Source organism: Suncus etruscus, chromosome 15 (genome assembly GCF_024139225.1).
Source record: "Suncus etruscus isolate mSunEtr1 chromosome 15, mSunEtr1.pri.cur, whole genome shotgun sequence".
In the NCBI taxonomy this organism is placed as follows: Eukaryota; Metazoa; Chordata; class Mammalia; order Eulipotyphla; family Soricidae; genus Suncus; species Suncus etruscus.
In genome coordinates, this window is record NC_064862.1 from 93,073,597 (window position 1) to 93,126,724 (window position 53,128).

Consider the following 53,128-nt stretch of genomic DNA (forward strand, 5'->3'; position numbering starts at 1 on the left):
CTAGGTCCAGTGTCTGGGCGCGCACGGACTGGGGAGGGGAAGGCAGGTCCCAGGCTGGGGTGCTGGTCGCTGCGCGGGAGGCGGAGAGGCCGGGCGACGCGGGGCGTGTCCACCGCGGGGGCGTGTCCGCCGGCGCGGGGCGTGTCCAGCGGTGCGGCCGCTCGGGGCGAAGTTGGCGGCGCGCAGGCTGGCCCGGGACGCGCCCGAGCCGGGCGGGAGGCGGCGGCGCAGAGGGTCGCGCGCGGCCGCCATGGGGCCGGGGGCCCGGGGCCTCCGCCGCCCGCCGCCGTCCGTGCGCGCCGCGCTGCTGCCGCTGCTGCTGCTGCCGCTGTCGCTGGCGGGGCCGGGGCCGGGGGCTGCAGGTGAGCGTGTCCGCGCGGGGCGGGCGCCGGGGACCCCAGGGCGCACCCGGGTGCGGGGGGCCCGGGCATCTCGGGGGCGGGCTGGCCCTAGATCGCCCTGGCCGGGCGCCCAGGCCCCGGAGCGCCGCGCACCGCTCTGGGTCGCCCGCGGTGCTGTCCCGGGCGCGGGCAGGGCGAGCCGGAGCCCCGATCGGGGGTCCCGGCGCGTCGAGGCCGGGCGGGCGGGCGGGGGCGCCGAGAGCGCGGCGAGCCCCAACTCCGAGCCCCAACTCCCGAAAACTTCCCAGGCCGGCGCGCCGCAAGAGCCGGAGCCGGAGCCGGAGCGGAGCCCGCGCCCCTTCCCCGCCCCAGGACGGCGACGGGGGCGAGGGGCCCTGCCCGTGCGCGCCCACCCCGGGCCCCTGCGCCCCGGCCCGGCCCGGCGCCGGCCCGCCCCCTCCCGCCCCTCCGGGCCGGGACAATGGCCACGCCGTCTAGACGCCCCCTCCCCCAGGCAGGCCTCGCGCTCTCCTCGCCAGACAAAGCGGGCCGGGCCGGCGGGGCACTGGCCCGTCGCGGGGGCGCACGCCCGCCCGGGCCTTGGCCGCCGACCCAGGCACCGCCCTGGGGTCCCGCGACGCCGCTGAGCGCCGCTGGCGGGGCTCAGCCAGGGGGAGGCCCCCCGGAACGCCCCTCCCAGGCCGGACCGGGCAGCCCGGGTCTGCGATGCCCGGAGCGAGCCGGAGCTGGATGGAGAGGCCTCGAGCAGTTAGTTAGCTGCAGCCGCCACCACGCGCTCATGCTCGCCTTCTGTCATGGGAAGGGACACTGCTCCGTGCGCCGCGTCTCCAAGGACGCAGGCGCGCGCGCACCCACCCACCCACACACACAGACACAGACACACACACAGGCCTGGGGCTTGATGGGTCGCGCACGTGGAGAGCGCCACACTGGGACGCACGTGTTCGCGGGGCGAAGACAGCCTGCGGCCACAGAGACACTCGAACACGCAGACGCCTGTGCAAAGTGTTATCTGCACAAAGATGTCCTTGGAGGTACCTTGTGGGTACCGTCCCCCGCCCCCGTCCAAACATCAGGACAGGAGAGAGCACTGGGCACAGATGGTGGGCCATCAGCCTGCCTTGGGGACAGGACCGTGGCAAGCCTAGTGTCCAATCCGGCACCCTCTGCCCGGGTGCGAGGTCCGGGTCTGTCCCCTAGGTCTCTCCTTTTGCTCCCACGCTGCCCGTGAGCCGCTGGGCACCATAGCCCGGGAAGGATGCGGCTCTCTGGGAACTGGGAAAGTGTGAGGCCGGATGGGACGGGACAGCCCAGACCTGTGCCAGCCGCCCCTTCCTTCAGCGCATGCCTGAGCCTGCACCACCCAGTGCCAGCCAGGTGTGGGGAACTGCCCTGGCCGCTCTGTACACCCCCCAACAGATGCAGACCCCTCCTCAGGGCCTCCCGCTCCTGCCCCAGGCCTGGCGCACAGCCATAGGCATCCCCCGGACATGCTTCCTCGCTTCCGGCCTCAGCACCCCGCGGGCAGCAGCGCTGAGCCCTCACATCTGGCGAGAGTGTGTCCCCCCTCACACACACACACCCCGTCCACCCCTGCCATGAGTTCCCAGGCTTTAGGCTGGCAGGGACAGCTGCAACCCAACAGCTGGGCCAGGCGGGGCCGTGGGAACCGTGGCCTGGCACCCAGCTCCCGCAGAGACGCCCCCAACCCCTGCAGCTGTTGTGGGGGGGTGTGAGAGGGACGGATAAGGGGCTCCGGCTCCTCTCCTGCCACCTTCCTCCTGGGTGCCCTCCTGAGTCCCTTCCCCCCTCCTGTGCCCCCACAGCCGCCCCCCCTTGCCTGGATGGAAGCCCTTGTGCCAACGGAGGTCGCTGCACCCAGTTGCCCTCGAGGGAGGCTGCCTGCTTGTGAGTGCTGGTGCCAGCAGGGGCCATGGGTGGTGGCTCTGTGCAGCCTGCCTCTCCCCGTCCACTCTGGATGACCTGTGAGAGAGTCAGAGAGGAGACAGAGAGAGAATGAGAGCTGGGGAGGGAGGGAAGGTCTGTCCTGCCCAACCATTCCACTATGGATGCCCATGTGTGTGTGTCCACCATGGATGCCACCTCAGGCTGAGGCCACCTTCTTTCCTGTCAAGATGGGGCTCCTGAGTGACCCTCCTCAGTTCAAAGTGCCCCTCGTGTTCTGGACTCGGGGGCCTTCAGCTCTCAGAAATCTTTGGTTTCGTTGGTTTGGTTTGTTTGGAGACCTAACACTGGCGGTGTTCAGAGCCGATGTGTGCAAGGCGAGTGCCTAACCCTGAGCCAAGGCTCTGGCCCCTCTTAAAACCTCGAGGTGAGGTCTGGAACGTGGGTCCCGAGGCCAGTTTCTCCGAGGTTTCAGAATCCAGTTCCTGGTACAGGAGCGTCAGCTCAGGCAGCACCTCGGGGCTCAAGAGTGAGTGATCCTAGGGGGAGGGGGGGTGGAACCCTCTGCAGCCTCCACACCCCACTGCTTGGGGAGGCACAAGAGATCCGCTGCCAGGTTCTCCCGTGTCACCTGGGGCTGCTGGTGTTACTCCTGGCTACCCAGTTACCAGTTACCCAGGGGTTACTCCTGGCTCTGCTCTCAAAGTCACTCCTGGCAGGCTCAGGGGACCGACCATTGGGATGCTGGGAATCGAACCCGGGTCCGTCCCGGATCGGCCACATGCAAGGCAAACGCCCTACCTCTGTGCTATCTCTCTGGCTCTTCTGTTTTTGAAAGTTTTGTGCCACGCCCAGCGGTGCTCAGGACTGACTCCTGGCTCTGTGCTCAGGGCTCCGGCCTGCTGGGGCTTGCTGGGACCCAACGGTGGTGCCAAACCGAGTGGCCCGCCTGCAAGGCTGGGCCAGGCCTTCCGCACTGGCGTTCCTGGGCGTCCCCTCTGTGCCCCACTGGCTCTGTGAAGTGGGATGCTTTCCCAGACTCGAAGTGGCCGATGAAGGATTAAGGACCCAGGGGTTAAGGAATGCGGGGTGGGGGTGCCTTGGGGTGGGCCTGGATGCCAGAGAGGAAGGCTGACGAGGGGTGGGTCGCGGGGCAGTGACCCCGGGGGTTCTGGAGCCAGGGCTGACGGTGCTGCGCTCCAGGCGCCGAGGGCGCGGGTGGGCGGGCGGTGGACGCCGGGGCGCGCGGCCCCTGCGCTGGAGCCTAGACCGGCAGGTGGATGAGCCCGAGGCTGTCCCGCCCCCAGCAGGTGAATCACCGGCGCGCGCGGCTCCCGGAGCCCGGATCGCCGGAGCGGAGCGGGCCGGGTCCCAGACTGGGACCCCTTCCTGGCCGTCCCGCAGGGTCCGCAGCACCTGGGGGGCAGGTGACCCCCAGGGGGCCGGCAGGGCGCGGAGCCCGGGTGCCTTCTCCCCACATGGGACCCACCAGCCAGGGCCGACCCGGTTTCAAACGCGCCAGCTCAGGGACACGCGCGGGTCCCCAATTTTCGGGGTCCCCTGTGCCACTGCACCCTCCGTGGTGCCAAGGCCGCGTCCCCGGCCTCTCCCCCCCCCTCTATCCCTGCACCCTCATCCACCTTCCACCGCCCCTGGAGCCCAGGCTGTGGGGCGGGCGAGGCCAGGCGAGGCTTGGCAGCGGCTGGAACCAGCCCGACCGGTCGGCGGGACTGCGAGGGGGCGCGGGGTGCGGAGCGTGGGAACCCGCCCGGGGCGCCAAGAAGGACGCGAGCCGAGCGCACACCCGCCTGTGCGGAACGGGACCCGCTGCCCTGCAAGGGCATTCCCTGCAGGACCCCAGCCCCGCGCACCCCAACACGGCACAGCCAACACTCTGTGCCCCCCACAGCCCATGCGCGCACCCCCACCTCTGTGCAGCCCGTCCCCGACACCCCCTCCCTGCACACAGACACCCCGACCTGTCCCACGAGGGGGGGCAGCTGCAGGCTGACTGGGAGCTGAGCAAGCGTTTCTTTCCTCTGGGATTTCAAGCCTCGGCCTGGTGCCTGGGCCGCCCCACCTTCCTGGGCCTCGAAGCCCCAAGCCCCAACCCGCAGGGACACCCACTTCCAGGGGTCCTTGAGGGTTTGGAGGACCTACTGGATCTAGAGGACGCTGATGGGCTTGCATGTGCATCCTCAGCCCCCCTGGGGGGCCAGACCTGAAGGAGTCAGAGGGTCGCTGTCCTGTGGCTGTGGGTCTGTTCAGAGATGGCTGTATTTCTGGGTCCTGCGTGCGTGTTCTGAGAAGGTCCTTCTCTTCCAGAAATTGTGCATGTTCTGTTTCTCTACCTCGATTTCCCCATGCAGCCAGGGACTTCCCCCTTCCATCATCCCTGCAAGGTGAAAATGCAACGGTGGAGGCCAGAGCAATAGTACAGTGGTTAGGGCGTTTGCCTTGCACGTGGTGGACCCTGGTTTGATTCCTGGCATCTCCTATGGTCCCCCAGAGCCTGCCAGGAGTAACTGCTGAGCGCCACTGGGTGTGACCCAAAACCCAAAAGAAAACTCATGCACACACACACACACACACACACACACACACACACACACACACACACACACGCTTACACATTCACACATGTTGTGCGTCTTACTGGGAGGGTTTCAGTCTTCTTTCCCTCCAGGGCTTTGTGGAGAGGGCTCCCAGCTGCTCCCTCCCAGCTCAGTAGAGGGGGGGCAGCCCTGTCTGCTCCTACATGTGCCCCCACCATCCCCGCCCCTCCACTGCCTGCTCAGCTGGATTTAGGATTTAGGGACCTGCCACAAAGCCGGGGATGATGTCATGTTGACATCCATTAATTTAACTGCGTCTACAGCCTCTTCCCAAATAAGGTCATTCATGGGCCCGGGACATGCGATTTTGAGATTTCGAGATTTTGCGGGCACAGATTTTGCAGGAGCTGGAAGGTGTGGGAGACCCTTCCTGGCCCTCAGTTGTCAGCCATGCTGGGCCCCTGGGACCACACTCTGTCGTCCTCCTGTGTCCAGGGGGAGAGAGCTTGGATGTGTAGGAGAGCAGAGGGCCGTGTGTGTGTGTGTGTGTGCGCGCGCGTGCGTGCGTGCGTGTGTGGCGTGCGTGTGTATGGGAGCACGGTGCCCTGTGTAGGGGGGGTTGGGTCCTGTCCGCCTGGGGGGCCCCGCTGAGCCCTTTGCGCCCACAGGTGTCCGCCAGGCTGGGTGGGCGAGCGCTGCCAGCTGGAGGACCCCTGCCATTCGGGCCCTTGTGCCGGCCGGGGCGTGTGCCAGAGCTCTGTGGTGGCCGGGGTGGCCCGGTTCTCCTGCCGCTGCCCCCGGGGCTTCCGAGGTAAGGAGGGCCTGGGCAGGGGCGCCCTGGGCATGCCAGGTGGTGGCAGGCAGACGCCCGCCTCACCCACCCCGTCCCTGCAGGCCCCGACTGCTCCCAGCCTGACCCCTGCCTCAGTAGCCCCTGTGCCCACGGCGCCCGCTGCTCCCTGGGGCCCGACAACCGCTTCCTCTGCGTCTGCCCGGCCGGCTACCAGGGCCGCAGCTGCCGCAGCGACGTGGACGAGTGCCGGGGGGCAGCGCCCTGCCACAACGGCGGCACCTGCCTCAACACGCCCGGGTCGTTCCGCTGCCAGTGTCCCGCGGGCTTCTCTGGGCCTCTGTGTGACAGCCCCGCGGCGCCCTGCGCGCTGTCGCCCTGCAAGAACGGGGGCGCCTGCCGCCAGACCAGCGCGCTCACCTATGCCTGCACCTGCCTGCAGGGTGAGGATGGGGCCTGGACGGGCGGGCCATGCACTAAGCCGGGTCGGGGGTGGGCAGGACCGTGGGTGGGTGGGGTCACACCTAGGGTGTGGCCATCGTTGGGTGTGGCCATATGGGGCGGGGCCATCGTCGGGTGTGATAGTGAATTGGACGGGCCGTTGGTAGGCGGTGACGTACGGGGCGGGGCTACTGGTGGTTGTGGTGGACGGGGTCGTTGGTAGGTGGTGACGTACAGGTGGTGGTTGTGGCCACGGATGGGCACGGCCATCCGTGGGTGTGGTCGTGCACGAGTGGGCCATCGATGAGTGTGGTCATGGGTGCGGCGGGGCCTGTGGGGTGGGACTCCAGGTGGGAACGGCGGGTCACCTGGCACTGACCACTCTTGGCCTCACGCCCACTGCAGGGTTCGAGGGCCAGAACTGTGAGCTGAACGTGGACGACTGTCCAGGACACCAGTGCCTCAATGGGGGGACGTGTGTGGACGGGGTGAACACCTACAACTGCCAGTGTCCCCCCGAGTGGACAGGTAAGCACTCGTGGCAGGGCCCTGAGTGGGGGCCGCGGGTGGGCCCCCGCTGACCGGCTGGACGGGCCCCTTCCCCTTCGTGTGCCTCAGGCCAGTTCTGCACGGAGGACGTGGACGAGTGTCAGCTGCAGCCCAACGCCTGCCACAACGGGGGCACCTGCTTCAACACGCTGGGCGGCCACACCTGCGTGTGCGTCAACGGCTGGACGGGCGAGAGCTGCAGCCAGAACATCGACGACTGCGCCACAGCCGTGTGCTTCCACGGGGCCACCTGCCACGACCGTGTGGCCTCCTTCTACTGCGCCTGTCCCATGGGCAAGACTGGTGAGCGGCTCTCCTGGCCGGGGCAGCAGGAGCTTCAGAGGGTGCGAGCCCGGTGGCGACACTGAGACCAGAACACGGCATGTGTGAGCCCATGGGAGGACAGGGCAGAAGCTGTGTGCACAGGGGCGGGGGGGGGGGGGAGGGCAAGGACAGGCAGAAGCAGAGGGGCAGGGATGAGATGGGGTGAGGGCAAGAGAAAGAGGAAGGGCTGGAAGAGGCTCCAAGAGACGGACCATGTGTGCACGTGGAAGCTCCAGTACTCCCTGAGTACTGAGGTAGGAGCGCTTCCCAGTACCCCCACGTACCGAGCTAGGAGTACTTTCTAGTATTCCCGAGTACTGATTTAGGAATACTTTTAGTACCTGCTTGTACTCCCTGAGTAAGTGCTGAGCTGGAAGTGTTTCCCAGTACTCCCTGAGTTCCAAACTAGGAGGACTTTCTAGTATTCCCTGAGTGCTGAGTTGAGTACTTTTAGCATCCCTGAGTACCGGTCCGGAAGTGCCTTCTTGTACTCCCTGAGTAAGTGTTGAGCTGGGAGTGCTTTCCTGTACTCCCTGAGTACCGAGCTGGGAGTACCTTTCAGTACTCCCCAAATACAGAGCTGGGGATCCTACCAGTCCTAGTGCTAGTAGTATTACTAGTATTCCCATATGCTAGCTGTGCTCCCCACAAAGGAAGAGAGTCAGAGGAAGAAAGAGGACGTGGGGAGAGGAGAGGAAGAGAGGAGGGGAGGGAGAGTGAGGGATGTGAGTGGACTTGGAAATGGAGATGCAGGTCCTGTGGGAGCCGAGGTCCGGGACGGGGTCTGTCACCAGCAGCCAATAGAGCAAAAACCATGTGGGTGTCTTCACTTACTTTTAGGGGGGTTCAGGAAAAAAAATGCAAGTGATTGGTTCCCAGCGGTTCTATGAACCCTCTTTTCTGTCTGTTGAACATTCTTGTTTTTGGCCCGCACTTGGTGGTGCTCAGGGGTCGCCCGGCTTAGAGTTTAGAGTTTGGGGCCGCTCCTAGCCGTGCTTGGGAGACCTGTGGTTCTGGGGCATCCGCCCTGGGCTCCAAACTAGTAATAAAACTTCCATTCATGGCCGGGCGGTGGCGCTAGAGGTAAGGTGCCTGCGCTAGCCTAGGACGGACCGCAGTTCTATCCCCCGGCGTCCCATAGGGTCCCCCAAGCCAGGAGCGACTTCTGAGCGCATAGCCAGGAGTAACCCCTGAGCGTCACCGGGTGTGGCCCAAAACCCCCCCCCAAAATCCCCCCCCAAAAAAAAAACTTCCATTCATAATCCGCATGCAGGGCCCAGTGCGATAACACAGCAATAGGGCATTTGCTTTGCATACTGTCTACCCAGGACAGATCCTGGTTCTATCCCCGGCATCCCATATGGTCCCCCAAGCCTGCTAGGAGTGATTTCTTCCTTCCTTCTTTCTTTCTTTCTTTCTTTCTTTCTTTCTTTCTTTCTTTCTTTCTTTCTTTCTTTCTTTCTTTCTTTCTTTCTTTCTTTCTTTCTTTCTTTCTTTCTTTCTTTCTTTCTTTCTTCCTTCCTTCCTTCCTTCCTTCCTTCCTTCCTTCCTTCCTTGTTTTTTGGCCCACACCCGGTGACGCTCAGTGACTACTCCTGGCTCTGCGCTCAGAAGTCGCTCCTGGCTTGGGGGACCATATAGGACGCCAGGGGATCGAACCGCAGTCCGTCCTAGGCTAGCGCAGGCAAGGCAGGCACCTTACCTCTAGCGCCACTGCCCGGCCCCCCTTCCTTTCCTTTTTTTTTTTTTGTTTTTTTTTTTTGTTTTTTGGGTCATACCCAGCAGCGCTCAGGGGTTACTACTGGCTCTACGCTCAGAAATTGCTCCTGGCAGGCTCGGGAGACCATGTGGAATTCCAGGATTTGAACCACTGTCCTTCTGCATGCAAGGCAAATGCCTTACCTCCATGCTATCTCTCTGCCCTGTGGGAGCGATTTCTGATTTCTGAGTGCAGAGCCAGGAATAATCCCTGAGCGTCACAGGGTGTGGCCCAAAACTAAACCCAAACAAACAAACAAAAAGCCAGAATCAGCATGCAGACTTCTCGTTTGCTAGGCTCCAAGTTGGACCCCCTCCTCGATTTCTTGTCGTTGATTTCCCCCTTACGTTTCCACGCCAAATGGAACAAATAAGCAGCTCCTCAGCCCCTCCCAGGACACGAAGCAAGTGGGGACCCCGGGACCCTGTGGGTGGGACAGAGTTGCTGCCAGTCTGCCTGCTGCCTCTCCTAGGGCTCCTGTGTCACCTGGATGATGCCTGTGTCAGCAACCCCTGCCACGAGGACGCCATCTGCGACACGAACCCCGTCAACGGCCGAGCCATCTGCACCTGCCCCCCTGGCTTCACGGGCGGGGCATGCGACCAGGACGTGGACGAGTGCTCCATCGGTGAGGGCCGCTGCCAGGAGGGAGGAAGGCCGGCCGGGATGGGACGGGGGGCCCTGTGAGCCGCACCCACACGGGCCGTGCCTCCTCCCCAGGTGCCAATCCCTGCGAACACCTCGGCCGCTGCATGAACACGCAGGGCTCCTTCCTGTGCCAGTGCGGCCGGGGCTACACCGGGCCGCGCTGCGAGACCGACATCAACGAGTGTCTCTCGGGGCCCTGCCAGAACCAGGCCACCTGCCTGGACCGCATCGGCCAGTTCACCTGCATCTGCCTGGCCGGTGTGTGCGGGGTGGGGCCGGCTGGGCGGGGCCGAGAGAGCCTGCAGGTGCCAGTGGGTGGGGCTGAACAGCAGGGGCGGGGCCAGAGAGGATGCGAAGGTGTGAGTGGGTGGGGCTATGCCAGGGGCGGGGCCTACAGACACGGGGCGTGACCAGCGAGAACCTGCAGGTGCGAGTGGGTGGGGCCTGCTGGGGGCGTGGCCAGAGCCAGCAGGGCTGCGTGGGCGGGGCTTGAGAGGGCCTGAGGTCCAGGCCCGGATGAAGCTGCAGTTGACAGTGCGACATCAGAATGGCCACCGGTGCGCTCCAGTCTAGGTGCATTGCAGGGCCACCCTAGAATCCAGACTTTTGGGTGGCTGGATCCGTCTGCACCTGGGGCTCAGAGCGGGTATGTGGAGGACGACTGTGAGGCAAGGTCTGGGCAGACCTGGTGTACCAACAGGGGTACTTGTGTGCTCTGAGCCCGGGTTCTGCGTGCTCTGACGGGGCAAGTTGTCCAGGGGCGACCCTTGGGGCTAGTTGGAGCCACAGCCAGAGCCCAATGACTGCAGCCCCCGGTTGGCTCCGGGTAGCAGCCAGGAGAGCAGCAGCCTTAAGGGTCTCCCCTCTTCCTCCCCCCCTGCCAGGGTTCACGGGCACCTACTGCGAGGTAGACACAGACGAGTGCCAGAGCAGCCCCTGTGTCAACGGTGGCATCTGCAAGGACAGAGTCAACGGCTTCAGCTGCAAATGCCCCTCTGGTGAGGCGATGGCAAAGGGCGTGAGAGGGCACGAGAGGGCGGGGCTGGGCTCAGCAGCCTGAGAAACCAGGAGCCGTGTGTGGCCCCACGCGGGAAAGCGTTGGTTGGGGTTTCGGACCTGGCGAGTCCTCCCTGACCTCCTCTGCGTGCCGCCCAGGCTTCAGCGGGGCCATGTGCCAGCTGGACGTGGACGAGTGTGCCAGCACCCCCTGCACCAACGGCGCCAAGTGCGTGGACCAACCCGATGGCTACGAATGCCGCTGCGCGGAGGGTGAGCGCTGTCCGGTCGTGGGCCTTCCCAGCCGAGGGCTAGGGGGAAGGGAGAAGGGACCAATGGGAGCCTGGAGAAACTTCCATTGTGGGGGCGGGCCAGGGGAAAAGGACCAATGGAAGCCTGGAGAAATTTCCCTAGAGGAGAGGAAAAAAGGGGAAAGGACCAAGGGAGCCTGGAGAAACTTCCACTGTAGGGGCGGGCCAGGAAAAAAAGGACCAGTGAGGCCTGGAGAAGCAATGAGGCTGACATCAGAGGGCAGACCCTGATGGACAGAAGCTTGGGGTGTGCTAAGGGTTGGGTGCAGAACTGGAGGGGTGGCCCACCCCATCTGTCCCAATGTCTCTTTCTGGTCGTGGGTGAAGTTGAATACTGCAAAGTCAGGGCAGGACTGGAGCGACAGGACAAACCTTAAGACCTTGGTTCAGTTGGTTCCTAGGACCAAACGGAGTGATCTCCAAACATAGCCGGGAATCCTTCAGGATCCCTCAGGATCCCTGAGCATGCCCGGATTGGCTCCAAAAACCAAACAGTTAGGGTTTGAGTTGGGGTGGTGGTAACTGTGGAAGCCTCGGGGGCCAGCCTGGGCAGCCGAGCCCTTCTGGAGCCAGACGGGAGCCAGGACTGGGCCAGCCGGGCCTGACCGAGGACTCTCCGCCCCGCAGGCTTCGAGGGGGCCCTGTGCGAGCTCAACGTGGACGACTGCTCACCCGACCCCTGCCACCACGGGCGCTGTGTAGACGGCATCGCCAGCTTCTCGTGCGCCTGTGCTCCCGGCTACACGGGGATGCGCTGTGAGAGTCAGGTGGACGAGTGCCGCAGCCAGCCCTGCCAGCACGGCGGCAAGTGCCTGGACCTGGTGGACAAGTACTTATGCCGCTGTCCTCCGGGCACCACAGGTGGGGCTGGGCTGGGCTCCAGGCGGGAGAAGCACAGAGGGTCGGGCTGGTGCGTGGGCAGGCCCCCGTCGTGGTGACCCACTCCCCTCACCCCCTCCCCGGCCAGGGGTGAACTGCGAGGTGAACCTGGATGACTGCGCCAGCAGCCCCTGTGCCTTCGGCGTGTGCCAGGACGGTGTGAGCCGTTATGATTGCATCTGCGAGCCCGGCTTCACAGGTGGGCAAGCGGGTCTGCGGAAAAGGGTCTTTTTTTTTATTTCATTTCCCAAAAACGTTTTTGGACCACACAGGGCGGTGCTCAGGGCTGATTCCTGGCTCTGTGCTCAGGGATTGTTCCTGGTGGGACTCGGGGGACCCTCGTGGTATTGGGACCTGCAAGTGCTTTGAGTCTTTCTCACTGTTCTCTCTCTCCCATCCCTAAAGGGGTCTCTAAAGGTAATCCCCAGATCTCACCCTTCCTGGCCAGACATCACTGTTCCCCCCACAAACTTGCCCAGCCACACTGTGCACACCAGCCTGGTACCTGTGCTTGCTCGCCTGGTACCAGTTGGTGCTTGGATTGGGCAGTAGCAGGAGTGTCCCAGCAAGGGTCCCGCAAGCTGGGATGAGGGTTCTCTTCTTTTTCTTTAATTTTGCTTTATTGAAACCATTGTAGTCAGGGGTTGGAGCGATTATATAGCAGTAGGGCATTTTCCTTGCACGCAGCTGATACAGGACAGACAGTGGTTCAAATCCCGGCATCCCATCTGGTCCCCCGAGCCTGCCAGGAGTGATTTCTGAGGGTAGAGCCAGGAGTAATCCCTGAGCGCCGCTGAGTGTGACCTAAAATCCTATAAATAAATAAATAAGTAAATAAAGTTAAAAAAAGAAGCAATTGTGATCAACAGCATCCTTTATAGCAGAATTTGAGATATACAGTGAGTCAGGGCCCTTCCCACCACCAGTGTCACTGCCTCTCCACCAGTGGCTCCAGAGTGCATCTCATTTCATCACCCTTTGCTCCCTGGCCTGCCAGTGTAACAGTCCTCTTGAGTTTCGATGGTTAAAGTCCCTTGATTCTATTATCATTGACTTTAGCTTGGATATTTAGTTCTGTCCTTATTTATTTCCCCACCAATGCATCTGGCACCAAAAGAAGAAATAATCTGGTCCCAGAGAGATAGCACAGAGGTGTTTGCCTTGCAAGCAGCCGATCCAGGACCAAAGGTGGTTGGTTCGAATCTCAGTGTCCCATATGGTCCCCCGTGCCTGCCAGGAGCTATTTCTGAGCAGACAGCCAGGAGTAACCCCTGAGCACCGCCGGGTGTGACCCAAAAACCAAAAAAAAAGAAGAAGAAGAAGAAATAATCTTTTTTTTTTTTTTTTTTTGGACCACATCTGGAGGTGCTCAGGGTTTACTCCTGGCTCTGTGCTCAGAAATGGCTTCTGGCAGGCTCGGGGGACCATATGGGATGCCGGGAATCAAACCTGGGTCTGTCCTGGATCGACCACATGCAAGGCAAACGCCCTACTGCTGTGTTATCGCTCCAGCCCCTCGGGTTGAGGGTTCTGTGTTTGCCCCAGACAAGATGGCCTTGCTTTGGGGGAGGTAGCCAGATGCCTCTGTCCAGCATCTGAGCAAGGGTCTCCCACTCCCTGCAGGGCCACTGTGCAATGTGGAGATCAACGAGTGTGCGTCTAGCCCGTGTGGGGAGGGCTCTTGCGTGGACGGTGACAACGGCTTCCACTGCCTCTGTCCCCCTGGCTTCCTGCCACCCCTCTGCCTTCCCCCGGACCACGCCTGTGCTCAGGAGCCCTGCAGCCATGGAGCCTGCCACGACAGCCCCGGAGGGTGAGGCCCCCAGCCACGTGCCCAAGTCCCCACATCCTCTAAGCCCCCTGGCCTCGTCTCCACCCCAAGCCCCGACTGCTCCCACATGCCCTGACGGTCTCCCCGCTCCCCAATGCCCCCAGGTTCCGCTGTGTGTGCGAGCCCGGCTGGACGGGGCCCCGGTGCAGCAAGCCCGTCCTCGGGGATGCCTGCGCGTCTCAGCCCTGCCAGGCGGGCAGCACCTGCAGCAGCGAGGGCTCACGCTTCCACTGCACCTGCCCCCCAGGGCTTCAAGGTGTGTGTCCCCTGCCTTGCTCCTGTGCTCACCCCCTCCCGGGAGCCTGGGGGGTATGCGGGGCCCCAGAGGTGGTGGGACAGGGAGGAGTAACCCTGAAGCCCAGCCAGGATCCTGCCACCACCAATTCCACTGTGGACAGTCCTTCACCTTCCCCAAAGCCCTGTGAGCACTGGACTGTGAGTCCTGTGAGCCTCCCTCTCAATCTCCATAGTTCTATGAGTACTGGGCAATGATTCTATCCTCGTCACTCCCAAGCCCTATGAGCACTAGGTTGTTAGTCCTTGCTGCTCTCCAAAGCCTTGTGAGCACTGCGTTATGAGTCTTTCCTCACCCTCCCCAAAGCCCTATGAGCACTGGGCCATGAGTCTGCCCAGCTTCACTTTCCCTGTAGCTCTACGAGCACTGGGCTGTGAGTCGCCCCTGCCAGTTGGCCCCTCTGCTGTGGGCAGACATGGGCAGGAGCGAGGGCCCGGAGCCGGGGCAGTTGGGACTCCATTATGGGGGCGTCCAGGACGCTTTTCCCAGCAGAAGCTCCTGCTCCGTCACCACAAACCTTGGGTGCCCTCTGCCCTCCCAGGCACGAGATGCCAGCAGGACGTGGATGAATGTGCGGGGCTCTCACCCTGCGGTGCCCACGGCACCTGCACCAACGTGATGGGAAGTTTCAGCTGCACCTGCGACAGCGGCTTCCATGGCCCCTTCTGCAGCCCGGACGGTGGCAGCTGTGAGCCCAGTGAGTGTCCGGCAGGGGGAGGGCGCCCCTGGCTGCGGCCCCGCCTCCTCAAGGCCTCGTAGTCAGCCCTGGAAAGTGGGGTGCAGGGGGTGGGGCCACGTGGCCAGTAGGGATCAGGCTGAAGGTGTTTGCAGCTCCCAGGACCAGACTTGGTGGCACTCTGCTAAGGTGCTGGGTGGGGCACCTCTCATGGGTGCCCAGCAAGGGCTGCTCCTGAGCACAGGCCAGGAAGCCCCTGAACACCCCTGGGAGTGGCTCCCACCCCCACCCCTCGTGCACACTTACAATACATTAACCAAGGTTGAAAACGATGAACACCTGAGCAATAGCACAGCGGTAGGGCGTTTGCCTTGCACGCAGCCACCCAGGACAAACCTGGGTTCAATCCCTTGGCATCCCATATGGTCCCCCGAGCCTGGCAGGAGTGATTTCTGTGTGCAGAGCCAGGACTAACCTCTGAGTGCTTCCAGGTATGCTCCCCTCCCAAAAAAGAAAACGATGAACAGTTTATATGTTTGCTCCATATAAGATTTGGAGGTGTTTCGGGGAGAGCAGCCCCTAAAGGTGCCCACTGGGTCCTTGATCAGCAGGGCAGTGGTCAGGGCTAAGGCCTGACGGTGCACCAGCACCACCCACTCCCCCAGAGTGCTCTGGGCCTCTTTGGCCACCCTGATGCCGCTCTGGGGCTTTCGTGATGGGGATTGGACCTGGCGCTGTTCCATGAGACTTGAGCCCCAGCTTTCTTTATATTTGTTTTATTGTGATTTTGGCATTTGGGGACATATTAGCAGTGCTTAGGGCTCACTCTTGTCTCCATGCTCAGGCATCACGCCTGATGGGGCTCCAGGGGCCCTTTGTGGTGCTGGAGACCAGACCTGGGTTTTCCTTGTAGGACCAAATTTCACGAGTTTGAGACCCCTGAGTAAGGCATTTGCCTTTCATGCAGAAGGACAGTGGTTCGAAGCCGGGCATCCCATATGGTCCCTCGAGCCTGCCAGGAGCGATTTCTGAGCATCGAGCCAGGAATAACCCCTGAGCACTACCGGGTGTGACACAAAAGCAAAAAAAAAGAAATTACTCCTGGCAGGTTCGAGGGACCTTATGGGATGCTGGGAATCCAACCTGGGAGGGCCACGTGCAAGGCAAACGCTCTCCCCGCTGTGCAATTGCTCCGCCCCTCCAACATTCTTTCATTACTGAGTCTTCAAATCCTGAGATCCAGAATTACCCTGACAGTGACCCTCCCCTAGACAGCCACATGCCCTCCATAGCCATGGTCATTGGCCTCTGCTGCATCCCTCGGGGGACGTTGGGGGACCTTCCACATAACGAGGTTCCCCCTGAGCTCTCCCAGAGGGGACATCATTGGGAGCGGCAGGGAGAGGGCTGATGAGTGACCGGGTTCTTCTGCCGCACAGACCCTTGCCTGAACGGGGGCTCCTGCCATGCCACCCTGGGCTCCTTCTCCTGCTCCTGTGCCCCTGGCTTCACCGGCCCCCGCTGTGCTCAGGACGTGGACGAGTGTCTGAGCAGTCCCTGCGGCCCCGGCACCTGCACGGACCATGTGGCCTCTTTCACCTGCACGTGTCCCCCAGGCTTCGGGGGTTTCCGCTGTGAGCAGGATATGCCCGACTGCAGCCCCAGGTATGGGTTGCTGGCATGGGGGGGGCCTGGCACCCACCTTTGCACTCGGTGTTTAGGACTGGGGGAGCTCAGGCTAGGTGAGGTCCCCACTGGCTCCCACCTGAGTGGTCCATGACCTGGAGGTGAGGGTCAGGGTTGGGTAGGGCTGAGAAGGGCTGGTTAGAGTGAGTTCACTGGGTGGGCAGTAGAAGGCCTGGAGTTGGCAGGGAGGGTGGGATCAGAGCATGGCCTGAGCTCTGCCATGGTGTAGGCCGGTACCATTTGGGCAATGCCACAACAGGTAGGTCCTATGAGGGGCAGGGCCACAGCCGAGTGTGGGAGGGGCCTGATGATGGGCGGAGCCTCGGTGCTGGTGTGGGAGGAGCTTGGTGGTGGTGGAGCCGTGACCTGGGTGGAGTCTGAGTGGGGTCCCAGAGGTGGGGCCTGACCTCCCTCTCCCGCAGCTCCTGTTTCAATGGTGGGACGTGCGTGGACCGCGTGGACTCCTTCAGCTGCCTGTGCCGGCCCGGCTACTCTGGGCTACACTGCCAACACGAGGCCGACCCGTGCCTCTCCCGGCCCTGCCTGCATGGGGGTGTCTGTACGGCGCTGCACCCAGGCTTCCGTTGCACCTGCCCTGAGGGCTTCGAGGGCACCCAGTGCCAGGTGGGCAGCGTCACCAGGGGCCTGGGGAAGAGGCCGAGGGAGGTTCCCAGGACACCGCGGTGTGGGATACTGGGTGGGGGGGTCGGCCAGGTAGTGGGGAAGGTGGGAGAAGGGTGGGCCTCTCCTGGGTGGTGTTTCTAAAGGGTCCCTGGCACCTGGCTGGTTTCTCCCCCAGACACCCATGGACTGGTGCAGCCGCAGGCCATGCCGGAATGGGGGTCGCTGCGTTCGCTCTGGGGTCTCCTTCTACTGCCTGTGTGCCGCAGGGTGGAGCGGCCGCCTGTGTGATGTTCAGAGTCTGCCCTGCAGGGAGGCGGCAGCCCAGAGTGGTGAGGGCGCCCAGGGTGCAGTAGGTGGGTGGGTGGGTGGGTGAGAAGGCAGGTGAACCCCATCATGTGGGACCAATGGGTGTATGGTGGCGTGTGTGGGCATGTGTGTGACCCCAGCTGACCAAGGCCAGGATAGGTGTGGTCGGCCCCACATCCGTTATGTTCAGCTGAGCCGCCGTGCACTTGTGTGTGTGTGACACGTGTGTGTCTGATCCTCTGGTCTGTCAGGGCTTCGGCTGGAGCAGCTCTGCCAGGCGGGTGGTCAGTGCGTGGACAAGGACAGATCCCACTACTGCGTGTGCAGCCCTGGCCGGACAGGCAGCCACTGCGAGCAGGAGGTGGACCACTGTGCGGCCCAGCCCTGCCAGCACGGGGGCACCTGCCGCAACTACCTGGGAGACTACGTGTGTGAGGTAAGGGGCACCAGATATCTGGGGAACACATGTTCCTGCATTTTGGGGATGTGTGTGACTTTGTTTGTTGTTTGTTTGTTTTGGGGCCAACACTCTCCCCGCTGTGGGACTTTTGACCTGACTCCCTCTTACAAAGGGTCACTGGGGGGGGGGTGTCCCTGCTTGTCTCATTCATGAGCCACTGCCCTTGGTGGCTTCCTGGGTGGCCTTCCCAGTCTGTCCGGGGCTTGAGTGCGACCTGGGCTGGGCTCTGGTGTGTGCAATGTGCCACGTCTCTGCAGCCGGCCTGAGTGGTTCCCTCTCGCCCTGCAGTGTCCCCCGGGCTACACAGGCGAGCACTGTGAAATCGATGTAGACGACTGCGCATCCCGGCCTTGCCAGCACGGCGGCGTCTGCATTGACCTGGCGGCCCGCTACCTCTGCTCGTGTCCCCCTGGGACCCAGGGTGAGAACGCCGGGACCGGGTGGGGAGGCTGGGCGGCTGGTTCCCTCAGCCCCTCCTGACCGTGTCCCCCTCCCGGCCTCAGGAGTGCTGTGTGAGATCAACGAGGATGACTGTGGCCCGGGGCCGCCCGTGGACGCGGGTCCGCGGTGCCTGCACAATGGCACATGCGTGGACCTGGTGGGCGGCTTCCGCTGCAGCTGCCCCCCGGGGTACACGGGCTGGCGCTGCGAGGCCGACATCAACGAGTGCCGGGCGGGAGCGTGCCACCCGGCCCACACGCGGGACTGCCTGCTGGGCCCTGGCGGCGGCTTCCGCTGCCTGTGCAAGGCTGGCTTCACGGGTGAGTGTGCGTGGGGTGAGGGCCGGGCGGGGACCCTCCCCAGTCCCGTGCCTGGCCCCCCGCTGACCTGGCGCACCCGCACCAGGTCACCGCTGCCAGAGCGCACTGAGTCCCTGCGCGTCCCAGCCGTGTCTGCATGGAGGCCAGTGTCGGCCCAGCACGGGCCCCAGCGCCGCGGGTGCCCTGCCCTTCAGCTGCCTCTGTGTCCCGGTAGGACTGGGGGCGGCTGGTCGGGGCGGGAGAGGCTGGGAGTCGAGAGGCGCCCGAGTCGTCCAGGCCGCTGGGGACAAGGACGGTTTCCACGGGGTGGGCGAGACGGTGCTGAGGCTGTGCTGGGCCGGGAGCGGCGGGATAGTGAGCGGCAGGGTGTGCCTTTGCCCGGCACACGGCGATCGCCTGCACCCCACTGGTGCCCGAGCCTGCCAGGGGCGATTTCTGAGCGCAGCCGGGCGGGGGTGCGTGGCCCAGGCCCGAAAGCCAGAAAGGAGAGGGCCCGGACTGGGGCGCAGTCCCGGCCACGCCGCCGCCTCTGTCTCCCCGCAGCCGTTCTGGGGCGCCCTGTGCGAGCGCGCGGCCCGCTCCTGCCCGGAGCTGCAGTGCCCGGCGGGCGCCCGGTGCCAGCAGACGGCGCGCGGGCCGCGCTGCGCCTGCCCGCCGGGGTCGTCCGCGCCGGCCTGCCGGGGCCCGCGGGGCTGGCCGGAGCCGGGGGCCGCCGAGGCCGAGGCCGAGGCCAACGCCAGCGCCTGCCGGGCCGCGCCCTGCCTGCACGGCGGCTCCTGCCGGCCCGCGGCCCTCGCGCCCTTCTTCCGCTGCTCCTGCGCGCCGGGCTGGGCCGGGCCGCGCTGCGAGGCCCCGGCCGCCGCCGCCCCGCCGCCCCCGTGCCCGAGCGCCGCCTGCGAGGCCCGGCGCGGCGACCGGCGCTGCGACCGCGACTGCAACAGCCCGGCCTGCGGCTGGGACGGCGGCGACTGCTCGCTCAGCGTGGCCGACCCCTGGCGCCAGTGCTCGGCGCTGCAGTGCTGGCGCCTCTTCAACAACAGCCGCTGCGACCCCGCCTGCAGCTCGCCCGCCTGCCTCTACGACAACTTCGACTGCCGGCCGGGCGGCCGCGAGCGCGCCTGCAAGTGAGCCTTCCGTCCGCCTGTCCGTCCGCGTCCCCCGAACGGGGCGTGCCTCTGGTCCCTCTGTCTCTGCCTGTGCATCTCTTGTGCCTGTCCCCACGTCTGTCTGTCCGTCCGTCCGCCCCTCTGTCCGTCCGCGTCCCCCGAACGGGGCGTGCCTCTGGTCCCTCTGTCTCTGCCTGTGCATCTCTTGTGCCTGTCCCCACGTCTGTCTGTCCGTCCGTCCGCCCCTCTGTCCGTCCGCGTCCCCCGAACGGGGCGTGCCTCTGGTCCCTCTGTCTCTGCCTGTGCATCTCTTGTGCCTGTCCCCACGTCTGTCTGTCCGTCCGTCCGCCCCTCTGTCCGTCCGCGTCCCCCGAACGGGGCGTGCCTCTGGTCCCTCTGTCTCTGCCTGTGCATCTCTTGTGCCTGTCCCCACGTCTGTCTGTCCGTCTGCATCCTCCGAATGGGGCGTGCCTCTAGTCCCTCTGTCTGTCTCTGTGCATCTTCCCAGCATGGCTTGTTTCAGTCCCCTTTTCTGTCCGTCCTTCTGTCCCTCTGTCCATCTGCATCCTCTGTCAGGGCCTCTGGCTGTTGGCACATCTCTTGCTAGTCCCTCTGTCTGTCTCTGCCTGTGTATCTTCCCCATCATGGCTTGTGTCTGTCTCCAGTCTGTGTACCTATCTGGGAATCCTCCTAGTGTGACGAATCTCTGCCCTCTGTGCCCTCACCCTTCTAGTGTGACGCCGTCCCCAGCCCTCTGTTGCTCCCAGCGTCTTTCTGATGTGATGCCATGGGCCCACCATGGGCCACGGACCCGCCTCTCCACCTGATTACCCCTCAGCCTTTTTCTGGGGGATGGGTCATACCCTGCAGCACTTGGGCGTTATTCCTGGCTCTGCACTCAGAAATCTCTCTTGGGTCCTGCAGAGATAGCACAGCAGCGTTTGCCTTGCAAGCTGATCCAGGACCTAAGGTGGTTGGTTCGAATCCCAGTGACCCATATGGTCCCCCGTGCCTGCCAGGACCTATTTCTGAGCAGACAGCCAGGAGTAACCCCTGAGCACTGCCGGGTGTGGCCCAAAAACCAAAAATAAAAGAAATCTCTCCTGGCAGGCTCAGGGGACCCTATGGGATGCTGAGCATCAAACCTGGGTCCGCCCTGGGTCAGTAGCCTGCAAGGCAAACGCCCTACCACTGTGCTATTGCTCCAGCCCCCTCAGCTCTTTCTACCCTACCCACATGTGTTGGTATGTCCATCTGTCTGGCCATTTGTATCAGACTGTCAGGTCTCCGCTGATTGGCAGTGCTGTTTCCGGATGTAGGCTGTTTCTGCTCCTTCATGTGTGTGTCTGGAGTGTGTCTGTCTCACTTTCCTCCTCTTTCCTGCCTACGCCCTGCCCTCCCTCTGTCCACTTTGGGTTTCTCTCTCCCTTCGCAGGCTCAGCCCTTCCTCCACACCCCACATCCTCTTTCCCGAGCCGTCCACCCTTCTGTCTGTTCATCTGCCTCTCCTAACCCTGCTGACCCCCGACCCACCACACTGACCCTGCCAACCCTCGTGTGTCCCTAGCCCTGTGTACGAGAAGTACTGCGCCGACCACTTTGCCGACGGCCGCTGTGACCAGGGCTGCAACACGGAGGAGTGCGGCTGGGACGGGCTGGACTGCGCGGCCGAGGTGCCGGCCCTACTGGCCCGGGGCGTGCTGGTGCTGACGGTGCTGGTGCCTCCCGAGGAGCTGCTGCGTTCGAGCGCTGACTTCCTGCAGCGGCTTAGCGGCATCCTGCGCACTTCGCTGCGCTTCCGCCTGGACGAGAACGGCCAGGCCATGGTCTTCCCCTACCACCGTCCAGGGCCCGGCCCTGAGCTCCGGAACCGGCGGGAGCTGGCCCCTGAGGTGATCGGGTAAGTGGAGACCCATCTCCCGGGGTCCTACTGGCAACCCTAAGTCTCAGCCCCACAGTGGGGCAGCCCCTGCCCCCCCCCCCTGAGAGGAGAGGACACCCTCCTCAGTGGCCAGGCTTGGGGACCCTCCGCAGTGCTGGGGATGCACCTTCCTCCTCCTTGTGCCATTCTCTAACATCAGGGGAGGAGAGTCTTTTGGGGAGCAAAGTCACTCCCTGGTTTGAGAACTACCACTCTCCTGTGAGACTGGGAAGAGGCCTCAGGAGTGGTACTGGGTCCCTCAGGGCTGTCACAGTGATGGCGGGGCCGGGGGCTACATGTTTGGCTGACGTGAGAGCAGGGCGAGAGCCCAGGTTGGAGCATGTGTCCTGATTCCCACATGCTCTCTGGCCCTGTGCCCTCCTGCTGTTCAGTCCTCTGGGGAAGGCGCAGCCCTAAGCTCTGAGACGCCATGCTGCCACTGGGCGGATGCTGTCTGCCCCAGGGGTGAGGGGAGAGGAAGGGGCCAGGGGACCCCCCCCATATGAACCCAATCTGGTGAGTGCTCCTTACTGTAGAACCCAGGATGCAGAACTGAGCTTTCTGGGCTCTGGCTCAGAGTTTCTTTTCTTTTTTTCTTTTTTTTTTTTTTTTATTGGGGGGTGGTGGGCCACACCCAGCAGCACTCGGATTACTCCTGGCCCTGCACTCAGAAATTGCTCCTGGGGCCCAGAGAGATAGCACAGCGGTGTTTGCCTTGCAAGCAGCTGATCCAGGACCTAAGGTGGTTGGTTCGAATCCCGGTGTCCCATATGGTCCCCCGTGCCTGCCAGGAGCTATTTCTGAGCAGACAGCCAGGAGTAACCCCTGAGCACCGCCGGGTGTGCCCCCCCCCAAAAAAAAGAAAGAAATCGCTCCTGGTAAGCTCAGGGGACTATATGGGATGCCAGGGATTGAACCTGGGTCCGTCCCGGGTCAGCCGAGTGCAAGGCAAACTCTCTACCATAATGCTTACTATCGCTCTGACCCCTCTGGTTCAGAGTTTTTGCGTGTCTAGTGGGGGGCCGGTCAGCCTGGGACAGACAGAGGCTGGGCTAGAAGTAGTAGTGCGAGCTCCTGCCCCCACTGTGCCCGCAGCTCTGTGGTCATGCTGGAGATCGACAACCGGCTGTGCCTGCTGACCCCCGACAGCGACCACTGCTTCCCAGACGCGCAAAGCGCCGCCGACTACCTGGGCGCGCTGTCGGCTGTGGAGCGCCTGGACTTCCCATACCCACTTCGGGCGGCTCGGGGTGAGGGTCCCGGGGTGCGTGGCTGGCAAAGGGCGAGGGACAGGGCACGGAAGTTGGGGGCCTGGGTGGGGTTGGATGGGGCCCCTCCTGAAGGTCCCCACCTGTCCCGTCCCCAGGCGAGCCTCTGGAACCACCCGAGCCCGGCTTCCCTCTGCTCCCACTGCTGGCAGCCAGCGCCGTGTTCCTGCTGGTGGTCCTGGCACTGGGCGTGGTGGTGGCGCGGCGGAAGCGCGAACACAGCACCCTGTGGTTTCCCGAGGGCTTCGCCCTGCACCGGGACTCCGCGACGCACAAGGGCCGGCGGGAGCCGGTGGGCCAGGACGCGCTGGGCATGAAGTGAGCACTGTGGGCAGAGTATCCTCTGGCCCCTCCTGTCCTGTGACCCCCTCACTGGGCCTTCTGCTCTGACCCTTCCCAGGTCCCCATGATCTTGTCCCCTAATCTCCTCCCACTGCCCCCAGGAACATGGCCAAAGGCGAGAGTCTGATGGGGGACGTGGCTACCGACTGGATGGACACGGAGTGCTCTGAAGCCAAGCGACTCAAGGTGCTGCACCCTGCCCACCAGGGTCCTGGGCATGGACCCCACTCTGCCCCTGCACCCAGGCCAGCCAGGCCAGCCTAGGCTCTTCCCAAGCCCCCTACATTGTCTGCCTGCTCCCAGCCTGGCTGGTCCCAGGCACCCCACTCCCTTCTGTCTCCCACAGATACCCTGTCACCCCACTCCCAGGGCTGCAGACTTGGGTCCTTCACAGCCGCAGGGTTGGTTTTTGGGAAGCCTCTGCTGCCTCTCAAGCCTGCTCCTTCTGCAAAGGGGGTGTTGAGCCACCTTGTTCCTTCAAGTGTTGCCACCCCCAAATATGACCCCTGAGGGAAGAGCTTCAGCTGTGGCCTTGCATGTCGGCTGAGCAGGCCCGGGTGCCCCTGGGTGTTCGGAGTACAGGCAGGAAGAACCGGGAGCACACGGTGCCACTCGCCCCACTGAGCACCATCGTGTCCACGCGCCTCCAGGTGGAAGAGCCCGATGTCAGGGCCGAAGACGCAGTGGACTGTCGCCAGTGGACTCAGCACCACCTGGCAGCCGCCGACATCCGCGTGACACCCTCCATGGCCCTGACTCCGCCCCAGGGAGACGTGGAGGCTGGTGGCATGGACGTGAACGTGCGCGGGCCAGGTCAGCCATGGGCCCTTTCCGTGTGGGAAGGGTGCGCTGAAGGATGGGGGCTCTGTCTAGGCCGCACCCATCCTATAAGTGTCGATGAGCAGGCTGCAAGGCTCTCTGTGACCCTCCCCACAGACGGCTTCACGCCGCTCATGCTGGCATCCTTCTGCGGGGGAGCACTGGATCCGGCGCCCGCCGAGGAGGATGAGACGGAGGACATGCCCGTCAGCATCATCTCCGACCTCATATGCCAGGGGGCGCAGCTCGGGGCCAGGACCGACCGCACGGGTGAGACTGCGCTGCACCTGGCTGCCCGCTATGCCCGGGCTGACGCGGCCAAGCGTCTGCTGGATGCCGGGGCGGACACCAACGCCCAAGACCACTCGGGCCGGACGCCCCTGCACACGGCCGTCACCGCCGATGCCCAGGGTGTCTTCCAGGTGGGTCCCCCAGCCCAGGTTTGGGTGTCCTGCTGTTTCCCCTCAGGGAGATGAGACTGGGGGGCAGAGCTATATAAGCACAGTGATAGGGCACTTGCCTTGCACATGGCTGACCTGGGACGAATCTGGGTTCAATTCCCAGCATCCCAGATGGTCCCCCAAGCCTGCCAGCAGCAATTTCTGAGTGCAGAGCCAGGAATAACCCCTGAGCACTGCTGGGTGTGGCCCAAAACCAAAAGTAAAACAGAGACTGGGGGTCTTCTGAGGCAGGATCTAGCCTCGGGGACTCGGGGACAGTCTGCCATGAGCCCCTTGCTCTGCCCCCAGATCCTCATCCGGAACCGCTCCACCGACCTGGACGCAAGGATGGCTGATGGCTCCACGGCCCTCATCCTGGCAGCCCGCCTGGCAGTGGAGGGCATGGTGGAGGAGCTCATCGCCAGCCACGCCGACGTCAATGCTGTGGACGAGCTCGGTAGGCTATGGGGGAGGATTGGGACCCAGGGCCGCCATGAAATGCCCACCCAGGAGAAAAGGACTCTCTGGGCACGGGCATGCCCTCCATGTCCGTAGCACTTTGAGGGGCCCAGCACTGCTCACTGGGCAACCATGTGTTGGGGTAGGAGGAGACAGAACTAGCCTGTGCCAATGTGGGGCTGATTTCCAGCCAGCCTGAGGTCTCCAGCAATGCCAGGTAGTGCTGGAACTGCAGACCTTGGGCCCCGAAGGCCCCACAGTGCCATATCCTGGGACCCTACAGGCCCCACAGTGTCACGTTCTGGTGCCCACACATCTCACAGCCCATACCCTTGGGTGCTGCTCTGAGCCACCCACCTGCTTGGTCGAGGATCACTCAGACCTGGACCTCCTGAGCATCCCTTGGGAGCCTCCAGGAAAGAATGATGGGTGGGGGCCAGAGAGATGGCACCGGCCTTGCAGAGAGGTAGCACTGGCCTTGACGCGGATGACCCAGGTTTGAATCCCAGCATCCCATAGGGTCCCCCAAGGACTACCAGGAGTGATTCCTGAGCTCACAGGCAGGAGTAACCCCTGAGCACCCCGGGTGTGGCCCCCAAAACAAACACGTAGCACCCCGAAGAGTCTTCATATGCCTGCAGGGGTGTGTGCCCGGTCTCCCTAGGATGGGCATTCCCACCCCTGCATGCTGACCCTTGTAGAACCGAGTCCCCCTGGAGTCTGCTATGCAGGGGCGAGGCAGGGAAATAGTGGTGCACTGGGCTGCAGGGGTGAGGCTCTGACACGCCCCTTCCCTCCCCCAAGGGAAGTCAGCCCTGCACTGGGCTGCGGCTGTGAACAACGTGGAGGCCACTTTGGTGCTGCTCAAACACGGAGCCAACAAGGACATGCAGGACAGCAAGGTGAGCATCACCGTGGGGTCATGTGCAGAGGCCCGCGTGGGTGAGTGTGCCTGCGTGTGTGTGAATGTATGTGAATCGCCACGTGTTGGGTGAGGCCTCCCTTGGCACGGTACCTCTAGCTCCTTCTACCGGCGGGTCTGAAGAAGGGTAGTAGCGGCAAAGTAACTCACAAGCAGTCAAAGTTCATTGGGGTCAGCTTGCTTTTATTCCAAGGCCCTGTCCGCCATATGCTTTTTCTCACATGGCTTCTGCTGAGCGGCTTCTTCTTGCTGCTTCTTCTCTGGCTCTCCGCCTTTTTCTCCACCTCCTTTACCCCAGATAGACTCTTTTTTTTTTTTTTTTTTTGGTTTTTGGGCCACACCCGGTAACGCTCAGGGGTTACTCCTGGCTATGTGCTCAGAAGTTGCTCCTGGCTTGGGGGACCATATGGGACACTGGGGGATCGAACCGCGGTCCGTCCAAGGCTAGCGCAGGCAAGGCAGGCACCTTACCTTTAGCGCCACCGCCCGGCCCCCTCTTTTTTTTTTTTAAGAGACAGGGTCTCGCTATGTTGCCCAGGCTGGAGTGCAGTGGCTATTCACAGGCGCGATCCCACTACTGATCAGCACTGGAGCTTTGACCTGCTCCGTTTCCGACTTGGGTCGGTTCGCCCCTCCTTGGGCAACCTGGTGGTCCCCTGCTCCCGGGGGGTCACCATATTGATGCCGAACTTAGTGCGGACACGCGATCGGCATAGTGCACTGCAGCCCAGAACTCCTGGACTCAAGCGATCCTCTGGGCTCAGCCTCCCAAGTAGCTGGGAGTACAGGCGCACGCCCACTCCCGGCTAGACTCTTAATATTCTTTTTTTGTTTTTGTTTTTGGGTCACACCTGGCAGCGCTCAGGGGTTACTACTCCTGGCTATACAATGAGAAATCGCTCCTGGCAGGCTCGGGGGACCATATGGGATGCCAGGGATCGAACCCGGGTCCAACCCGGTTTGGCAGCATGCACGACAAATGCCCTACCACTGTGCTATCTCTCCGGCCCCGCAACTGTGGTTTAAAAGCCAGGACTAGCCCATGACTGACCCATCGTTCAGGGCTGGGCCGTGGGGCTGGCTGGGTGGGCGTCACAGAGAAGCACCCTCTGCTCCAAGACGGCATGAGAGTCCAGGGAATTGGAGTGAGAAGCAGGGAGGCCTCGCCACCGCCCCCAGTGCACTCAGCATTCTTAGCTGACCCCTGACTTCCAGCCCCCGACCCCGACCTCCGACCCTTGGCCCTCAACCCCTGGGTGTGTGTGTGACGGGGCTTCTGTGGTCCTGGCTCAGGAGGAGACCCCGTTGTTCCTGGCCGCCCGCGAGGGCAGCTTCGAGGCCGCCCAACTGCTCCTGGAGCACTTTGCCAACCGCGAGATCACCGACCACCTGGACCGGCTGCCCCGGGACGTGGCGCAGGAGCGGCTGCACCAGGATATCGTGGGCCTGCTGGACCAGCCCAGCGGGCCGCGCAGCCCCCCAGGAGCACACGGCCTGGGGTCCCTGCTCTGCCCGCCCGGGGCCTTCATGCCGGGCCTCAAGGCGGCCCCGACCGGGGGCAAGAAGAGCCGCCGGCCGCCGGGCAAGGCCGGGCTGGGGCCGCCGGGCGCTCGGGGCCGGGGCAAGAAGCTGACCCTGGCCTGCCCGGGGCCCTTGGCCGACAGCTCGGTCACGCTGTCGCCCGTGGACTCCTTGGACTCCCCCCGGCCCTTCGGGGGGCCCCCGGCCTCGCCCAGCAGCTTCCCGCTGGAGGGGCCTTACGCAGCCACTGCCGTGCCCCTGGCCCAGCTGGGGGGCCTGGGGCGGGCGGGCCTGGGGCGCCAGCCTCCGGGGGGCTGCGTGCTCAGCCTGGGGCTGCTGAACCCCGTGGCAGTGCCCATCGACTGGACCCGCCTGCCCCCTCCCGCCCCGCCGGGCCCCTCCTTCCTGCTGCCGCTGGCGCCCGGGCCCCAGCTGCTGAATCCGGGGGCCTCCGTGTCCCCCCAAGAGCGGCCCCCGCCGTACCTGGCCGCCGCGGGGCCCGGCGAGGAGTACCCCGCGGCCGGGGCCCACAGCAGCCCCCGCAAGGCCCGCTTCCTGCGGGTCCCCAGCGAGCACCCCTACCTGACGCCCTCGCCCGAGTCCCCGGAGCACTGGGCCAGCCCGTCCCCGCCGTCGCTCTCCGACTGGGCCGAGTCCACACCCAGCCCGGCCACGGGGGCCACGGGGCCCACGAAGGCGGCGGCCGGGGCTCTGCCCCCGCAGCCTCTGCCGCTGCCAGTGCCAGCCTCCCTCCCTCAGGCCCACACCCAGCTGGGGCCCCAGGCGGAGGCCACCCCAAAGCGGCAGGTGCTGGCCTGAGACCCCCTTGCTCCCGGAGCAGGAGCCGGGCCGGTCTGTCCAGCTGCCTCCCTCCCTGCTACCCTCCGTCCCCTCCTCCTCTCTCCCCCTCAGGGCAGCCACGGTCCCCCTCTATTTATAAGGGTGCACTCACCCTGCCCTCCCTGCCCCTTCCTTCCTCTCCCCTTCCTGCCACATCTGTCCTTGCCTCCTCACGGACAGACACACCAGTGGGTGATTCTTATTTTTTACGTTTTGTATAGAAACAAAGTCATGTAAGCAAACGGATTACTATTTTTTACAAAAAAAATATATATGGAGACACTCTGTCCCCGTTTCCCCCTATCGGGGCTGCGTCCAGTGCCTTGTCCGGCTAAGCCGGGTTCCGCGAGCCCAGCGCACAGGCGGTCTTGGCGGGCACAGGGACTCAGTCCTGGGCTCACTGGCCCGGCCCTGCCCTCACTCGCTTAGCTGCATCCCCTGTCCAGCCACTATGCTGGGGGCTTCGGACTAGACGTGAGGGTGTTGGTGAGGCAGACGTGGGGGTCCCGGGGCAGGGCGCTGCACTTGGGCTCCTCCGTCTTCCAGCACCTGCAGCCCAGCCCAGCCCAGGCCCGGGTACGAGCATTTATTTGCTGACTGCGTTTGTTGTACGGCTCATGTAGTCATCCCAGCCCCTCCCAGGCACCAGCTAATAAAGGAATAGTTAACACTGTTGGTCTCCGGCTGGTTGGTTCGCTCCGGGCTCCCACCCCTTCCTCTGGGCGGCATTTGGGTCAGGGGTGTTTGTCGCCTAGCCCCCTCTCAGGAAGCCCTATGGGATGCCGGGGATCGAAGCTGGGTCGGCCGGGTGCTGTTGATTGTTTCCACAATCCCCAGCTGTGAGTGCCAGTGCCAGGGGGCATTGACGATTGGGTGGGGCTTTATGCCCTCTGGCCACAAACACGTTACACACACCTGTGTGTTTTTTCCCACCAGAACCTGTCTGCCGGGAAAGAGGCGCCCTAAGTCTGCGGAGAGCAGGCTGGATAGAATCCTTCGCCTCCCCGCAGCCCTCCCAGGGCTTAGCGTGTGAGCACAAGAGCCCTCGTCTCTGCCCCTGACCACTGGACACTTCCGGTGGGAGGCCATTTTACAGAAGGAAAATTCCACCCTGGTCTAAGGCTTTCAAACAGTCCGCCCCACCCTGACGCGGGTTCTACGCCTGGCCTCTCCCCTGCTTGCAGGGGGCCCCGAGGCCACGAGGTGGCGCTCAAGCCCGACGCGGTCCCAACTGGGCTCTGCAGAGGCGTCCCCAAGGCAGGCCCCGTCCAGGGCAACCTCCAGAAGCATTTCTTCCTTTTTTCCCTCGTCTTTCTCCTCCTCCTCCTCTTCCTCCTCCTCCTCCTCCTCCTCCTCCTCTTCCTCCTCCTCCTCTTCCTCCTCCTCCTCCTCCTCTTCCACTTCCTCCTCCTCTTCATCCTTCTCTTCCTCGTCCTCCTCTTCTTTTTCCTTCTCCTCCTTTCTCTTCTACTTCCTCCTCCTCTTCTTCCTTTTCCTCTTTTTCCTCTTCCTCCTCTTCCTTATCTCCTTATCTTCTCTTTTTCCTCCACTTCCTCTACTCTTCTTCTTCTCTTCCTCCTCTTTTTCCTTCTCCTTTCTCTTCTACTTCGTCCTCCTCTTCTTCCTCTTCCTCTTTTTCCTCTTCTTCCTCATCTTCCTTATCTCCTCTTCTACTTCCTTCTCCTCTTCCTCCTCCTCTTCTTTCTTCTCTTCCTCCTTTTCTACTTCCTCCCCCTCTTCTTCCTCTCCTACTTCTTCCTCCTTTTTCCTCTTCTACTTCTCTTTTTCCTCTTCTTCCTCCTCTTCCTTATCTTCTCTTCTACTTCCTCCTCCTCCTCTTTCTTCTCTTCCTCCTCTTCTACTTCCTCCCCCTCTTCTTCCTCTCCTACTTCCTCCTCCTTTTTCCTCTTCTACTTCTCTTTTTCCTCTTCTTCCTCTTCTCCTTCCTACTCTTCCTTATCTTCTCTTCTACTTCCTCCTCCTCCTCCCTCCCCATTCTCTCTCTGATGGTCCTTAGGGTTCACTCTTAGCTCTGATCTCAGGGATCACGCCTACTGGCGCTTAGGGGGCCCTATGGGATGTTGGGGACTAAACCAGGCAAGAGGCCTCCCAGCTGCACTATCTTCACTCAGGCTCCCAAAGAGGCACCACACTCCTGGCGGTGCTCAGGGAACCTACAGATGCTGGGAAGTGCAAAGTGCAAAGCAAGAGCCTTCCCCACCTGATCTAAAGCCTGTAGGCCTCTCAGCTGTCTTGACTAGCTCATGGTCCTGGTGTTGACTGTCCTCCCTGAGCGAGGACCCTGCAGACCAGGAAATCAAAGCTTTGCCAAGGAGTGTGGACTGGGAGAGGAAAGAGGGACAGAGTAAGTCACTCGAGGATTCTTCCCTGCTGGAAGGAGTTCCGGAGGGGAGAAAGGACCTGGGCCAGCTGTGCTGTATCTTCTTGGCTCTTTCACAGTAAAACTTGTTCCCCAGAGGGAATGTTCTGGTGTTCCATGCAGACTTACGGCATGAGGTCAGAACGCACATTTCAGGTGAAAGAGTCTTTGTTTCGGGCCAGAGTGATAGCACAGTGGTAAGGTGTTTTCTTTGCACATGGCCGACCTGGGACGAACCCGGGTTTAATTCCTGGCATCCCATATGGTCCCCCAAACCTGTCAGGAGCAATTTCTGAGTACAGAGCCAGGAGTAACCCCTGAATGCTGCCAGGTGTGGCCACAAAACCAAAACCAAACCAAACCAAACAAAAGAAAAAGAGAGTGTTTATTTGTTTGTTTTTTGGGCCACACCTGGCACTGTTCAGGGTTTATTCCTGGCTCTTACTCAGGAATTACTCCTCCCCTTCCAGGAATCTTCTGAATGAACCTTCCCTGCCAATAACAATAACGTTTCATAAGATATAAGCTATAATGTCATGTATATATTAGCGGTCAAACCCAGGGCATCACACACGCAAGTGCAAAACATGTTTGCTATTATATTAAAAAAAATTGGGGGGGGGGGCATACCCAGCAGTGCTGGATCTGCTCTTAATAATTATTCCTGGTTTTAAAAAATATTCCTGGTGGGAATTGAGGGATTATATGGGATGCCTGGGTTGCCTGCATTCAAGGCAAATGCCCTACCTGCTGTACTATTGCTTCAGCCTCTTGCTTGCCTAGTATATGATAAATTATCAATGTATTGCAACTGAAATGTAGTAATTATACATCTATCATTAAAATTTATATAAAGCAACCTGTTGTATAATCTACAACATGTTAAAATATAGAAATAGCATACCTAAGGGGGCCAGAGCGCTAGTACAGCAGTAGGGTGTTTGCCTTAAGGGCACGAGGCTGACCCAGAATGGACCCGGGTTTGATCCCCAGTCCCCGAGCCAGAGCAATTTCTGAGCGCATGGCCTGGAGTAACACCTGAGTGTCAGGGGCCGGGCGGTGGCGCTGGAGGTAAGGTGCCTGCCTTGCCTGCGCTAGCCTAGAACGGACCACGGTTCGATCCCCCGGCGTCCCATATGGTCCCCCAAGAAGCCAGGAGCAACTTCTGAGCGCATAGCCAGGAGTAACCCCTGAGCGTCACCGGGTGTGGCCCAAAAACCAAAAAAAAAAAAAAGAAAAACAGAAACAAAAAAAAACACCTGAGTGTCACTGGGTGTGGCCCAAACACACACACACATACACACACACACACACTAACATAACTTGGGGTCAGAGCGATAGTACAGCGGTAAGACATTTGCCTTGCACGCAGCTAACACAGGATGGACCCTGGTTCAAATCCTGGAATCCCATATGGTCCCTGAGCCTGCCAGGAGCGACTTCTGAGCACAGAACCAGAAGTAACCCCCGAGCGATGCTGGGTGTGACCAAAACAAAACAAAACAAAAAAAGCATACCTTGCATGCAGGCAACCTGGGTTCATTCCCCAGCACCACATATGGACTCAAGTCCACCAAGAGTAATTCCTGATTGCAGAGCCAGGAGCTTTAGGATCCAGAGTCGACAATTGGAGTAAAGCAAAACAAAACTTCATTCCATCAGCCACAAGCCCCATACTGACCAGTCAGGGCTGTCTGATTCTGTTAAATCTCTCCTTTGAGAGTTCCACCTGGAACTTCTTTCTTCCCTGCCCTGGAAGATTTTATTCTGGGATAATAAAGAAAAGTCAGTTTTGCTTTGGCACTTGAAGATGACACCACGAGGGAGAAGCCACTGAATCAACTGAAGACCCCATGAATCAACTGACTAGGTTGGTTTATTATTGTTATGTTATTGTTGTTTTTGGGTCACCGGTGGTGCTCAGGGGCTACACCTGGCTCTGCACCCAGAAGTTGCTCCTGGAAGGCTTGGGGGACCATATGGGATGCTGGGGATCGAACTTGGGTCCATCCAAGGTTGGCTGCATGCAAGGCAAATGCCCTACCGCTGTGGCCTCCAGCTTGGTTTATTAATTCTTCGTCATTACCCTGCTTCTTCAGACCTGTCTGCCTGGAGTTAGAAATATGTTGCCTGGGATGATCTGGTAACTTATTAGATTTTATTTTACATCCTAGAAGCCTCGGCAGTTAGAGGAAGTTCCTCCAGCTGAGAGTAAAAACGACCCATTTTTTTCATTAGTTATCAGCAGTTTACTCATTCGCGTCAGACAATAAGTTCTCTAGGGGGAAAGCTTCCCATCTCAGATAGCAAGCAAATTCCAATCCAATTGAAAACAATTCACAAAGTTTTCAAAATAACATACTCTAGCCTGCTTGGATTGGATTTAAAACAGCCATCTTTCACTCTCTCCAGCCAATTCCCACCATTGAAAAGGGGCAGGCTGGCACCCCTGCCCTGCACTCAGCTATTCAGGACTTCCTTCCTTAATTCTGCCTGTCCTCCCTCCCTCCCTTCTCTCTCTCTCTCTCTCTCTCTCTCTCTCTCTCTCTCTATATATATATATATATATATATATATATATATATATATACATACATACATATATATACATATATATATATATATATGCAGATAAACTCTATTGATCTCTTCTCCCATCTAAAAATAGCAGGAAAGCAGCTGAAGTTCATCGGAAAGACTGGACCTCTCCAGGACGGAAGTATGTCCTCACTGCTGATTTATCCAGTGTTTACAACCCTCCCCTGCTGCTCCTTGGCCTGCCTGTCTCTAGTGGAGCAAATAATACAAGACTTGCAAATCAAGCTTGCAAATACAAGACTTGCAAATCAAAGGACAGACACAAGGCTGAACGACAAGCACATAACACAACACACAGTTTTTGCTGAACTCAAATAAAATTCCAACCCCAAGGCGGTGGTATTCTCCCTAGAATTTCTCTCCATGTCCTTTTCTTTTCTTTTTTTTTTTGGGGGGGTGAGGGGCCACACCCAGCAACACTCAGGGGTTCTGTGCTCAGAAATCTTTCCTAGCAGGCTCAAGGGACCATATGGGATGTTGGGAATTGAACCTGGGTCCATCACGGTCAGCCACATGCAAGGCAAATGCCTTACTGCAGTGCTATCAATCTCGCCCTCTCTCCAAGTTCTGACCAGACAGACAGTGGTACAGAGAACACACAGCATGACAGACACAGTGACTGAAACCTCCAGTGGGACGCAAACTCATGAGTGTTGGATTACTGGATTCTACTCTACTCAGTATTGGTTCTCTCCCCTAGGGTATGATCTGGTGTTTGGATCACTGGGTCCCACCTACTTAATATTCGCTCTCCTCCCTATGGGTGTGGTCTAGTTCTTGCTAATAGAAGCCTGGGTTTCAGGAAAGCAGGGGCGTCATTCTCCAGTCTTCCTCCACTAAGCTGCCTTTCTTAGGAGCAGAAAGCGTGAGCGTTGAAATTTCTGAACCTGTTCTTGCTCCCTTTCACTGCGTGGATTATTCCTTGCATCGACGTTTGCTTCCAGACCCAGGTCTCCCTGGGTCCCGGTTTTTGGAGCCGAGGATTCATTTACAGATAGTGCCCGAACAGGGATCTGAAACAGGGATTCTGCTTATGATTGGTGAGATGTTAATTTCTGGCTTCTTAAATGGATTTCACTGTTCTGGGATTTTAAGCTTGCGTCTCTCTGGTTCAAAGTGGGGACAATGGCTTGGTTTTTGGTTGAAGGGCCCTGGGTTTTTCTCATGCATATTGAATCAGTGGTAGTTTTCCTTGTTTTTTTTTTTTTTTTTTTTTTTAATTTGTATGCATTGTGAGATGCAAAAGGAAAATGCAGGCTGAATACTCTACCCTCACACTAAAAGTTTCTGAAATACTTTCTAATATTCATGAAAGTCCAGTAAAGGCAAAAATCAGAAAGTTATTTCCGTGATCGAACGTGGTTAAGCCCAAAGTCCTCAGGTTGGTGTTCTGCTGCCCCCTACTGGTACTAGGCCAGTAGAGCCTCTAGTTATTTCATTAGGTGATATTTGTTTACAAAGCAAATCAAATGATATCAAAATGGTCCAATCTTGGAGCTGGAGTGATAGCACAGTGGTAGAGCGTTTGCCTTGAACTCAGCCAACCCGGGATGGACCCAGGTTTAATCCCCAGCATCCCATATGGTTTCCCGAGCCTGCCAGGGGCGATTTCTGAGCACACACGCAGAAGTAAACCTTGAGCGCTGCTGGATGTGGCCCCCCAAAACAAAAATCAAATGGTCCACGCAGAAGTTGAATCAGAAGGTGGATCTGTAAGATTCTCCCCAGTCCACCTCCGCCACAGCTCTTAGAGAGTGTAGAATGGATCAGCATCCTCCCACAACAGCTAGTAGTTTTTTTGTGGTGTGTGTGTGTGTGTGTGTGTGTGTGTGTGTGTGTGTGTTGGTTTTTAGGTCACCCCTGGCAGCACTCAGAGGTTACTCCTGGCTCTGTGCTCAGAAGTCACTCCTGGCAGGCTTGGGAGACCATATGGGATGTCAGGATTTGAACCACCGACCTCCTGCATGCAAGGTAAACGTCCTACCTCCATGCTATCTCTCAGGCCCCCACCACAGCTAGTTCTTAGGGAAATTAATACTAACACAGAATCAAAACAAATTCTCCCAATCAGGAAAACAATCAAACTTTAAACTATGAGGGTTTAAATATGAATTACCTCAGCGAGTTAAGAAACTGTGCTTATCGGGGCCGGGAAGGTGGCGCTAGAGGTAAGGTGTCTGCCTTGCAAGCGCTAGCCAAGGAAGGACCGCGGTTCGATCCCCCGGCGTCCCATATGGTCCCCCCAAGCCAGGAGCGACTTCTGAGCGCATAGCCAGGAGTAACCCCTGAGCATCAAACGGTGTGGCCCAAAAACAAAAACAAAAACAAAACAAAAAAAAGAAACTGTGCTTATGGGGTGGAGCGATAGCACAGTGGTAGGGTGTTTACCTTGCACATGGCCACCCAGGACAAACCTGGGTTTGATCCCCAGCATCCCATATGGTCCCCCAAAGCCAGGGGCGATTTCTGAGTGAAGAGCCAGGAGTAACCCCTGAATGTCACTGGGTGTGGCCCAATAAAAACAACAACAAAAAGACAGGTTAGCGATATGGAAGTTCAAAACTCCTGATGAAAACCTTAGCCTTTGATAATTCCAATGAATACTATCAGGCTATAATACATCCAATTAGGAACAAAGAAGATGTCATGGAATTTCTCCATGTTTGTAAAATGCTGGATTTTACAGTTATCCCCTTCCATACTCACTGGAACTGACCATTATCCCCTGCCCCCCAACTGCTGCACCTTTAACAACATAGGTTATCCAAATGCAAACTTTAGGGAATCAGGCCAGTGGCTTTTGCCAAAGGAAGCCACCTGGTCTTTGCCTGAGGTGTAGGAAGGAGAGATTTCATTGGGTAAGAGATTGATGTCTCTTACTTTCTCTCTGGCACTGGGGTTCAGGTCAGAGGCTTTAAGTGTGGCAATATGGGGCATTTACGAAAACAATGCGGGTCACAACCTCTTAGTACCAGCTCAAGGGCCTGTCCCCTGGAGACCAAGACTTAGTCAACCTGTCTCGGGAAAGTGGGTCAGGGGCCGACCCCTGGCCCCTCAAGATCAGGGAACCTCTTCATCAATAGTTCAGCTTCCTAGTCCAGACCAAGAAAACTCTGCAGCTTAAGCTCATTAAAATATGTCACCTTAGGAAGCTGTGGTCTTGATATACCCCTAACTCAATGCCCTTATATGATTACATCTGGCATAAAAGGGCCAATGCCTCCAGGAACTTTAGGAATGGTTTTAGGAAGAAGCAGTTTAACACTCAAAAGAATCATTGTTCACCAAAGAATTATAGATTCTGATCATATTGGAGAAATAATAGTTCTTGTTTCTGGGGCTGGCGAGGTGGTGCTAGAGGTAAGGTACCTGCCTTGCGAGCGCTAGCCAAGGAAGGACCGCAGTTTGATCCCCCAGCATCCGATATGGTCCCCCCAAGCCAGGGGCAATTTCTGAGCGCTTAGCCAGGAGTAACCCCTGAGATTCAAACGGGTGTGGCCCCCCCCAAAAAAAATAGTTCTTGTTTCTGTACCTGCAGTTCGGACTTTTAAAACACGTGAAAACATAGCTCAAATTTTTGTTACTTCCTGTTATTCCTGGAAAATCAGAAAGCATCAGGGAAGGGAGTTTCAGAAGTACCAAACCTGAGGCTTCTGCTAATATTTTTTATATCTTTCACTGCTAAGTTTAAAGAGGATTATCCAATGTTAACCCTTGAAATTCAGGGCAGGACGTTTGAAGGATTGTTTGACTCTGGAGCTGAAGTATCTGTGATTTCTTTGAGAAATTAGACCAGAAATTGGGCCTTACATGACATTCCTAACAGCTTAGAAGGAGCAGGAGGGATCTTGCCTTCAGATTCGGTTCACCAGAGTGCTATGTATTTGAAGAGCATGGGACTGAAAAATCAACAGGCTATTTTCTTACCATATGTAGCTCTGGTTTCAACAAACCTCTGGGGATGTAATTTGCATAAGCAATGGAGGGCTGAATATCACATCCCTCATCCAAATACCTCTCAGCACATTAACTCAGAAGTTTTGCCTTTTAAAGTGGGGCAACTGGGTTAAAGCACCTAGAACCCATTTCAATCGAATGAAAATCCAATGTTGGATTCATCAATGGCCTATCAAAGCATAAAACTAGAGGTGCTTAAAAGCTTAGTCGATGAACAGCTGGCATGGGGACACACCTCCTCCTCTGAATGGAACTCGCCAATATTTGTAATAAAGAAACAATCAGGTAGCTGGAGACTTTTATCTGATTGATGAGTTGTAAGTGCATCTATGGTTCCTATGGAAAAGTTACAGAATGGATTACACTCACCAATACCCATCCTAAGAGACTGGCCTTTTAATAGTAATTGACTTAAAATATTGTTTATATAACATTTCCATTCACCTAAAAACAAAGTGTTTTGCCTTTCCTGTCCCTCCTATCAGTAATAGGGCCCCATGCAGTGATTTCATTGGACAATTTTGCCTCAAGTCATGGCAAATTCTTCCACATGTGTCGATATTTTGTTGATGCAGTTTATGGTCAGCTTATAAAAAGTTTCCCCAGGCATATTTAATTCATTACTGATGACATTTTATTTTATTTTATTTTTTTATTTATTTTATTTTTTGTTTTTGTTTTTGGGCCACACCCGTTTGACGCTCAGGGGTTACTCCTGGCTATGTGCTCAGAAATCGCCCCTGGCTTGGGGGGACCATATGGGACGCCGGGGGATCGAACCGCGGTCCTTCCTTGGCTAGTGCTTGCAAGGCAGACACCTTACCTCCAGCGCCACCTACCCGGCCCCACTGATGACATTTTAATGGCCAGCCATATGCATAGAGAATTACAATGTGTATATGAATTTGTCAGCTGCTAGCAGAGTGCTGGTTTAACAATAGCCACAGGAAAAAGTCCAGACTTTACCTCCATTTCAATACTGGGACTTTGTATTGGAGCATATTCCTGTGTGTCCCCAAATGATTTCTGTTTATCAGACAAATCTAAGAAATCTTAATGACTTTCAAAAACTCTTAGGTTGGGGCCAGAGAGATAGCACAGCAGTAGGGCATTTGCCTTGCATGCGGCTGAACTAGAAGAAACCCAGTTCAATTCCCAGCATCCCATATGGTCCCCAGCCTGCCAGGGGTGATTTCTCTGTGCAGAGCCAGTAGTAACCCCTGAGTGCCACTGGGTGTGGCCCAGAAGCCAACCAATCAATAAAAAGTTTAAAATAAAAACTCTTAGGTGATATAAATTGGATCTATCTCTCCCTTGGGATTCCAAACTCAGAACTCAGCAACTTATTTAAAATGTTAGAAGGGGGATGGAGAGATAGCACAGTGGTAGGATGTTTGCCTTGCATGCAGCCAAACGGCAGTTCGAAATCCCGGCAATCCCATATGGTCCCCTGAGCCTGCCAGGAGCGATTTCTGAGTGAAGAGCCAGGATTAGCTCCTGAGCGCTGCCAGGTGTGACCCAAAAACAAACAAACAAAAAATATTAGAAGGAAATACTGATTCTTAGCTTGCAAGGCCAAACAGGAATTTGATTTTTTCATGGGCTGGCTCCAAAAGTCCTCTCTTTACAGGTTCATATCTGAAGAGAAGGTGTAGCTTTTACATTTTGCAACCACTAGAATGGGTTTGCCTCTAGAATGGGTTTATTTACACAACAAGCAACCTCCAATGTTTGTGCCCTTATTTGGATTTGATTGCTCTTATCATCATCCTGCCTCTTATCAAAGCAAGGCTCAGAGCAGTTTTCTTGTAGGTTTATCATTATTATTATTATTATTATTATTATTTTGGTTTTGGGGCCACACCCGGTGGATTACTCCTAGCTCTGCACTCAGAAATCACTCCTTGCAGGCACAGGGTGGGATCATATGGGATGCCAGGATTCGAACTACTGTCTGTCCTGGATTGGCCGTGTGCAAGACAGCCCTACTGCTGTGCTATCTCTCTGGCTACTTCTTGTTTTGAACCTGAAATAATAGTGCCACCAGCTCCAAAAAATGGAAATAAAGTGCATACTACTTTTTTTTTGGGGGGGGGCCACACCCGTTTGATGCTCAGGGGTTACTCCTGGCTAAGCGCTCAGAAATTGCCCCTGGCTTGGGGGAGGGGGGACATATGGGATCGAACCACAGTCCTTCCTTGGCTAGTGCTTGCAAGGCAGACACCTTATCTCTAGCGCCACCTTGCTGGCCCCTGCATACTACCTCTTAGTCTGATCGCCTTCTATGAGCTCTGATTTTTTCAGAAGTTTCCTCTCATTTTCTGCTAGAAAAACCTGGGACTTCTTTAAGAGAACACATTTTGTGATTTCCTCTATTATCGCTCCTCCCCTATACCTGACGCCCTGTGTTTTACATTGATGTCAATTTTACATCATGTACTGATGTGCAAGTACTGGCATATATTTTACATCAACGTCAATTTTACATCATGTACTGATGTACAAGTACTGGCATACATTTTACATCATTAGCAGGAAAAGGTGAAATTACTGGCTCTTCACTGACCACAACAGTGCTTACTAATTACAAGTCTGCTCAACAAGTGGAACTTTCTACTTTAAATTCCTTATTATCACATGTTTCAGAGCTATGCAATGTAATAAGCAATTCAGCTTACATAGTACGATTGTTCTCAGGCATAGTAACCACCTCTTTAAATGTTCAAACCAGTTTTTTCAAGATTTTCTGATGCAATTACAAGCCCTTCAGCAAAAATGTGCTGAGTCAATATTTATCACTCATCTAAGAGCCCACTCTGACCTCCCAGGGCCTGTGACTCTAGGAATCAAACTTCTGATCATCTGGCCATGCCAATATTTAAGTCATCTGCAGAAGAACATGCAACATTACATACAAAGCCTTCATTTGCACGTGAACTATAATATGATATGGAGGCAAGCCAGACAAATCGTTGACACATGAACCATTCGAGTGTCATGAATAAAATAACACATGTAGCTGGGTCAACCCCTGAGGGTTACAGAACAATGAACTATGGCAAATGGACAGTACGCACGTTGACTTCTTTCCAAAGAAGCCATATCTCCATGGAGTGGTAGATACATATTTCACATGGGGTGTCAGAGACCAATATGGATTTCAGCAGGACAAACCAGTCTGTGTGGCAAGAATTCATAACCTAAGGCATTGGCTAAGCCCCAGAGCCCTAAGAAATATCACAGTTTTTTATCAGGCATACATTCCAGGAAGCTCGTGACATCCTCGAAACCTCACTAACCTTGAGATGTTCCTGTGCTCCTTATGTAAAGATAGTATGTAAAGATTAGCTGTAAGGTGACCTCTGTAATGTGGGCTGTTTATCCCACCTTCTCTCCACCCCCTGTAAAAATTGTCCTTAAAAGAAGCCTGTACCGATCAATAAACGGAGCCTTGACAAACCTTGTGTTGCTTGGCCCCCTTCTTTCTCCCCATTCTATTTTCAGGCTGGAACCCCTCTATACCCATGAGTGACGGAGTCCTGCAGGACAGGACAGTGGGGCGTGTCAATGACTTCTAAATTAGTTAAAGCTGTTTGTACCTTTATACTACAATGTTTTTCTTATGGGTGTTCTCTAATTCATTACAAGGACAATGGCTCTGCCTACATCAGTAAAGCTTTTCAATCATTTTGCAAAGAATGGCAAATTAGGGCCCGGAGAGATAGCACAGCGAGCCAGGACCTAAGGTGGTTGGTTCGAATCCCGGTGTCCCATATGGTCCCCCGTGCTTGCCAGGAGCTATTTCTGAGCAGACAGCCAGGAGTGACCCCTGAGCACTGCCGGGTATGACCCAAAAAACCAAAAAAAAAAAAAAAAAAGAATGGCAAATTAGGGGCTGGAGAGATAGCATGGCGGTAAGGCGTTTGCCTTTCATGCAGGAGGTCATCGGTTTGAATCCCAGCGTCCCATATGGTCCCCCGTGCCTGCCAGGAGCAATTTCTGAGCCTGGAGCCAGGAATAACCCCTGAGCACTGCCGGGTGTGACCCAAAAACCAAAAAAAAAAAAAAAAAGAATGGCAAATTAAACACATCACTGGAATCCCCTGGAATCCACAGAGACAAGATATAGTTGAAAGAGTTCACAGAACCCTCAAAACTCAATTATTAAAATATAGGAAAAAGGACATGTCACCCACAGAATTTTTTTTTTTTTTTTTGGTTTTTGGGCCACACCCGGTAACGCTCAGGGGTTACTCCTGGCTATGCGCTCAGAAGTCACTCCTGGTTTGGGGGACCATATGGGACACCGGGGGATCGAACCGCGGTCCGTCCAAGGCTAGCGCAGGCAAGGCAGGCACCTTACCTCTTGCGCCACCTCCCGGCCCCCTCACCCACAGAATTTTATCCTTAACATTATTTTCACTAAACTTCTGAAATTTACCCTAAGGAGAGCCCTATATAACTGCAGAAAGACACCTTAAAGGAGATGTTCGAATGGAGATGTAAAAAATATTAATTCACCATTATGGGTAAAAATGGATAACGAATGGATTGCTGGTAATTTCATTTGAGGAAAAGGATGTGCTTATGTTTCTACAAATGACAACCCTGCCAAGCAACTTCGGGTACCACTATACCGTGTCAGAAGTAGGAGTCTCACAAATAAAAAAACTAAGACACTAATTCATGATAAGACTGCAAACCTGGGGCCGGGCAGTGGCGCTAAAGGTAAGGTGCCTGTCTTGCCTGCCTTGGATGGATCGCGGTTCGATCCCCCGGTGTCCCATATGGTCCCCCAAGCCAGGAGCAACTTCTGAGCACATAGCCAGGAGTAACTTCTGAGCATTACCAGGTGTGGCCCAAAAAATCAAAAAAAAAAAAAAAAAAAAAAAAAAAAAGACTGCAAACCTTCCCCCTCAGAACCAACACAGATTACCCCGAAGAACAAGAGCAGGAAACACACCCTGACCTCAACAGGTAGTAACTGGGACAATAAGTTAACACCACAAAATGAGGCAGAGACTATCAGGAGTGGAAAGTGACCAGTTCCAGAATCTCAATTCTATAAGTGAGGAAACTGGTCCTGTCGTCGCTGGGCTTCATAATTTAGGAAAATGTTATAATGCCTACATACTATTCCCAGTTTGACTGATTACTTTTACCAGGCCCATTATAAGAAGGAACATTAACAGGTCAAATCTGTTGGGACATAAAGGCAATGTGGCAGAAGACTTTGGTAAGATTGTAAAAGCCTGTGGGTAGGACAGCACAGGTATATCAACAAAAAGACTAAGATTACCATTGGAAAGATAAATGGTCAGTTTGTAAGAGACAATAAACAGCATACACATAAACTACTTCTGCTCTTCATAGAAGGTCTTTATCAGGATTGGAATTAAGCTGAAATGCAGAATAGACGTAGAGAGGAAAATAGAGACCATCTTGTTGACTCAAAGCCATAAAACAAGCTTGGCAGAGACACAAGCAGTTTTACGAGTCTATTATTGCTACACTTTTCCAAGACGAGATAAAACCCACAATTCAATGCCTTATCTGCCACCAAGAATCTCATACATGGAGATCTTTACTTATTTACCCTGGCCTTTGACATCTAAATGCATGTTGCAAGGTTACCTTAAAGTGTTTTTCAAAAATTAAGAACTGAGAGATTATAATAGGGTTTACTGCAGCCACTGTGGCACACAGGATTCCTTAAAAAGGAGTTTGGAAATTACCTCCTGTGCTCTTAATACATTTGAAATGCTTCTTCTATGATGGCAAGAAGATAAAAAAAGAAGGAAGGGGACACCGTGGTAAAAAAAATAAAAAAAAGAAGAAGAAGATGAAAAAAACTACAGACCTATGTGGACATTATTTTATTTATCTTATTTTTATTTTTTTATTTTTTGCTTTTTGGGCCACACCTGACAGCGATCAGGGGTTACTCCTGGCTTTGAGCTCAGAAGTCTCTCGTGCAAGCTCAGGGGACCATATGGTATGCCAGGAATTGAACCTGAGTTTGTCTAGGGTTGGCCATGTGCAAGGCAAATGTCCTACTGCTGTGCTACTGCTTGGGCCTCTCCTTATCACAGTACATATGGGCTCTAAGAACAACCATGAAGAATACTATTTATTCTCTGTTTTGAACCATTATGGTGAAATGGAAAGGGGTCCTTGTACAGCCTGTTGAAATAATACAGTAAGAAAAAATTGGTGGCTGGTCCGATGGCAGTGGTTTATCAGAACTTACTAATGTTAGTATCACAAAAGTTGGTGTATAACCCCCCACTGCTCAATTTGACTGGCTTAAAAAAAAGAAAAAATTGGTTTAAAATTGATAATCAAGGGGTTAGAGAGAAAGCACAGCAGTAGGGCATTTGCCTTGCATGCAGCCGACCCAGGAGAGATCCAGTTTTTGTTGTTGTTGTTTTTTATGTTTTTTGGGTCACACCCGGCGTTGCTCAGGGGTTACTCCTGGCTGTCTGCTCAGAAATAGCTCCTGGCAGGCACGGGGGACCATATGGGACACCGGGATTCGAACCAACCACCTTAGGTTCTGGATTGGCTGCTTGCAAGGCAAACACCGCTGTGCTATCTCTCCGGGCCCGAGAGATCCAGTTTTGATTCCCGGCACGCCATAAGGTCCCCTGAGCCTGCCAGGAGCGATTTCTGAGTGCAGAACCAGGAGTAACCCCTGAGAGCTGCCAGGTGTGACCCCAAAAACCAAAAAAGAAATAAAAAAGAAAAAGATAATCAGAAATCTCCAACTCATCTAAATCTTCAGCAGTTCATATATATTTTTACATTTCAAAGAGACCTGCTGAAACAGATACAACTGTTTAAATTAGTGAATTTATAACTGAAAGCTCTTTAGGGATGTCTATAATAATGTTCTAATATTTTTACCATCAGGAAAACAGCTGCAGAATGTGGACTCCCATTATAGTGCTCTTTATTAGAATGTTTTAGTGTCTTAATCTCTATTATGTTCTGTTATAATAACCTTTTTTTTTTTTTTTGGTTTTGGTTTTGGGTCACACTCAGCAGTGCTCAGGGGTTCCTCCTGGCTCTATTGCTCAGAAATTGCTCCTGACAGGCTCAGGGGACCCATATGGGATGCCGGGATTTGAAACTACTGTCCTTCTGCATGCAAGGCAAACACCCACCCTACCTCCATGCTATCTCTCTGGATCCTATAATTACGTTTTTTTTTTTTGTTTGTTTTTTGTTTTTTTTTTTGGTTTTTGGGCCACACCCAGCGGTGCTCAGGGGTTACTCCTGGCTGTCTGCTCAGAAATAGCTCCTGGCAGGCACGGGGGACCATATGGGACACCGGGATTCGAACCAACCACCTTTGGTCCTGGATCGGCTGCTTGCAAGGCAAATGCCGCTGTGCTATCTCTCCGGGCCCCTTATAATAACCTTTTAATGCTTTTGTTAACTGTGATCCATGGAGATTGATGCCCTTAGCATGCCCTTAGTTTCACATTACAGTGATATTTTTTCATTGGACGCCTAATACAGTGTTCATTATGATGTCTTAACAAATATTTTAAATCATCTATTTTCCATTTGTTATATCTGCTAGTATGAGCTAATGTCTTTATTCACAGAGATCCTTGGACAAGGCATCTGAATGTCACACTCTTTTTTTTTTTTTTTTTTTTTTTTGGTTTTTGGGCCACACCCGGTAATGCTCAGGGGTTACTCCTGGCTATGCGCTCAGAAGTTGCTCCTGGCTTGGGGGACCATATGGGACGCCGGGGGATCGAACTGTGGTCCGTCCAAGGCTAGCGCAGGCAAGGCAGGCACCTTACCTTTAGCGCCACCGCCCGGCCCCTGAATGTCACACTCTTTATATAGTGCTCATCACCACATTACTTAGTATTCTGGCCTTGATCATTATGATTTTTTGTTTGTTTGTTTGTTTTTGGGTCACACTCGGCAGTGCTCAGGGATTCCTCCTGGCTCTACACTCAGAAATCACTCCTGGCAGGCTCGGGGGACCATATGGGATGCTGGCATTCGAATCACCGTCCTTCTGCATGAAAGGCAAATGCCTTACCTCCATGCTATCTTTCTAGCTTGAAAATTATGATTGTTTTAAGAATGTTCTATGTACATTCTTTTTTTTTTCTCTATGTACATTCTAAATCATGAAGCATTTTTCCCCCAGCAAATTCCCCTCAATCCATGTCAATTAAACTAGAAAACTTTTACACTCAAAATGTTGGCTTTATATTTAGAAGCACTTTTTTTTTTTTTTTTGGTTTTTGGGCCACACCCGGCGTTGCTCAGGGGTTACTCCTGGCTGTCTGCTCAGAAATAGCTCCTGGCAGGCACGGGGGACCATATGGGACACCGGGATTCGAACCAACCACCTTTGGTCCTGGATCGGCTGCTTGCAAGGCAAACTCCGCTGTGCTATCTCACTGAGCCCTATTTAGAAGCACTTTGACCCTGTTTTATCCTGGGTCAATTTTTCCAAATGCAAACTCTGGATCAATCCTTTTGTCCATTTATGTGTGTACATAATGTGTGTACATATTGTACATAATGTCTTTCTATATTGCGCACAGCTCTTTATTTTTTGTATAGATGATGCCACTGATGTTGCAGTGGCTGACTTTTTTCTGTGTGTGTGTGTGTTTGTTTTTGTTTTTGGGCCACACCCAGTGATGCTCAGGGTTACTCCTGGCTATGCACTCAGAATCACTCCTTGCTTGGGGTACCATATGGGACGCCAAAGGATCGAATGCAGTCTGTCCTAGGTTAGTGAGTGGAAGGCAAACACCCTATAACTTGTGCCACTGCTCCGGCCCCTTTTGGTGCTGCTCTGGTGTAAGTTTGAAGGAATCAATATAAATCAGCCCAGTTGAATTTGCTGCAGACAGCCCATTGCATGGAGAGCAGGGCTTAGGTGGCACCACTGGCTTGTGAGCTGCTCTTGGTCCTCTCCAGAGGCTCATCCTACATGAAGGTCTCCTGCTCTATGTATTCACTCTGGCTCCTGCTGCTGTCAGAGTCATTCGAGTCTTTGAACTGCGAGTCATCCTCAAGAAGAAGCCAGCACACTGCTGATGTGCTCCCAGTGGTCACTTTCTACATTTCATTTCTATACTTCATTGCACTATCGACTAATTTGGCTTTTGACATATCCTCGGCTCTAGACATATCCTGATCTGTGACTGCTCTAAGCCATTTTTTTCAGACTCTACAAGACTATGTTGCCAACTGAAGTTGTAATCTGGAATTTATTCTCTCCATAGACTACCTCAAAACACTTAGGGAATATGTATACCTTTTTTGTTTGCTTTTTTAAAAAATTTAGGTCACACCCCGCGGTGCTCAGGGGCCATTCCTGGCTCTGCACTTAGAAATCTCTCCTGGCATGCATGGGAGACCATTTGGGATGCTGGAAATCAAACCACCATCTGTCCTGGATTGGCTGCGTGCAAGGCACACGCCCTACTGCTGTGCTATTTCTCCAGCCTCTGTATGCTTCTTACGTGTATTTCTTCAACATGCATATTTTTTTTTTTTTTTTTTTTTTTTTTTTTTTTTTTTTTTTTTTTTTTTTTTTTTTTTTTTTTTTGGGCCACACCCGGCGGTGCTCAGGGGTTACTCCTGGCTGCCTGCTCAGAAATAGCTCCTGGTAGGCACGAGGGACCATATGGGACACCAGAATTCGAACCAACCACCTTTGATCCTGGATCGGCTGCTTGCAATGCAAACTCCGTTGTGCTATCTCTCTGGGCCCAATATGCATATTCTTTATCCTAGGGCCGGAGTGGTGGTGCTAGAGGTAAGGTGTCTGCCTTGCGCTCGGATGGACTGTGGTTTGACACACACACACACCACACACACACACACACACACACACACACACACACACACACACACCACGTCCCATATCGTCCCCACAAGCCAGGAGCAATTTCTGAGTGCATAGCCAGGAGTAACCCCAGAGTGTCAATGGGTGTGGCCCCAAAACAAACAAACAAACAAACACAATAAAGCATATTCTTCATTGTATATTTCATTATGTAATTACAGCTTCCCCCCTTCTCTTTAGATTTCCAAGTAGAAATTCTTAGAAGATAGTATAGATAGTGTGGACTCATCCCCTCATTCTTCCTGTGTAACCTGATCTCACCTGCAAGACCCTGCTCATTTCTGGGAGGGGTCTTGGGAAGGTTAGATAAGGGCTTTGACCCAAGGGCTTTTGGTCTTTGCCAGCATGGAGGTCAGAGGGAAGATGGCTGAAAGGAGTTAAGATGCAGGGCATCTTAAGCTAAGAATGGCATGTGTAAATGGTTAGCAGCCACATCTGTTGGCTAGGGCTGAATAATGATGTTCTCTCTCTGGAAGCCTGCCTGTGAGTGAGTTCAATACCCATCGCTTTCCTGGACCCAGACTCCCCGGTTAATGGGGGATGGAGCCACATGGCCTGGGATGGCATAGAAAGGCCTCCATCTCCATCCACCATCCAAGTACATCCTAAGGGCTTAATGCAACAAATAGTACCCTTGAAGTTTTGTACTTTTGATAGAACCAGGTTAGGGATTGTTTGGTTTGTTATTATCTTCCCCTTAGGCCCCAATAGTATCCTTGGAATCATTCTTTTTGCACAAGTGCATTAAATTAGAAAAATATTAAATACTAAGAGGTTTTATTATTATTAATTATTTTGGTTTTTGGGTCACACCCGGCAGCGCTCAGGGGTTTCTCCTGGCTCTACGCTCAGAAATCCCTCCTGGCAGGCTCAGGGGACCATATGGGATGCCGAGATTTGAACCACCGTCCTTCTGCATGCAAGGCAAACGCCCCACCTCCACGCCATCTCTCTGGCCCCAGAGGTTATTAATCACTAGGGATGAGAACTCAGTAATTTCTCTTTATAGTGGGCCTTCCACTCAGAACATTTGCCATAGTGACTGACAGGCTTTATTCACTTGAATATCGGCCAATTACCCTTGAACCTTGTATCCGGCACACTTATCTGCACCTACACCAGGAATCGATCCTCTACCAGTACGGACCCTGGGTCTGCACCGACTGGCCACAGCTTGGGTTCTGCTCTTAACGTCAAGAAAAGTTCTGGAGATCAGAGTCTGTCCCAACCCTGCAGAGGGATGGCACAGACCTCTTCCTTCCAGGACACTTCTACAGAGGATAAGAGGCCCAAGGCCACCTTCTGGCTCATCCTGTTGACTTGACCTTTGCATCTTTACATCAGCCAAGCCTAGGTAACCCTGACGTGACAGGAAAACCATAAAGCAGATTGATCTAGGGAAATTGGAGATCATCTAGGAATGAATGGAACTGTCTTGGCACATACTTGTGCCAGGGTGTGCTAACACACTAACTTGACTATGGCTTGGACATCAGCAGTAACTTACTTTGAAGGCAGATTTCCCGGCCTTGCCACGTAACAGTAAGATGAAACCAGGAGATGCATCAGGACATCCTGACTTTGACAGGATGTGTGCTAACACCAATATCTCCAATTGCTGAAACCTGACAATGAAAACCATGATTGCGGAGAGCCTTTCCTGGGACCATGAAGAAAGACATCGGGGTCAGACAAATTAGTGTGCCTGGAGCCTGGAGTTGGTCTTAGGTCAGGATGCTTCATGGGCAGGGGTACCCTGTTTAAAACAGGCCAAAAGTTTTTTATTTTTCTATTTTCCCAGCTTTTGCTGCACCTATGCAAACTATTGCCAATCCCTTTATCTTTTAGAGTCATCTGCCCTTTTCTTAGGACCATGAGATATGAATTGCTTTCTCTATAAAGCCAATTAGGGGGAGATGTTGGATTACTGGGTCCTAGCCTACTCAGCATTCGTTCTCCTCCGAGGGTGTTACCTGGTGATTGGATTACTGGGTCCCTCCTTCCTTAGTATTCATTTTCCATCCTAGGTTGTGTTCTGGTTCTTGCTAAGAAAAGCCTGGGTTTTGGGAATGCAGTGGACTCATTCTCCAGTCTTCCTCCACTAAGCTGCCTTCCTTCTTAGGAGCAGAAAGTCCGAGTGTTGGAATTCCTGAACCCTGCTTCTCTCCAGGTCCTGGTTTTGGAGCCTGAGGCTTCGTTCATAAACAAGACCCCAGGGTGAGACTCAAACACATGCATCACCTCTTCGTGGGACTCAAACCCAGTTCAGTGTTCTACTTGATGGTCATGCTGGTCAAACCCACCTTCCCCGGTGGGAGCAGTGGGGGTGTCCCCGCACGTCTGCTGGCCCTGGAGCGTCCCATTTCTCACCCTTGGGCCCCCGCCAGAGCTCCATCACCTTTAGGCCCTCACCTACCTCGAGGGGGTCCCAGTGTATGTTTGAGGGACCGAGGTAGCCATGTTGGTGACCGAGTGTCATCATCGTTTGATCCTTGGTGAGTTTCCGAACATTAGGGTCCAGAGTTGAAGGACAAGATCACACTACTGGAGTAAAGCAAAACAAAACTTCATCAGCCAAAGCCACATACTGACTGGTCGGGGCTGTCTTCCAGATGACACGACCCCTGCAAGGTCACAAGCCAGTTTATATAGGGAGGGGTTATAGGGAGGTTCTAGCTTCTGATCTTTAAAACAATTGGCTGTTGTCTAGAGGACCTTCCTACTGCTTCTGTGTCATGTCCAGATAGACTAATGAGGGGCTGGAGTAATAGCATAGCGGTAAGGTGTTTGCCTTGCATGCGGCCAACCTGGGTCAGACCCAGGTTCAATCTCTGGCATCCCATATGGTCCCAAGCCTGCCAGGATAGACTTATGACTGCAGTGCCAGGAATAACGCAAGCACTGCCAGGTGTGGCCCAAAAAGCCAAAAACAAAAAAAGCAAAAACAAAAAGCCAACAACAGATAGCTAACTGGTATGGCCAGGCAGCTTGAGGTGGTGGCAATAGAAACTTAGGCTAAAGAAAATGAAGCCCAAGAGGTTGACAATATATGGTCATTGACAAAATGGTGTTCCTTTGTTCAGAACCCAGAACCCCACTGGTGTAAACCCCCCTTTATATTGTTTTTGGGCCACACCCAGCAGTGCTCAGAAGTTACTACTGGCTCTGCACTCAGAAGTTACTCCTGGGGTCGAAGCAATAGCACAGTGGTAGGGCATTTGCTTTGCATGTGGCTACTCAGGACAGACCTGTTTGATCCCTGGCATCCTATATGGTTCCCCGAGCCAGGAGCGATTTCTTTTTTTTTTTTTTTTTGTTTTGTTTTGTTTTGTTTTAAGGCCACACCCAGCGATGCTCAGGGGTTACGCCTGGCTCTATGCTCAAAAATAGCTCCTGGCAGGCACGGGGGATCGTATGGGACACCGGGATTTGAACCAACCTTTGGTCCTGGATCGGCTGCTTGCAAGGCAAACGCCACTGTGCTATCTCTCCGGGCCCAGGAGCGATTTCTGAGGATATAACCAGGAGTAACCATTGAGCATCACAGAGTATGCGCCCCCCTCCAAAAAAAAAAAAAAAAAAAAGAAGTTACTCCTGGCAGGCTCAGGGGTACCATATGGGATGCTGGCGATCAAACCCAGGTTGGCTGCATGCAAGACAAAGGCCTTCTTGCTGTGTTATCTCTTTGGTTCCACGAGCCAGCACTCAGCAGTTCTGGGTGTGGCCCACAAACAAATATACAATATATGCAATAGGAAGTACATTATCTGCAGTGTATAATTAAATGTGTACTACTCCTGTGAGCATGTCATTGAATATGCTTTTGTTAGCTGATATTCTTTCCAGTGTCAGGGGGAAGCCCAAGTCTCAGGCACACCAGGCATGTGCTTTTCATCAGGTCATATTCTTGGCCCCGAACTGTTCACTTCTGGTTAAACTTTTGTTTTCTTTTCCTGGAGTTTCAGCTAATACCCACTAATGGTGACCCTCAGATGTCTGATTTCAGTTTCTTTTGTTGCTTTTTGGCCACAGCCAGCAATGCGTAGGGGTTATTGCTGGGCTCCAATCCGAACCCGTGAAGCTGAGCATCGACACTCGCTCAGTCCAGGGGGCGATGACCTGGAGCCCAGCACCCTGCTTTCACCGTGGCTCCAGGCCCTAGAGCTTGCCCCTCAGATTCCACTGTGTCTGTTTCATGAAAGCTCTCCTCTCTCCGTGCTCCTGGTTGTTGCCGAATTCCTTGGCGGTAAGCCTGCTTGCTCCAAATGGGGCGCTTGATGAGAGCTGCTGTGGGTTGTTCCAGCGGAGTTCACGATGGCCCCTCTCCCGTCTCTCACTGACCACCCTCTGGCTTCCTCATGCCTGTAGCCGGCTCAACTTCCTGGAGCCCCGAGCCCCTGGTGCTTCCTAAGTCAATTGAAAGTCAAGAGTATTTTGAGCAACCAAAGCCTGCATACTATTTGATTGTTCTTTATTTGTAGTAAACCTAAATTGGGGGAAAAATCTGATCTGGGGGGCTGGAAAGATAGCATGGAGGTAAGGCATTTGCTTTGCATGCAGAAGGACGGTGGTAAGAATCCCATTATCCCATATGGTCCCCCGTACCTGCCAGGAGTGATTTTTTTTTGTTGTTTTTGTTTTTTTGGGTCACACCTGGCAGCACTCAGGGGTTACTCCTGGCTCTATGCTCAGAAATCGCTCCTGGCAGGCTCAGGGGACCATATGGGATGCCAGGATTCGAACCAACGACCTTCTGCATGTAAGGCAAATGCTTTACTATCCATGCTATCTCTCTGACAAAACATATGTAATTTTCTTTTTTATTTTGTTTTGGATTTTTTTTTTTTGGTTTTGGGTCACACCCGGCGGCATTCAGGGGTTCCTCCTGGCTCTGCACTCAGAAATTGCTCCTGGCAGGCGGGGGTGGGAGGACTGTATGGAATGCCGGGATTCGAACCACCGTCCATCCTGGGTCAGCTGCATGCCAGGCAAATACCCTGCTGCTGTGCTATCACTCTGTCCCCTAAATTTTATGTTTTAATTTTCTTTTTTTGGTTTTTGGGCCACACCCGGTGACGCTCAGGGGTTACTCCTGGCTATGTGCTCAGAAGTTGCTCCTGGCTTGGGGGACCATATGGGATGCCGGGGGATCGAACCACGGTCCATCCAAGGCTAGCGCAGGCAAGGCAGGCACCTTACCTCTAGCGCCACTGTCTGGCCCCCCAGGAGTGATTTCTGAGCATAGAGCCAGGAGTAACCCCTAAGCACTGCCAGGACCCAAAAACCAAAAACAAAAAAGAATCTGATCTGAGAGTGTGGACTGCTTGCCAGTTTTCAGGAGATGAACCAAGAGACTCCAGCTAGACAACAAATGAGCTGCCGTTGCGGTTGCTCAGTCAGCGCACTTACCTGTGTGAATGAGGCCCTGGGTTTGACTCCTGGGCCAAAGAGCTCAGAGGCTGGAATGCAGACTTGTAGGCGGCACCAAGTGATACCTTGGGCACGGCCAGGAGGAGCCCACTCAGCCTGAAGCATCCCTGAGCACCCCAGGGGTACTTGTGACCCCAAACCCTAAATAAAATAAACCCTGGGGCTGGAGAGATAGCACAGTGATCGGGTGGGAGGGACCTGGCTCGATTCCCGGCATCCCATATAGTACCCCAGCCTGCCAGGGGAGATTTCTGAGTGCAAAGCCAGGAGTAACACCTGAACACCACTGGGTGTGGCCCAGAAACTAATCGATTAATCAATAAGTAAAGCTTTAAAAAGCAATTAAAGTGGGCCCGGAGAGATAGCACAGCGGCGTTTGCCTTGCAAGCAGCCGATCCAGGACCAAAGGTGGTTGGTTCGAATCCCGGTGTCCCATATGGTCCCCCGTGCCTGCCAGGAGCTATTTCTGAGCAGACAGCCAGGAGTCACCCCTGAGCACTGCCGGGTGTGGACCAAAAACCAAAAAAAAAAAAAAAAAAAAAAAAAAAAGCAAGCAATTAAAGTAAATCCTAGGTATCATATGCCACCATGGAGATAGGAGATAGTCATATGTGTCATTTGAATGTTTCTGTCATGTGCAGAATCTCCCACTATGGAATCAGTGAATTTCCCAGGCATTCTTTCCTCATCAGTCACCTGTGTGTAGGTGCCATGGTTTTGAGTTCAAGGTGTGACGGCGGGTGTTGACACATGTCATCAGTGTCCTAATCACTACGGTGCCTGGCAGGGCTCATGCTTGCAGGCGCCCAACCTCAGCCTGTTTCCAACTGCTCATTCTCCCTCACCCATGTGAGCTGCCATCTGAGTTCCCATCATTCCTGGAGTCCAAACAGCCCTGTCTGGCCCTCCAGCGAGTTTCCCAGGTGGGAGCCACACCTGCATGAGGTAATATCAGGAGGAGGGAGGAGGGCTGCGACCCATGTTTCCATCCACCTAAGTGGAGAAGTGGAAGCAGGCCATGCCCACAACCGTAAAAAACAAAACAGAAGTCCACAAACATAAAACCACACTA

At 55.6% G+C, this 53,128-nt stretch overlaps 1 protein-coding gene across 1 annotated transcript; it reads left to right on the top strand.

Moving 5' to 3' along the window:
* The first annotated feature begins 250 nt into the window (after positions 1 to 250).
* NOTCH3 (notch receptor 3) lies at positions 251 to 27,775 on the top strand. Its single transcript, XM_049788406.1, has 32 exons — positions 251 to 362; positions 2,189 to 2,270; positions 5,491 to 5,633; positions 5,717 to 6,055; positions 6,459 to 6,581; positions 6,672 to 6,905; positions 9,158 to 9,313; positions 9,406 to 9,591; positions 10,218 to 10,331; positions 10,489 to 10,602; positions 11,268 to 11,501; positions 11,608 to 11,718; positions 13,143 to 13,332; positions 13,455 to 13,606; positions 14,187 to 14,342; positions 15,761 to 15,986; positions 16,430 to 16,631; positions 16,807 to 16,960; positions 17,189 to 17,373; positions 17,686 to 17,818; positions 17,901 to 18,158; positions 18,244 to 18,368; positions 18,702 to 19,282; positions 20,832 to 21,164; positions 22,281 to 22,435; positions 22,552 to 22,771; positions 22,897 to 22,981; positions 23,446 to 23,608; positions 23,732 to 24,036; positions 24,364 to 24,511; positions 25,318 to 25,415; positions 26,729 to 27,775. Exons 1-32 carry the CDS (start codon positions 251 to 253, stop codon positions 27,773 to 27,775), a joined length of 6,864 nt encoding a protein of 2,287 aa, XP_049644363.1.
* The last annotated feature ends 25,353 nt before the right edge of the window (positions 27,776 to 53,128 follow it).

Bases quoted from the DNA above. Each gene is read 5' to 3' on its own strand.
- NOTCH3 (XM_049788406.1), top strand. From the start codon at position 251: ATGGGGCCGGGGGCCCGGGGCCTCCGCCGCCCGCCGCCGTCCGTGCGC. The intron at 2,271-5,490 runs GTGAGTGCTGGT...TTGCGCCCACAG, and splicing joins TCGAGGGAGGCTGCCTGCTT to GTGTCCGCCAGGCTGGGTGG. The intron at 13,607-14,186 runs GTGTGTGTCCCC...CTGCCCTCCCAG, and splicing joins CTGCCCCCCAGGGCTTCAAG to GCACGAGATGCCAGCAGGAC.